At 32.3% G+C, this 72,089-nt stretch overlaps 5 protein-coding genes and 1 long non-coding RNA gene across 8 annotated transcripts; 2 read left to right on the top strand and 4 right to left on the bottom strand.

Annotated features, from left to right (window-relative positions):
• The first annotated feature begins 14,829 nt into the window (after positions 1–14,829).
• On the top strand, positions 14,830–19,044 carry LOC115712696 (lipoxygenase 6, chloroplastic). Of its 2 annotated transcripts, XM_030641024.2 has the most exons (9): positions 14,830–15,534; positions 15,621–15,898; positions 16,006–16,240; positions 16,324–16,659; positions 16,748–16,833; positions 16,917–17,024; positions 17,129–17,433; positions 17,527–17,793; positions 17,877–19,044. In XM_030641024.2, exons 1-9 carry the CDS (start codon positions 15,102–15,104, stop codon positions 18,634–18,636), a joined length of 2,808 nt encoding a protein of 935 aa, XP_030496884.1. In that variant the 5' UTR covers positions 14,830–15,101; the 3' UTR covers positions 18,637–19,044. The 2 variants fall into 2 exon arrangements, with proteins under 2 accessions (XP_030496884.1, XP_030496885.1); XM_030641025.2 differs by lacking the exon at positions 16,917–17,024.
• On the bottom strand, positions 18,693–22,469 carry LOC115712697 (4-coumarate--CoA ligase-like 9). Its single transcript, XM_030641026.2, has 6 exons — positions 20,961–22,469; positions 19,748–19,943; positions 19,483–19,628; positions 19,306–19,373; positions 19,116–19,218; positions 18,693–19,042 (listed from the first exon to the last, which is right to left on the bottom strand). The coding sequence occupies exons 1-6, from the start codon at positions 21,990–21,992 to the stop codon at positions 18,911–18,913; spliced, it is 1,677 nt and encodes a 558-aa protein (XP_030496886.2). The 5' UTR covers positions 21,993–22,469; the 3' UTR covers positions 18,693–18,910.
• Positions 22,470–27,543: 5,074 nt separating this feature from the next.
• On the top strand, positions 27,544–30,656 carry LOC115714988 (uncharacterized). Its single transcript, XM_030643768.2, has 4 exons — positions 27,544–28,417; positions 28,977–29,408; positions 29,559–29,868; positions 30,019–30,656. Exons 1-4 carry the CDS (start codon positions 27,986–27,988, stop codon positions 30,159–30,161), a joined length of 1,317 nt encoding a protein of 438 aa, XP_030499628.1. The 5' UTR covers positions 27,544–27,985; the 3' UTR covers positions 30,162–30,656.
• A 14,273-nt stretch (positions 30,657–44,929) lies between these two features.
• LOC115711995 (uncharacterized) lies at positions 44,930–47,665 on the bottom strand. Its single transcript, XR_004010774.2, has 2 exons — positions 46,372–47,665; positions 44,930–45,487 (listed from the first exon to the last, which is right to left on the bottom strand). It is a non-coding gene; the product is annotated as an uncharacterized LOC115711995 (long non-coding RNA).
• A 3,266-nt stretch (positions 47,666–50,931) lies between these two features.
• Positions 50,932–55,156, bottom strand: LOC115713963 (cyclin-dependent kinase G-2). 2 transcript variants are annotated; one of them, XM_030642459.2, is made up of 6 exons: positions 52,750–55,156; positions 52,225–52,360; positions 52,044–52,132; positions 51,747–51,858; positions 51,561–51,667; positions 50,932–51,467 (listed from the first exon to the last, which is right to left on the bottom strand). In XM_030642459.2, exons 1-6 carry the CDS (start codon positions 54,477–54,479, stop codon positions 51,368–51,370), a joined length of 2,274 nt encoding a protein of 757 aa, XP_030498319.1. In that variant the 5' UTR covers positions 54,480–55,156; the 3' UTR covers positions 50,932–51,367. The 2 variants fall into 2 exon arrangements, with proteins under 2 accessions (XP_030498319.1, XP_030498320.1); XM_030642460.2 differs by lacking the exon at positions 50,932–51,467 and adding an exon at positions 51,949–51,962 and having other exon boundaries at positions 51,555–51,667; positions 52,750–55,094.
• An 8,972-nt stretch (positions 55,157–64,128) lies between these two features.
• Positions 64,129–67,151, bottom strand: LOC115715096 (remorin 4.1). Its single transcript, XM_030643896.2, has 4 exons — positions 66,732–67,151; positions 65,236–66,526; positions 65,042–65,123; positions 64,129–64,666 (listed from the first exon to the last, which is right to left on the bottom strand). The coding sequence occupies exons 2-4, from the start codon at positions 66,114–66,116 to the stop codon at positions 64,457–64,459; spliced, it is 1,173 nt and encodes a 390-aa protein (XP_030499756.2). The 5' UTR covers positions 66,117–66,526; positions 66,732–67,151; the 3' UTR covers positions 64,129–64,456.
• Between the last annotated feature and the right edge of the window lie 4,938 nt (positions 67,152–72,089).

The following is a 72,089-nucleotide window of genomic DNA, read 5'->3' as shown; positions in this document are numbered from 1 at the left end:
GATTGTCCATGGAAGGGAGCCACGGCTGGTTAAGAACAGGGATCGGAGAACCAGAACCCACACACCATCTAGCACCCAATTTAACCACATCCTGAGCTTCAATTATGCTCCTCTAAGCATAACTCGGGTTAGCTCCCAACTCAGTATCAAGAAAATAACCTTGGGGATAATATCTAGCTTGAAAAACACGAGCCACAAGCGAAGTCGGATTGGTTAATAGACGCCAACCTTGCTTGCCCAACATAGATAAGTTAAAATCCCTCAAGTTATGAAAACCCAAACCACCTTTATGCTTATGCAGACACAACTTATCCCATCTTTTCCAATGGATTCCACCACCTTGAGAGGCCTTAGAATGCCACCAAAATCTTCCCATTAGGCGATCAATGTCCTTACAAATTTCAAGGGGTATCAAAAAGACACTCATGGTGTAAGAAGGTAAAGATTAGATCACAGACTTTAATAAAACCTCCTTACCAGCTCTCAATAAAAACTTACTATCCCAATTTTGAATGCGCTTCCTAACCTTCTCCTTTAAGAAACCAAATGCCACATTCTTGTTTCTACCAACCACACTCGGCAATCCCAAATAAAAGTTATTCTCATCAGCAGCAAACATATGAAGGGTTGACAAAATACCAATTCGAACATTATCAATCGTGTTTGAGCTAAAAAATACGGAAGACTTATTTATATTTACCTTCTGGCTTGAAGCCTCCACAAACTTATTAAGCAATTCCAGAACACGTTAAGCCTCTTCCATAGTAGTCGAGCAATAAAGGAAGCTATCATCCGCAAAAAGTATATGTGTGACATAAGGGGCTCTACAAGCCACACGACAACCATGGATCCATTTCTTCTCTTCATAAAGCCGAATAAGAGCCGAGAGACCTTCCGCACAGATAATAAAGAGATATGGAGAAATAGGATCTCCCTGACGAATCCCTATAGTTGGGACAATCGGCCCAAGAACTTCTCCTCCATGGACAATGTTATAAGAGATTGTTCTCAGACATTCCATTATCATCATAATCCAGTCAACAGAGAAACCCATTCGAAGTAAGATTGCATGCAAGAAAGACCACTCCATTCTATCATAAGCCTTGATCATATCCAACTTAAGAGCCATACAACCTTGTTTTCCTTGTTGTTTATGTCTCAAGTAGTGGAGGATTTCAAAAGAGACAAGAACATTATCCGTAATGAGTCGTTTGAGAATAACATTCTTAATTGTTAGGTAGCATTTGATTGGAAGTAATGAAATAAAATAGAAAGGAAAGAAAACAATCTTCATTCCATTCGTTGTTTGGTTACATATTAAAGTGTTAAAATGTCATTTCAATGGAATGACCTTTCCACTATTTTGGTAGAATGACTATTCCATTTTGAAATGGAAGGAAATACAATTTCAATGCATGATGAGAAAAAAAAATTATCAATTTTTTTTTATGCATTTTAAATTTTCTTCCATTCCATTCTTATTCTCATTTCCATTCTTATTCTCATTTCTATATTTTCATTCCTTCCAACCAAACGTTACCTTAACTTCTACCTCTAAGCCTCTAACCAAGGTAAAATCTTCAATTGGTTGTTGACCGAGGTTTTCGGCAACCAGTAATATGTAAGAAGAGTTGTAGAAGGTTTAATGTCTGGGATTTTTACGTGGTTGGTGTTGGGTTTTATGCCCTAAATAAAACTCTATTTCAATGTAATCCAGATTATTCAATATCAATAAAGAAATAGAAGTATTTTTCATTTATTTGTGTATGTTTTGGATCACCTTATCAATTGTTTGTCTATTTGATTTATAAATTCATCCAAATCCATTTTCACATACTTGATCATGTTTATAGTGTTGTCAACACAGTGGAAAGTAAACATGACTATGTGATTGAAGATTCTTAGATTTATCAGAATACTAGGGTTTTACTGATATGATAATCTACAACAGAGTTTACTTGCATTTGGAGAAATGCTATGTTCTTTCCAGGGCATTGGTTAAAGTAAAGCTTGGGTTGGATGCATGGAGTATGCATCGGAATGGACTGATATTGAACTTTGATATAGATTTATTAAACTTATCGTAATATCTATTTAATTCAATATCACTTAGTTGATCCTAGATCAAATGATCTTAATCCTGATATGATTAGGTTCAATCTCAAGAGTGTTATTCGTGTTCTTTAATTTGTTAGTTAAGCCTACTTTTGGGTCAGGGTGATACGTACATTTTGGGAACACGGTAGTGCAATTGAGTGGGAGCGCTAACATAAATATGGAATCTATAGCTTCTATCTGGCGAATAGAAAGTAAAGGATGATTTCCTTCGAGCTTAACCAAACGAAAGTAAATGGTGGAGTACTCATTTTACTTAGCTAAAATATTATTTATACAGGGTTAAGTGGTTTAAGGATATACATTGTAGGGTGTTACGGTAATTTAATCCCTTTACAGTGTAGATCATCTATATAGAGAGGATCATTGATCAAATTAGGATTACAACAATAGATAATTAATGGCGTATCTATATGGTGGAACATATAGAGCGTTCTGTATAGCTGAGAGTGCAATTCTAAGTTCTATGCGTGGATTCAAAGAAAAATTAATAAGTCAGTGAATTTAAGATGTAAATTCTTGATCTGCTTATTGGAAGCTCAGATATATAGGTCCATGGTCCCCACACTAGTTGAGACAATACTACTTGTAAGACTCATTTAATTGGTTTTAATTAATCAATTATAATTCTCAAGTTAGACTATGTCTATTTGTGAATTTATCACTTATTAAGGGCGAAACTGTAAAGAAAGAGTTTATAGGGTATATTTATTAATTAAGAGACTTTGGTTAGTCTAATTAATAAATATAATAAATGACAATATTATTTAATAATTAATTATAGTTATTAAATAGTTAGAATTGATATTTATATGGTTGAATGTGAAAATTGGCAGTTTTTGAGAAAATGGGAAACATAAATGATAAAATAAGAAAGTTGCAAAAGTGAGGCCTATTTCCATATTGCCATGGCCGGCCACATGCATAGCCTTTTTCATTTAATTTTTTTTATTATTTTAATGCCAAGTAATTTAACCCTAACCATGTGTGGTATTCTATAAATAGAAAGTAAAGGCTTCAGGGAACACACACAACACAATTGCATATCATTCCTTTCACAGAAATTTTCTAGAGCCGCCACCTCTCTCTCTCTTTCTTCTTTGTTTCGAAATCTCTAAGTGATAGAGTAGTGCCCACACACAGCAAGTAGTACCTCAATCATAGTGAGGAAGACTCTGAAGAATTCAGATTCAACAAAGAAGGACATTCGGGCTCAGATCTTGATAATACTCTGCAACAGAAAGGATACAAGGATTAGAGATCTGAGTGGAAGGAGACATATTATTTCGTTGCATCCAATGTAAGGTTTCTCATACTTTATATGTGTTTACTTATATTCGTTTTTTAGAAGTTCATATTTAGGTTGTTAATCAACATACTTGTGAGTAGATCTAAGTTCCTTGTAAAATAATTCCAACAGTTGGGGCATTAATGAGCCTTAGTCCACGAGTCTTTGTTATTAATGAGAGTATTTATTACAGAGAATGTTCTTGGTGGATTTTTCTCCTATGCTCCCTCTTTGATTCCTTTCAAACCTAGAATCTCCGACCCTTTTTCAGTCTGTTTGTGGGGTATTTATAGTATTTTTCTGGGGTGATCCCTAGGAATGGATCACTTGTCTTTTTGTGTTAGCTTCATAGGGGCACATATCCCCAGCAGATACAAGATAGGAAATACATGACCTATACCGTAGGTATCTTAGGAGTTAGATTGATATAATCTTTTATCCCCTCTTGATTGATGTGATTCCTCATAAAGTAGTCGTCGCTAGCCTTATTGATTATAGCGTAATAGCCGAAGAAGGGGGGTTACGCCATCTGTCATGTCGTTTATGGAGATTTTAATACGTCTTCCCCCATGCAGCATTAAATGCGAGGTGACTGTTCAAGAGATCTCTGCACCTCCCGAAACTGCCTTATCATACCTCCGGCCTCCCGGAGAGAAGAAATACTTCTTGTGCTCTCCTCCGGGAGACATCTCCGTGAGATACTTTCCTTTCGCCTAGGACTTAGTCGATTTTTTGTGTGTTGATCCTCACAGATCCACGTGTCAGCCTTATCCAGGTCCACGTATTTAAGGAGAAAATAAGGACAACAGTGGTAATATAGGTTAGATATATCTTTTGAAGAAAAAAGAAAAAATATTTATATACATACTTATATTAAAATTCTATAATTTTAATAAAAAGTTGTATTTTGTTTTGCTAAAAGTTGTTAGTTGTGATATCACACCTTTTTCATATGCAGTAGTAAAGATTAGAGAAGTACTTTTTGACTAATAATTCAACTTGGTAATTTTTTATTCCAAAAGCTAATATGCACAAATATAGCATTTTCTTGATTTTATTATATTACTATAAACAATAGCTTGGTATAGCAAGGCTCTGTCATTGTTAGCTAGAAGACAATAATTTTATTGCCAAAAACGATCTACAAGCACGTAACTTGAGCATATTTAATTAAATCCAATTATTTGCCTAATCAAGTGTACTCATTACTTATGAATCAAAATAATTTAAAATTTGTACATTCCATTATTTCTTTTGTAATTTATTAAACTCGGCCTTTCCATAAGAATCAAACATTCCATTGTGCTAAGTGACTCCGAACGTGAAGGGTCTAGAAGTAGAGATCAATTTGTCCCGATTATCTCCAGTTTGGTTAATGCCAGGGGTCTCATTATTATGCCTATCCAGGGGGAGAGATTGACTTGGGACAATCATCGTTCTGGGTCTAACCATGTTAAATCTGCCCTCGACAAGGGTCTAATTAATGGTGATTGGATGCGTCTTTTTCCGAAGGCCGTTCTCTGCTCTTTCCAAACTTCTAACTCAGATCACCGACCGTTATGTCTATTCTCTGATGGTCTGGGGGAGAAGACCCGAAGAAGCTTTAAGTTTGAAGAAGCCTGGACTAGGGATGAGCGCAGCAAACTGGTGGTTGATTCTGCGTGGAATTCGGTTATCTTCCCTTGGGCCCCTGCTAGGATCTTCAAGAAAATTGGGGCGACCCGAGTTGCCCTTATGCATTGGAATAGAACCCAGTTTGGTAAACTGGATACCCTCATTCGGGACCTGGAGCGTAAACTTGACCTTATTCAGAGTTTGCCTGTGGGCTCTAGGCAGTGGGAAACTGAAAGAAATTTGCGCGCTTCCCTTAACGAAGCCCGTATGAGGAAGGAGGTGTATTGGAAGCAGCGAGCCAGGGTCTCTTGGCTAAAGGAAGGGGATAAGTGCTCAAAAATTTTCTTCCTATCTGCTTCCATAAAAGGGAGAAGAAATGCCATTGACAGCATCCTGAACAAAGACAATGTGTGGATCTCGAAAAGGGAGCTTGTTGGGGCTGAATTTTTGGAGTTCTTCCAAGGCATCTTCTCTGGATCGGACACTGGCATGGCGCCTAATTGCATCGATTTAGTCCGGGAAGGTTTATCTTCGGAAGACCAGGCTGATCTTATTAGAAGACCCTCTCTTGAGGAAGTTAGAACTACTTTGTTTGCTATGAGTAGTAATAAAGCCCCGGGCCCGGATGGGATGTCTGTTCTTTTCTTTAAACACTACTGGGATTCTGTTGGGGCAGACTTCTGCGAAGCGGTTGTGGACTTTTTCCAATCAGGTCGTATGCATAAAGGTGTTAATACTACAAATATTGTCCTGATTCCCAAGGTTCAAAATCCGAAGAGACCTAACCACTTTCGCCCTATATCTCTTTGTAATGTGGTGTATAAGGTTATCTCCAAGATCATTGCCAATCGGATCAAACCACTTTTACCTAAGCTTATCTGCCCCACCCAAGCTGCTTTCGTTCCTGGAAGGAATATTCAGGATAATAACGTGATAGCTCAGGAAATTATCCATTCCTTCAATAGGAAGAGAGGCAGAGAGGGTTTTTTTGCCATAAAGATTGACCTAATGAAGGCGTATGATAGATTGAGTTGGGGATTCATAGATCATGTCTTATCATGTTTTAACGTTCCCCTTGAGTTTCGACATTGGGTCTCCCAGTGCATTACTACTACCTCTCTCAACATTTGTCTTAATGGGGGCCCTGTTGGCAAGATTACCCCCTCATGCGGCCTCAGGCAAGGTGACCCCTTATCTCCCTATCTCTTTATCTGGGCGGCCGAAATTCTATCTAGGATTCTGGAAAACGCCCAAAATTTGGGGATTATTAAGGGGATCAGGCTGAGTAGGGGGGGCCCTATCCTTTCTCACATTTTTTTTGCTGATGATCTCATTCTAGTTGGAAAAGCCAATGTGGAGGAGGCCAAGGGGTTCTGGGACTGTCTGGAGAAATTCTGCTCTTGGTCGGGATAAAAAGTGAATAAATTGAAATCCTCTATCTTCTTTAGTAAGAATACTCCAAGTAATATGAAACAGAGGATAAGGGAATTGTTGGGGTTAAGTTCGCCAGAGGGTAATGTTAATTATTTAGGGCTTCCCCTATTCAGAGCTAAACATAAGGATGCAGATTTTAACTTTATTCAGGATAACCTGACCACCAAACTGCATGGTTGGAAAGCCAAAACTCTTTCTAAAGCGGGGCGTGCAACTCTTATCAAGTCGGTGGGTTTAGCTCTTCCTTTGTATGCTATGCAAACTACCAAACTTTCTAATCGACTGGCCAGGAAGATTGACGGAATGGTGCGTGATTTCTGGTGGGGTTCTGAAAAGGGTAATAGAGGAATTCACCTTAAAGCTTGGGACAAACTCTGTCTCCCCAAGTCTCTAGGGGGTCTGGGCTTCCGTAAATCCAAACAAATGAACCAAGCTTTCCTCGCTAAGTGGGGGTGGCATCTTCTGACTGGGAACCAGTCTTTATGTTGCCGTATCCTTGAGGCCAAATATCTTAAAGGAAAGTCCTTCCTAGATTGTGCTCCGAAAGCCTCGGACTCCTGGTTCTGGAAGAATGTTACTAAGTCAAGAGACGTTATTCGTAAGGGGGCTTGTAAACGTGTGGGTGATGGCCAGGATACAAACATTTGGTTGGATCCTTGGATTGCGCATCTAAAGGGATTCACCCCCCAACCAAGTGGGCGGAACATGATTAGAGAGACTAAGGTAGCCGAGCTCTTGTTACAAAATGGTGGATGGAACTTCCAGCTGCTCCACCAGTTGTTTAATCGAGAAACGATCTCTGCTATCCTCAGTGAAGGAGTTCCTACTGGCCGGGGTAAGGATAGCTGGGTCTGGACCTTGGAAAATAATGGTAGGTTCTCCTGCAAATCTGCCTATTTGGCCCAAATCATGGATAATTCTATCCTTCCAGAAGTTGCTCCCTCCTTGTGGAACAGGCTTTGGAATAGTAAAATCCCTGAGAGACTCAAAGTCCTTTGGTGGTGCATTCTGTCTAAGGCTCTTCCAGTTCGTTCAGTGTTAGGTAGAAGGTTCCCTGTTGAGGACGAGAGCTGCCCCCTGTGCGGAGCAGAAAGTGAAACTTTGGAGCATTTATTTCTCTCTTGTAATGTTGCCTTTCACCTATGGCGATCTTCTCCTTGGGGTATATTCCCCATCTGTGATACGGGTATAAGAATGTGGGACTGGGTTAAGTTCTTATGGGAGCTCAAAAACAAAGGCATTAATGAACAAGAAATTTTTTTATACGCTTCACTCACCGTTGACACCATCTGGCGGACAAGAAATGAAAAGGTACATAATAATAGTCCGGTAGATATCTTTAAATGTATTGATGCTGTTCGTTTTTCTTTTGCAGATCATCATGCTTACTTGCTCCCTTGTCCAACCCGATGCTTGACGGAATCTTGGAGTCCACCCCCACAGGATTGGTTGAAGCTCAACTGTGACGTTAGGGTGGGGATGGATAGCATGTGCGCTGCAGTGGTTGCAAGGGATCACGTCGGCAAGGTGATCTGGGTATCTACAAAAAGACTGGATTTTTCTAGTGCTCTCTGTGGAGAAGCGGCGGCCTGCTGTTTGGCCTTAGAGGAGGCTAAAGCTCGCGGTATTCAGTACCTTATAGTGGAGAGTGATTCGAGGGTGGTGATTGACGTCCTTAATGGGAAGGAGTCCCGTTGGGAGATTAATAACTACGCCTCATTTTGTAAAACCACCTCCACCTCTTTTATTGGTTGTAATTTTCATTTCGTTCGTAGACAGTGTAATTTTATGGCCCATAATGTGGCTAACTGGGCTTTTTCCAATCAGAGGTTTGGCTCTGTGCCGATTTCCTCTTTGCCTGAATTTATATGTTGTAATGACCGGGAGGTCTAACATTTCCTAATCTAATATAAGTACGCTTTTCTTCAAAAAAAAAAACAAAATATTTCTAATCAAATATTTATTTATTTTAGAATAATCCAAATATTGTGCTATGGGTAATAATATGTGCATACAAAATAAATACTACTGAAGTTTTTTCTTAATCCATCAATTACATCTAATTAAGACATAACTCACACTTTAAAAGAGTATTCTCACCTTATTGAATGTAGTATTATAATACATATTTTATATTTTATGGCACATATAATTACTATTTTATTATTAACTTCATTCTACTATATTACCATTTTAATTTTATTCTACCAAACAAAACCTAATTTAGAGGATTTATTATTATTATTATTATTATTTGAAATGGTTATTCTTTTTTGTTTATTGTGTACAGGTTAAACATGTGAGTAGGGGTGGGCAATATCTAAACTAATCCAATTGAATTCAACCGATCCAATCCAATCTAATTACAAAAAATTAGATATCCAATTACAATTGGATTCTAAAAATTAGATTCTAATTGGATTGGATCGGTTATTGGATGTCAATCTCAAAATCTAATTAAAAATCGATCCAATCTAATTACATTTATATAAATTAAAAAATTATTTATATTTATTTATATAATAAAAAAATATAATATATATTAATTATATTTTTATTAGATTTTATTTTTGTGTTAAAGTTGTAACAGTTGTTTGTTTTGTATATTTAAACTCATGATGTTTTGTTTTATTTTATTACTTAAAAATGTTGTTGATTTAATTATTTAAAATTTTTAGTTGCATTATATTATAATGATGATATGTTTATGGAGTATTAAATTTAAATAAAAGGTGATATTTAATTTTTACGTATTTTTCTTCATATTTTTATATTAATATTAAAGTTTAAGTTTGTAATTGGATATCAAATTAAAAAATCGATCTAATCCAATTAGTAATTGAATTTAATTGGATCGAATGATAATTTTTACAATTCAATTACTAATTAGACTGAATTGGATGAGGAAAAAAAAAGTTGGATTGAATAGGATACTCACCCCTAATGTGAGTATTATTTAAATAGTTTGCATTTAAAATTTATTATAAATATTTAGTAATAAAAAAAGAATGCACTAAATTAAGAAGGAAAGAAAAACAATGCATTTAGCAATCTTGGAAGATCGAAAATGTCAAAATGAAAACATGGGGATGAGATCTTCTGACAATTCTGAATGGCAACCCACGTGTGATATTCACGTGTTAATTTTATGGTTCTCAAAGGCACTAAAGGGCATATTGGTACAATTGTGCTTGAATAACAGTTAGGGGTGTTCATCAGATTCAATCCGTACTTTTTTAGTCAAACAACATCCAATCCGCACTAAGTGTGGCTTTCATATTTTGGATCCAATCCGCATAAGAGTTTAAATCCAATCCAATCCAATCCGCAATAGTGCGGATTGGATCGGTTATTTTAGATCGGTTATTTTTTTAATAATAAATTATTTAATATTTCATAGAAAAAAAATTAAAAAAAGAGTATTGTTTCTTAAACTCCAATAATAATCTATTTCCATCTCTATTTATATACAAATCAAACCAATATACATATATATCAATATACTAGAAGAAAGTTACGTGCAAGGCACGTATACTTAGTTTTATGTTAGGTGCTTTATAATTTAATTGAGAAAGATTCAATAAATAATCATATAATTTAAAATGGTTTAAAAACTAATTTTAATTAGTGTGTGGGGTTATTTGAAAATCAATAGTGAAAAGTCAAATTTAAAATTTGCAGAAAGAGAAGAGGAGAATGGAGATTAGCTTGAAATATATTTAAAAAATAATAATGCTACACACTTACTATGGATACTTAACTCGAGCTGGTAATAATAAAATTATAAAGAATAGGGTAGCAGGCATATAACTGGACATATGAAAGAAATAATATAAAAAACAAGAAATATGATAGCTTCCAAATAATATTATAACAAAGCAATGCTGTCCAAATTTATCTTAATATCATCTATAACATCATAACCTTATATTTAGATTTGGGCCAACTTTCTTCTCAGTTGGGCTTCCAGCTTTCTTCACAATGCAAGTTGCCACTTCTGACTTTTTTTTTTTTGAAACTTGAACTGCAGCCATCGTAATCTCATTCTTCTCTTGAAGCCTCTCATCAATCTCATAGCACTCCATGATAGACTCAACATAATATATGTGTTTATGTATATTTGTTTTGAGCAAATCAGTAAACATATATTTTCAACAAATTAACCCGATAAACTCAAGATCCACATATATATAGCTAAGTATTCAAATACAATTGTAAAATCTAAACTTAAAACAAAATCAAATGGACAATTCATGCTCAACTAAAGCTATATATATACTGTTATGATTACATCAACCCAAATATTCTTACTTGCTATAACCGAATTATAAAAATTAAAAAGTATAATTTGAGATATATAGACTAAAATCATCCAAATAAACAAATAAATTAGTTACACAAAGAATTATAAATGATACTTTTTTTAGAGTGTGTTTGAAGCTTATGTGAAATTTTTTGGATCTCTTCACTACTATTTTTTTTTGTATAAATATATATGTATATAGAAAATTTATATTAAAAAAAATGAAAAATATACGTACATATATTTTATTGTTGTTAATTAAATTCAAAATAGTATAGTAATAGAGAAAATTTAGAAATTAGATTTTTATTATGAATTTTTATTTATTTAAAATAATTAACTTTAATAAAAAAAAATTAGAAAAAATGAGAGATATACGTACAAGATTAGGTATATATATTTTGTTGGTTTTAATTAAATTCAAAATAGGATAGTCATAGAGAAAATTTGGGAATTAGATTTTTATTATGGATTTTTATTTATTTAAAATAATTAACTTTAATAAAAAAGAATAAAAAATTAAAATGAGAGATATACGTACAAGATTACGTACCTATATTTTGTTGGTTTTAATTAAATTCAAAATAAGATAGTAATAGAGAAAATTTAGGAATTAGATTTTTATTATGGAATTTTATTTACTTAAATAATTAATTTAATAAAAAAAATTAGAAAAAATGAGAGATATACGTACAAGAATATAAAATAGGATAGTAATAGAGAAAATTTAGGCTTATAAAAAAAATCATTCATAAATATTGTGACCTTTCATTTTTTTTATGGTAAGTTTTATTTTGTGCGGTACATAAAGAGAGATATGTTACGTAACGTTATAATTGAATGAACTTATTATATATCTTTTAACTTTATATGTATATATTAAAAGTGAAAGAAGTAACACCCAGAAATGAGTTCAGTTATATATATATATATGTAGGTATCACATTTATATTAATAACACTGAATTTATAGCTTTTAATCTTTATTAATCTTTTGAAATTGAAGGGAGTGTGAAAATTTATGGTTTAAATAATATCACATGAGAACAATATATAATATTGTATATATATAAATAATATTAGTTCAAATATCAAATATCAATTTAAATGGAATTTGTTTTATTTTTATTTTATTATTTTATTATATATAAATAATATTTTATTATTTTATTAAATATAAATAAAAAGTCACCCATTAATTTCTCATAAACCAAGAATTCAGTTATATAGGCACACTTTATATCTTTATATATTAAAAGTGCCTATCTAACGACATTTCTTGGTTTAACAGAATATACTTTAAAAATAAAAGAATATTCTATTAAATTTAACGATAGGTTTGATCTCCCGTTAACTTTAAAAAATATATAAATAATTAAACCCAAAAAATTAAACAATCTTTTTTTAAACGTTTAAACCAAATAATTAAATCCAAAAAATTAAACAATCTTTTTTTTAAATTAAAAAAAATAACAATCTTTTTTTAAACGTTTAAACCAAATAATTAAATCCAAAACATTAAACAATCTTTTTTTAAATTAAAAAAAATAATCCTAGCCACATATCTCTCTAACATAACTAACCGTATATCTCCAATGTTTGATATTTTTTTTATTAGTTAAACGTTAACAAATAAATAAAAAATTAACAAATATTAATATTGTTACACGATTAGCTTAACAGATTAGGCTTACACGATTTTTTTTTTTAAACCCAAAAAATTAAACAATATTTTTTTTAAACGTTTAAACCCAATAATTAAACCAAAAAATTAAACAATCTTTTTTTAAATTAAAAAAAACTACACCAATACCCACCTTAAATAACAATCATCAATATAAAATTTAAACTCTATATAAAAAAAATCGTTTATAACCTAAAACATTTGAATAACCTAAAATAATTATGACATTCTTAACAATTAGTTTTATAAAACATATCGTTTATAACATAATTTACAGTTAGTCACTAAATTCTTAAACAAAAACCCCTAGAACTTAAAATAAAATTAATATTTATGTGGCTCGCCACGTAACTCTCTTCTAGTAGAATAGATATGTACTTATTTTTAGATTTATACTAAAATATATATATATATGTATCTATTACTAAAATAAATAAGTTAGTATATATATATTTAAATTTATATGTATGTGTCTATGTGAATAAGAATTATTTTTCTTGTGTTTTTTATAATGAAATAAATAAAATGCACCAACTCAATATATTACTAAAAAGGATTAAAAAATTAGAAGTTTATGTCTTTTTTTTAATTAATATATATTATATATTATTATTTTTTTAAAATATATATAATTAAGTGCGGATTGGATTGGATCGGTTACTTTTTGAGGTCAAACAACATCCAATCCGCACAAGTATTTTAGATTTTTCAATCCAATCCAATCCGCACAAGTGCGGATATCCGCATTTTGCAGATTTGATTGGATTGGATCGTGCAGATTGGATTGGATCGGATGATTTGTGAACACCCCATTAACAGTTATAATTGTGTTGTGAAAAAAAAATAGTTCCAACACTATAAAAAAAAATATGACCATGCGCTCATTTTTTTTAAAAAAATTTATTTTTAATATAACCAACTTTAAGATAATTTCTAACACGAACAGATACAGGAAATATAATCAGTTTTGTTATAGCATCTCTAGATCAGATCATTATTAAGTTTTATTTTAACAAAAAATCAGTTCACTGTTCTATTTGTACAATTTTAAAAAAATACAAGGTCCATTTAACAAAATAGAGGGTCTAATTGGTAACTTTAGCAAAACACAGTATTCAAAATGGTATTTACCTTTTTCTTAATAAAAAAGTGCAAAATTTTATATGAATCAAAATTCAATGGGTAAAAATGTTAATTTTTAACAGTAAAAGAAATATAACGTAATAGAAGGGGCATAATATGTAACTATTATATTTTAAAGAAAATTTTTTAACAAGTCGTATATTTTTTAGAACAAAATTAAGTAGTGTGGAAAATTCAAGTGACAAAAATACTAATTATTCTAATAAAATTAATTGCAAATTGTTAAAAAAATGCAAGATAAGACTTGTCATATTATTACTAAAAAAAATTTAAAATATAATAATAAAATAATTAAGTAGGGATTAAAATGATATTTTTCCTTTATTAATTTTGACCAATACCTCTTTCTTAAAACAAATCTATACTGATTTCAAAAAAAAAAAAAATCTATACAAAATATATATATATTTTGAATGAATGGGGGGTTATCTTTTCTGATATTAAAGTCTTATTGTCTAGTTTTTCTAGGGCATATCTCTCATCATAGATTGGCTAAGCATATCCTTAGGATAGACAATGAACTTTCTTAGATGGAAGAAATGCCTTATCTACTGTGTAACCTTGTTACTTTTATTATTTTAATTTTTATCGATTACTCCAACAAAAAAAAACAAATCTATACAAAATATATATATATATTTTTTTAATTTTTACCATAACAACCTTAATTATAATTATGAAGCTCTTAAAGAATTTTAAATAGTTTATAGTCTCAACAACAAAATTTTTAATACTCTAATTTTTGTATGCATGTTGGAAAAACTTTAAACTCATTTTTAGCCATATGAATTTTTTGGAATTTTTCTTACAAAAGAGAATTTTTAAAATAATTAATGTTGTAAAGATAAGAAACATTGCTATATAAAAAATTCAATAAAAAATTAATAATTTACAACATAAATATTTAAATTTAACTCTTAATTATAAATAAATACTTAAGTTTAATTTTTTACGATAATAATATATAAGTTATATTTTTAAAAGTACATAACCAGTCATTTTCCACGCCTCATTTTTTATTGGTATATTAATTTTTTTTAAAAGTAAAAATTTAATAATTTGGACGAAGTAGATATTACTAAGTGGCAATTTACTTAACACTTTAACAACTAAATACCTACAAAAATTTTATAATTATAACTTAATACTATTATCTCTAAAAATTAACCTTAAATATTTATTTATAATAAAAAATTAAACACAACTATTTATAACATAAATTACTAAAAAAAAAAAATGGACAAATAAACAATTGTCGTTTTTGTTTTTATTTGTTAGAAAAAAAAAACAGTTGACCCAATACAACGTGATTTACACGTGCTATTCGAGAACTTTAATAAAAGGCACCACCACTGTCATAAGATCCCAACTACAACATATAGTCATCTCTCTTACCTCAGAGACAGACAGCCATATTCTCCGACACCCTCAACCACAAACGTCGTCGTTTTGACTCTTGTATGGTACTTTCACGTTGATCAACTCATTTTCTTCTCAAAACTCCACTTTCTGCTGCTCGACATGTTATCATTGAAACCCACTACTACACCTCTCAACAACAACCCCAACATCTCCGGCGACCGGAGTTTCAGCTCGATCTCCACCGCCACCGCCGGGAAAGATGGAGACCTTAGAAGAAAGACCCGCGTGGCGGTTTCTGGGTCGAAACTCAGGCGACGTGGGTCGGTTCGGGCTGCGATCAGTAGTGGGGACAACAAAACAGAGACTGTGAGTAGTAATAGCTCTGTTCCGGCTCATCAGAGTGAAGATAATTCCAACGGTTCTCTGAAGAAGAAGAAGCCATCTAAAGGAATTGAAGTTAGAGCAGTGATGACTATCAGGAAGAAGATGAAGGAGAAGCTCGCTGAAAAAATGGAGGATCAATGGGAGTTTTTCGTTAATGGGATTGGTCAAGGGATCCAGATTCAACTCATTAGTGAAGAAGTTGACCCAGGTTAAAAAAAAAATAAAGATTAAATTTTTACATCATTATTGTGACTTTTTTTTGACTTTTTTTTTTTTTGTGTTTTTTTTTTCCAGTGACTAATTCAGGGAAGAGTATACAGTCTAGTGTAAGAGGGTGGTTACCTAAGCCAACGAATCATCTTCACATAGTTGAATTTGCAGCAAACTTCATTGTCCCAAAAGATTTTGGTTGCCCTGGTGCTGTTCTTGTTACCAATCTTCATGGAAAAGAGTTTTATTTGTTAGAGATTGTTATTCGTGGTTTTGATGGAGGCCCCATATTCTTTCTTGCCAATACTTGGATCCATTCACGGAATGATAATCCAGAGAGTAGAATCATCTTCAAAAATCAAGTAAAAAAATAAATAAAAATTCAAACTTTCTTTGCTTTAGTTTCTTGATGTATAGATAAGTATGATTTTTTTGGGCTCGTAATAATGACAATCTTGGTGAACAACAGGCCTACTTACCTTCACAAACACCAGCAGGGCTTAAGGACCTCAGACGTGAAGACTTGCTGAGCATTAGAGGCAATGGGAAAGGCCAGAGAAAGCTCCATGATAGGATTTATGACTATGATGTTTACAATGATTTGGGTAAGCCTGAAAACAAAGATCTTGCTCGGCCAGTCATTGGTGGGGAGAAGAGACCATATCCCAGGAGGTGTAGAACAGGCAGGCCTCCTAGCAAATCAGGTATTTACATTGTATTTTCTTTAGTATAAATAAGATTAACTTCTTAATCTTGGTGGTTTGTGATTGTAATTGGATTCGAACAGATCCTCTATCCGAGACTCGAATCGAGAAGCCTCATCCAGTTTATGTACCAAGAGATGAAACATTTGAAGAGATTAAGCAGAACACTTTCTCAGCTGGAAGATTAAAAGCTTTGCTTCATAATCTTATACCATCTATAGCTGCATCACTTTCTAGTTCAGATATCTCTTTCAACTGTTTTACTGATATTGATAAGCTATACAACGATGGATTCTTCTTGAAAGATGAGGACCAAAATGAAGTCAGTTTCACGTTTCCAGTTATGGGAAAGTTCATGAAACAGGTCATGAGTGTTCAAGAAAGGTTGTTCAAATATGATGTCCCTGCTGTTATTAGAAGTAAGTAATAATCTTCCGTACTTCCTAATGTAATGCTTGTCAAGTGATCTTAAGACCATATATGACCACTTTAACTTTCTTTCTTCAGGAGACAGATTTTCATGGTTGCGAGATAACGAGTTCGCTCGCCAGTGTTTAGCTGGGGTTAATCCTGTGAGCATTGAGCTTTTGAAGGTAATTAATATCTAGTTCTAATGAATTTTGCTAAATTAGTTTAGTTTGAATGATTTTCTGAGAATCCTCATGATCAACTCCAGGAGTTTCCCATTCTCAGTAAACTAGACCCTGCTAAATTCGGTGCCCCGGAATCTGCCATCACAAAGGAACTTCTAGAGCAAGAACTTGGTGGAATGAGTGTTGAAAAGGTACTGATATTTGTACATATTGCTATGGTTATGTAGTATAATTAAGAAAAATAGAGAATCATCTCTTTTCTGTTCTACCTTTAATGTTGTTATATTTTTCGCAGGCGATTGAGGATAAGAAGCTGTTCATACTTGACTACCATGACATGCTTTTGCCATTTATAGAGAGGATGAACTCTTTGCCCGGGAGGAAAGCTTATGCCTCTAGGACAGTTTTCTTCTATACAAAGTCTGGTGTTCTGAAGCCATTAGTTATTGAGCTTTCACTTCCACCATCTTCTTCTTCCCTTGAAAGTAACAAGACTGTTTACACACATGGGCATGATGCCACAACGCATTGGATTTGGAAGCTTGCGAAAGCTCATGTTTGCTCCAACGATGCTGGAGTTCATCAATTAGTAAATCACTGGTAAATATGGCTGATGAAATATTACATTGTGTTATGTCCAAAGAAGTTTAGATGTGTTTAATTCTAGTCTGCTCTTGTGTTTGTTTATTAAAGGTTGAGGACTCATGCTTGTATGGAGCCTTATATTATTGCAACTCATAGGCAGCTGAGCTCAATGCACCCTGTTTATGTACTCCTTCATCCTCACATGCGCTACACACTGGAAATTAATGCTCTCGCCAGGCAAAGCTTGATCAATGGAGGAGGAATAATCGAGGCGAGTTTCAGTCCTGGTAAGTATGCCATGGAGCTGAGTTCAGCAGCATACGAAAGCCAATGGCGGTTTGACATGGAAGCACTTCCAGCCGATCTTCTTCGCAGGTGAGCTTAATTTTCTTGCATCTTAAAATCTAATTTCTTTCAAACCTTTTAAAAATTTGGTGTATAACATTGAAAATCTTCAGGGGTATGGCTGTGGAGGACCCCTCCATGCCTTGTGGTGTCAAACTTGTCATTGAAGATTACCCTTATGCTGCAGACGGTCTTTTGGTATGGTCTGCCATTAAAGAATGGGTGGAATCTTACGTTGAACATCATTATGTTGAGCCAAACTCTGTAAGAACTGATGTTGAGCTCCAAGCCTGGTGGGATGAGATCAAGAACAAGGGTCATTATGATAAGAGAAACGAGCCATGGTGGCCTAAACTTGAGACCAAACAAGACTTGTCTGGTGTGCTTACCACAATTATTTGGATAGCATCGGGTCAGCATGCAGCTATTAACTTTGGACAGTACCCTTTTGGAGGGTATGTCCCTAACCGCCCCACGCTTCTAAGAAAGCTCATTCCACACGAAGACGACACTGATTATGAGAAGTTTATGTTAAATCCACAGCGCACTTTCCTGTCTTCTTTGCCAACCCAACTTCAAGCCACCAAAGTAATGGCAGTCCAAGACACTCTCTCAACTCACTCAGCAGATGAAGAGTACTTGGGTCAAGTCAATCCACTTCATACACATTGGACAAATGATCAAATAATTCTCAAGATATTCAGTAAATACTCTGCTCAATTAGAGGAGATAGATAAGATTATTAACAAAAGAAACAAAGATAATCGCCTAAAGAACAGAAGTGGCGCCGGAGTTCCCCCATACGAGTTGCTTCTTCCTACCTCTGGTCCAGGGGTAACCGGACGTGGAATTCCTAATAGTATCTCCATCTGAAGCCACAATTTAGCTTCTTCAATAACATTAATAGTACGTTGTAGTGATAATGTTGATTGTTGCACAACTTTTTTTGATCATTTACCTTTTCAAATATACAGATATATCTCTTCTATATAATTTGATGAAATGCTTTATAATCTGAAGCACAATACATCGGAAGCTCATTGATCGTGTGACCCTCTAATAAGGGAATTGTAGAATAGCTTTAAGATTTTAGTTGGAGAGACTATATCTCTAAAGTACAATAAGAGAATGTAGCATCAAGAACAAATTATAACTTCGAAGTGGGAGGTGATGATGATGATGCAAGTTTGATTAAATTCCTCCTTAACACCTTTCCCTGTGCATTCCTTGGTATTGAATCAATGAACCTCAACTTTCTTATCCTCTTGTACGGAGCAACCTACAGCCATTTGTACGTGTGCAAAACTAAGATAAAGCTTGTATAAGCTCAATACAGAAAAAATTTCATTTACCTTTTCCTTGATGTAGTCCATGATTAGTGACTCATCAGCAGCACTTCCAGGGCGTTTGACCACAAAGGCCATAGGAAGTTGACCAGCTTCGTCGTCAGGGTACCTGTGTTTTTTAAGTTTAGAATTAGAAACATGATTATGTTGAATCATTCCATTAGTTACTAATAACAACTAATTATGAAACACTTACGGAACAACAGCTGCATCAATTACATCTGGATGTGAATGAAGCAGATGCTCCAATTCAGCTGGGGCAACCTGATAAAAGTACACACATGAAGACACAAAGTGGTTTCTTTTTTGATGGAAAATTACTAATTAATGAGACCCATTTGTATTATTATCATTAATTTATAGAGACAAAAACCTGATAGCCCTTGTATTTGATTAATTCTTTAAGTCGATCTACAATAAAGAGATAGCCTTCATTGTCAATGTAGCAAAGGTCTCCAGTTTTGAGCCATCCTTCTGGATCCACAACTGCAGCGGTTGCTTCATTGTCTCCAACATAACCTATATAAATATATGTAATAGCGTAGAAGTTGAGTGAAGTGATCAACTAAATGCCAAAATATATGAATAGATTAGGTTCGAGCAGAGTCCTTTTCTGAAGCAACATTGATGATACGTACCCTTCATTACAAATGGCCCTTTAAGCCAAAGCTCTCCAGTTGTTAATGGAGGTAGACCAATGGCAGTCCCATTTTCAGGGTCCACAATTTTGGCTATGAAATTCGACACAAGCTTTCCCGTTGCTCCTTCTACTCTGCTCTCTTTCAATCCCACTGTTGCAAACACTCGCCCAGTTGACTCCGTTAGCCCATATGCCTTTACCACATAAACAATATATACACATGAGTGTATGTTGGGTTTGATGACATAATTGGACCAGCAATGATCAACACATGCCATATAAACAAAACTCTTTGATATTTAACATTCAACGTATTATCGAGTTTCATATAATTTAATATATAATTTTGACATAATATAATTTACCAATGGTGATACTTCTAGAAAGTATTGTTAGTACCTAATAGCGATGCTTTTAAAGCACTCCCAATATTTTCTCTACTCTATTTTTTAAAATAGATTACCAAAATTTTACATTTACTATTTTACACCATAAAATACATCACAAAAATTTATTTTTTTTAAAAAAAAATTATTATATTTTATTCATTTAAAATATATAGTATTAATATATACACATATAACAAAAATAATTATTAAAATCCAAAACAATTAATAAAATATGTTTAGAACAATGAATAATATTCTATAAATGTAGAAAACAAATAATGTATTTTAAAAAAACTTTAAAAAGAAAGAATTTAGAGCATATGCTGTAGCGTGTTTTTTAGTACAATTCTTTAAATTTTTCTATTTGCTCTTAATATAATGGTAGCAACAGAAAGGTATAAAGTATTTATACCGCAAATACTGATTAAGTATGCCATATTTAATAGAGTTTTTTTTAACCATAAGAAAAAAATTATTAAATATTAAATATTTATTGAAAATTGATGATATATCAACAAAAATCATTTATATTTGAACATAATTAACTTCATTACTATAATCATTTATTCCAAACAAAAACTTTACAACTAAAACGAGCAGAATTGTAATACTAAGTGGTTAAAAAAAAAAGAATTTTAATAATAAGAATTAAATTGTAATAATTTTTTTTTCTTTTGTTAGTTATGTAAAAAAAATATACTTTTTAATAAATATTAAATAATTTAATTATAAAAAATAAGCAAGTTACAAATTTCAAATAACATAAAATAATATTTTATTTAAAAAGAAACATAAATTAATATTTTAAATTATTTGTTTTACCTGGACCAATTGGACGTTGGGCAACTGTTTTCTCAACTGTTCAATAATACTTCTGGGCAGCGGAGCGCCGCCACAAGCAATGGCTTCAAGAGAGCTCAAATCATAGCCCTCCCTTTCAATCTCACGCTTCACGACAGCTGCAACTACCGGCGGAGCCAATGCCACATGGCTCACCCTCAGCCCTCCGATCGTTCTCAACATATGGTTCAGATCAAACCTTCCTGTCCCCATCGTCACTAACGTGTCACCTTGTCCAATTGTCCTCAAGCAGTAAGCGAACCCGTACACGTGAAAGAAAGGAACACAACACAACACAATCGCCGGCGCCGCTCTATCCCGCCGATCAGATAATGCTCCGGCCACCACCGATATCCAATTACGGTGAGTCAACTCCACTCCTTTGACTAACCCCGTGGTCCCCGACGAGTAAAGAATCGTAGCCGTATCCGACTGGTTCACCTCAACTCGACGCAACTCACCGATCTCACTCGTCATCATGGATTCGAACTCGTCCGAGTCGATTAATACGGTGTCTAATCGGAGAGAGGATACCTTCCCTGCGGTTTCTGCGGTGGCGAATGCGACCATCGGTTTACATAGCTGAATTTGGCGGGAAATCTCAGCCGTCGTGCTGGCTGGATTGGCCGGAGAAACAACGACGCCGAGAGAGAGCAAGGAGTAGTAGAGAATCGGAATATGGAGCGAGTTAGGAGAGAGAACGAAGGCGGTGTCTCCGGAGGAGATCCCGAGACGAGTTTGGAGAGAGAAAGCTAAGGTCCGTACTCGTCGTGTGAAATCGGTGAAGAGAATGCGGCGACCGTTGGCGGCGTCGATGAGAGCTGGAGTGGAAGACGGCGGAGGATGCGAGGAGTGGAGGTGGGAGAAGAGGTAATCGACGATGGAAAACGGCGTCGTTTCGGGTGGTAGTGAGATGTTGGGTCTGAGACTGTGGTAGGTTCTAGTCTCTGAACAGAACCCGCTTTTCGGGTCTATGGCCGGAACCGGGTTCGGGTTTGGGTTTTGTGAGCCCATGATTGAATGGCTCAAAGGCAGAAGCACGTTAAGCTTTGGTGAGAATTTTGTGGACTGATGGAAAATACACCTGTGACCTGTCTCTCAATAAGGTTAGAAAAAAGTAGTTATAAATTCCAACTATTTTGACCTTATTAGGTCATTTTTTTTTTTTGATAATGACTTTATTAGGTCATTTTGATTTGGAAAAATTAAAACAATTTGGGGAATTTTAGTAGGATGGTAGTTACAGATAAGTACATAACAAAAACAAATTACATGGATGGATGGAGTGTGGATAACAATGGGAATACTTTCTACATGTTTATAACTCCCAATTCACACACCACCTCCTCTTAATTTGTAGGTTAGACTATAGTGCCAGCAAAATCAATTATATAGAGGTTAATTAGGATTTTTATTCTTTAAATTTTAATATGTATTAAATTATAATTTTGAATTTTTTTAGCTGATAAAAATTTCTCTTAAAGTATTGAGAGTTCATTCAATTTTACTATTTATTGTTTATGTACTAAATAATATTCCTCAGACTTTGATATCTACCAAATTATGCTCCTCGAATTTTGATATATACTAAATCATGCCTCATGAACTATAATTCGACAAAAAATTCTAAATTCAACAATCTTAATAGTTCAGGGAACATTTTTAACGAACTTAAAAATTTATGATTTAGTACATATTAAAATTCAGAGGGTAAAAATTATAAGGATCAATATATTCACGAGAGTTGAATTGTTTTTTCTTTTTTATCAATAGATTTTCATTGATCAAAACAGCCATATATACCACTCAAATAAGGGCGCATATCTCACTCCTCATCTCCAGGGCTGGCCCTAGGCATAGGTGGGCTAGGCCCGTGCCTAGGGCCCACACTTTCCAGGAACCAAAAATAAAAAAAAAAAATATATTAGACTTTTATTTAAGTAAAATTTAAGTGTATTATAAACAACAAATGTTCATAGCTTAGTTTGTTGAGGTGGAGGACATAATGTCCAAGGTCATGGGATCAAATCCCATAACACTCTTCTTTTATATTTTTTTTAATATATTTTGAGGGCCCCAAAATTTAATTCGTCATGGGCCCATATATTTTCAGGGTCGGCCCTGCTCATCTCATATCCATAATCCTTTTATAAACTCTAAAAGCATACTCTTTTTTCTGGCATAATTTCCTTTCATTCACAAACCTTAACTTTTAAAATACTCTTTAAATATTCTCTATATACTGAGAAGCTAAGCACCTCCTTTCAAAAATACACAAATTTAGATTTAACAAATACTATAAATGGAAGAGACAATTACATAAGACACAATTTTTTTTTATATTTTTACGTTTACAGAATTTTTTTTTACAATTTTATGATTTTTCATAGAAACAACACAAAAACAACAAGAAAACTATATAAAAGTAACATGAAAATAATATCTAAATAACATCAAAACAACAACAAAAAAATAATATACAGATAACAAAAAATTAACAATAAATTATTTAGAGTACAACATAAAAATACCGTATTTTTTATAAATAAAATCAAAAAAATCGTAAAAATATTTAAAATTCCGTGAAACTGTATTTTTATTATTTTTTTGTTGTTTTTGTGTATTTGTGAAATAATCCTTAAATGGAACGTGTCAAAGCTACATAAAAGATAGGACTTTTTTCTATAATAGGTCTTTTAGGTTCAAATTTTATATTTTTATCTTTGTAAGGAAAATTAAAAAAAAAAAAAGATAAAAAAAAAAGAAATTCAAAACTTTTTTTTTCAAAAATTCCAACTGAACAAACAATATGCATACTCTTCCTCCTTTGTTCCCAGCCACACTATTTCAGCTCCAAAAAAATTGTCCAAGCTAAGGTTGCAATGTAAATCTTAGCAACAAAGCGATCTAAACCTGACAAATATCCAAACTTAAAAAAAAGACATTACTACCTCCTTTATTCAAAAATATACAATAACAATCCATAAATAATAATTAGAATTCTATTGTGGGGCATAATTTGATCACAACACAATCAAAAGGGGATTTGGTGCTTACCCAAAAACAACTTAAAAGAATCTGACAAAAAATACAATGTACCAATATTTTTAGTGTTTTCTTCATAATGAGGATTGTTTATTATTTTTCAATTAGATCAAGCATAATTCATAAGGTAAATTGGTTAATCTGATGGAATTGATGCAATTAGTTTATAATTGAACAACTACTGATGTATTTCATATCATTTACTGTTTGTTGTCAGGTAGCTTTTATGGATTAAAATAGTTGTTTAGAAATATTAATACCAAATATTGAGAACAAATACAAAAATTTCAGGATATGGAATTTCTACAAATTTTGGTACAAAACAATAGTCATTGAGATGACAACAAGCAGTATGTTGATTATGAATCAAGTGGAGAACTAATATCAAGGGATTGTATTTTTGCTGAACTAGTGCATATAATGATGGAGGAACTACAATGCAATCATGAAACAACTAAAATACAACTGAAATACCAACTGAATGAAGGATGTCAAGTTGCCAACCATTCCAAATCAATGATGACAAAAGTCTGTTGTTTTACATAAAGCTATTAAATAATAAAACTAATTTACACGGTATCTATTGTGTGCGAACACATTCAACAACACAGAAACACAATCTTTTTTCGTAGCTACCCAAACAATAGTGTGCAACAATGTGATAATGACAGAAAGTGACAACAACTCAGTACATACAAATGTGTAGCAACTTGACAACAACACAACAATAAAAACAATTAAACAATATCTACTCCAAGGAGGGATTCATTTTCAAATGATGTTATTTTGGTTGATACGGTACTTTGACAGTAGAATCAATCATAAAGCAACAAGAAAATAACTAAAAGCAAACCTTAAATGAAGCTGAATATTTTGACTTCACTGACTATTTGAGCTTGTTTTTCCAGGCTCTTAATTTACTAATCATGTATATTTCATTATCACATAATAATCTAACATTATCAAATATGAAATTCATAAAAATGATCAAATAACATGTAAAAGATTGGAATTCCTCACATTAGTTGCAGTAGAATTAAATGTCTTCTAACGTTTAATAACTTTAACCCTTAATTCTTGTTATGTAGCAAGATATTGCCAAGTAATGAATCTGGGTCTCTTTCTTAAATTTACAAACGCTTTTTTTACACAATCTTCTACAGAGATCTCAGTACCACCTTGAATAGAGTGGGCTGGTACTCAACACACTATAGGGCCAATTTCCAGAGAGAGTGTAGAGAGAGAATTTGAAAATTCAATAGAGAGAGAGAGAGAGAGAGAGAGAGAGAGAGAGAGAGAGAGAACTTTCTCTAATTAGGACTTTAGTGTTTTCTTCGCTTAAAACAACTTCTCATTCATCAAAGCTCTATCACATTCTGTTTATAAGCTCTCGAATGGACTAGGGTTAGATTAAATCGGCAAGAAAAAAAAATAGTGAGTCCAAAATCATAAGTCTAGGCTGAATTCACTAATGGGCCTTAGGGCTTTGATTTTGGCCATATTATTTAATTAAATGAAACAATCTGATTTTTTTTTTCAAAAATACCCATTATCTAATCCTTTTATTTAAATATTAACTTTATCTATTTAATAATTATTAAATAAAATTATTATTTAAACATATTTTAGTCCCACAAAGTATCTTAATTAATAAATAAACTCTTATGTAATAATGTCCTGCTAGCTTAGGCACATTATTGTATTTTTCTTAATTAATGTGCTAACCTTTGCTAACCAAATGGTTTAGTGTAAAATTGTGTTTAATTTAAAATTTTTAAATAATTATAAACTTCACTAAATAAACATATTCAATTCTAAAATTTTACATATCTCAAGATCACAAATTTATTTTTCAAACTTATACAAAATACCGCGTAACAAAAGTGTCACCCAACGACTATAAAATTGAGCCCATGTTGCCCTAAAAATCTGAACCCTCCAGGTCTAACCATCTAGATATGTACAATCTTCATTGTGCTCTAAACTCACTATTGTTCAACCTTTGCCTTACCTTTATCTATACTTAGAAAATATATTTGTGAGTCGACAGACTCAGTAAAAAAAACATAAAACATAATCATATAATTGACCTATAATTAGGCGCCCGTACACTTAATTGCCATAAGTTTATAATCCGTGTCCAACGCGTATAACTTAGTCTCAAATGTTCTTGACTATAGCATGATTGACCATAATATCAACCTATACCCAGTACTCTAGTCATATTAATGTATAGCATCAATCCATACTATAAATACAAGAGGAAATTACACTTACTATGGGATTTTGCAAGTTCTTATGATAAATATGGCACATTTAAGTTTGACCAATTTATATAGTATTTTTTTATTTTTAGGTCTTTTTATAGTATTTGATATGCCATATATATGTAATTAGGTTTTCAAATCTCATATTTAACATTTTTATTCGTTTAGAAAGTTTTATTTGTCATTGATGCCGGAAAAGTCACCAGAGTTTGCTGTTGGTGCCGGAAAAGTTGTCAGAGTAGCGGTCGGTGACGAAAAAGTCGTCGGAGTTACTGCCGGCGCCGGAAAATTCATCGAAATTGGCATTATCGCTGGAAAAATTACTGAAAAAATCACCAATAAACCAATTTCTTGGTGATTTTTCCTGTGATTTTTCCAGCTACAATACTAATTCTGGCGACTTTTTTGGTGCCGGCAGCAACTCCGGTGACTTTTCCGGCACTGACAGCTACACCGACGACTTTTCTGGTGCCTGCAGCAAACTCCGGTGACTTTTTCGGCACGAGTGACAACTCCGGCGATCACTATAGTTTTATTTGTTTTATTTTTTAAAAAAAATAAATATGAAGGGAATTTTAATATTTTTTATGGTAATTTAATGTTTTTATTTTTTATGAATCTTAAATTCAGATTTCTTTTAATGTTTTATATGTTTTTTTTTAGAAAAAAACTATATTTTTAGTTTGATTGGTTAGATAATGTCATATTTGATGACATTTACTTTTTATATCATATTTATCATAACCTTAATAATTTTTCCCATATTTTTAAAAATAACCCTAACTACAATTAACTATAATACCAAATGCATTAAGTACATGTAAAACTTAAGAAAGATTCACTATAACTTGGGAATTATAACATATCAACTTAGAGTATGTTGTATTAATTGGAAAATAATATAATATACCATAAATAGGCATATACACAAAATTAAACTGCTATTATCCGATCAAATAAACATGTTAAATCAAGTAATTATTTTAAATTACATTCATGTTCATCTAAAATATTACTTTCCAAATGTGCTCTTAAACCAATACATTTGTAAAAGAGGAAGAAGATAAGTAAGACTTCAATTCAAACAAGTTTCCATAGAATGCTTTATTTAGACATTTCTTTATACATAAGTAGAAGAAAAATAAACTTACTTTAGTGATGCTACTTGACAATTGTGGTTTTGTTTGTACTAAGTTGATTAGTTTTTAATAGAAGGAAATATTATTAAACAAAATAGATTTGAAGTGCTGAAGTTAAGTTTAAGATTGTTTATGTTGATGAAAAAGATAGAATAATATTAAACAAAAACAAATATATTTTTATAAGATGAAGCTCACATGTAACGCATCATATAATATATCCGTGAACCTAATGAATCCAACGGTCGACGTTAAAAATTCAAACTTTTTACTGTGTTTTGGTTCTCACAACAACAGCTTAACACTTTTTCTTTATATTATAATCAATATAATAATATAATCAGTCTTGGATCGCATTGATTCTACTCTGGAGAATATCAGTTTGGTTCAGACCAAAAGCTCCTGAAAATGGCTTCGTGGGTTGATCTGATTTGCCACCTTTGTCGTTTCTCAGCTCCCACTTTCGAAAAATAGCTTCAAGATCTCAACTGGGTTGTAGCCATTTCTGCTCCAAAACAACTATATAATCCTTGACCTTGAGGATTGAGCTTAACTAATGGCCGAGCCTCATGTGAAAACAGAGAGCCAAACAATCCAAATCCCTCTTCTAACTTCAAATCAAGAGGAAAGAGAAGGAGAAAACGAGGATTTAAGTGAAGCCCTTGAAGGGTTGGAGAAGTTTCTGGCTTTACTGGGTTTTAATCAGGCTTGTTATCTAAGCCTTGCTCTGTCTTGGACTGTGTTTTTGGTAATTGGGGTTTTGGTTCCGGTCCTTGTGCTTGAATTCTCCGACTGTCCGAGCTGTGAGAAGTATCAGATTAAGAATTTCGAGCTTCAAATCGTGGCCACACAGGCTTGTTTGGCCGCCGTCTCTTTGCTCTGCCTTTCCCACAACCTTCGTAAGTATGGCATACGGAGGTTTCTCTTTGTCGACCGCCATAGTGGCCACATGGTCCGGTTTCGAAAAGATTATGTTAAGCAAATTTCGGTAAGGATCAAAACATCACCAACAACCAAGTGTGTATCTCTATACTCGATCACTTGTTATCTACACATTATGCATGATTATTTTATGAGCCTAAGATTAACACTTTGGTATGACAATTCAACATGATTTGAATTTGGTTTGGTTTGGTTTAAGTTGGATTTGTCTAATTTTGTTCAATTATGAAAATCTTTCATACCAAAACCAAACTTTATTTTTAGATATTGAAAGATCTAATTTTGTTGTTTTCTTATTGTTTTCGTATTGTTTTCTTGTTGTCTGCATTATGCATGGTTCTTTTATGAGTCTAATCTAAGATTAACATTTTGGTATATGATCATTGAATTTGATTTTGTTCGATTTCATGTTGGAATTATCTGATTTTGTTCAATTATATGTCTATGTAAATAAGAATGAGAATTGCCACCACCAATGTTTTCGAGGCCAATGGAACTAATGGTATGAAATATGTACATAAACCAAAACTGGGCATTAAATGTAGATGTTTGAAGATCTAATTTTGCTGTGCTCTTAATTTTTGATTGTGTTATTACTTTGACAGGGATCCTTACGCTTGCTTGTTTTGTGGGCACTTCCATGTTTTATACTAAAGACAGCACGAGAGATTGTTCGAGTGTACTATATAAATCGCGGTTCTTGGTGGGTTTCAACTGCTATTTTATTAGCATTAGTTGTATCCTGGACTTATGTGAGTACAATCTCTCTAACAGCCAGCATTTTGTTTCATTTGATATGCAATTTGCAAGCTATCCACTTTGATGATTATGGGAAGCTCTTGGAAAGAGAATCTGATGTTTTGGTATTTATAGAGGAGCACATTCGTCTGCGTTACCATCTATCTAAGATTAGCCATCGATTTCGGATCTTTCTAGTTCTGCAGTTCCTTGTTGTTACAACAGGCCATGTTGTCACTCTATTCCAAACTACAGGGTATCGCGGAATAGTTACTTTCGTTAATGGAGGTGATTTTGCTGTAAGTTCAATGCCATAAGATTAGAAAGGCACAAGCTTTCTTTGAACATTTCATGCCTTGGTTGATGGCACTAGCATTCAAAAAAATAAAACAAAATTACATCAAGCATGACCCTTTTTTAACTTGTTTATTTCTCCCCCGAAATTCCAGGTCTCCTCAATCGTCCAGGTAGTTGGGATTATTGTTTGCCTGCATGCTGCAACAAGAATTTCCCATAGAGCACAAGGCATAGCATCACTTGCAAGTAGATGGCACGCTTTAGTAACATGCGGTTCTAATGATTCATCTTATCATAGAGCTTCAAACAACAATATGCTAAACATGGAAGCTGTTCAAGCATTGAATTCATTAGATTTAAGTTACTCTGAGAGTGATTTGGAATCATTGGATTATGTTTCAATGCCAACTAATACACAACTAGTTTCTTATTTATCATCATATCACAGGAGACAAGCTTTTGGTAGGGATTCCTATCTTTGCTTCTGTTTCATATCAGCTTCCTTTTCCCATATGTATCTTGTTTATGACTACTAGTGTTTAGTTTAATTTTCATATGAACAATGCTGTGTTGAACTTAACAATTTGTATTTTCTTTATTGGGGTTATGCAGTGATGTATTTGCAAACCAATCCAGGAGGTATTACAATATTTGGATGGACGATTGACCGCGCCCTCATCAACACCATCTTCTTCATTGAACTAACTCTGGTTACCTTTGTGCTGGGAAAGACTATTGCTTTCACATCAAAATAAATAGAGTTTATACATCAACATAGGGCTGCTCAACATGGTCTCTTTTCCAGGCCTGTGTTTGTTACCATCGCCGGACAGTTTACAATGCAGTCAGTCACCTTTATCTGGCTCCATTGCAACACTTTCACCAATCCTAGAGAAACCAACAGAGCGAAGCATTTTGCGCCTATGTTCCTGCAGGAAGTTCTAGCTGGTTTCCTTGGTTCATACGGAGTACCCGGGCTAGTCAGTAAATGGACTCAAAGCTACTAGCATTCCTCCAATCTGTTGGACATCTTATATTATGTGAAGAAAACAAAATGGATTCCACATTATTTATTTCTTGAAAATAGGTTAAAGGCACAAGTTCAATAGTTTTTATAATATGAAAGCTTACAATACAGATAAATTTTGTAGTGTACTCGGTTTAGTGGTTGATTACAATACAGATAATATGAAAGTTATAGATGTAATAATGCAAATGATGAACCTGAACCTAGGACAAATCTGTGTTAAGTACTTGTGAGAGGTGGGAAATGAATTAAAATGGATATTATAATATTGATTAACATAAAGGTTTCGAACAAAAATCGTAAAGATAAAGTGAATATATTGAATTCTGGAGCATTTCGATAAAAGGATGGACTCAATTAGAGTTTAGAAGACTTTAGAAAGTTTTATAATATGCGGGGGAATATGAACGCTAGATGGTTGGAGAAGAGTCTATAAGGTTAACTAAATTGGGTTAAAACATGAATTCCAATCCAATGAGAACTGATCGATTCAATGATAATCGACCGCCAAATATTTAATATTCAATTGTGATCGGATTGGATGTTAGATGGGATGTCTAAAAATTAAATATATCTAACATCCAATCAAACTAATTAGTATTTTCATTTAGTTTGGATGAGTAATTATATTTTGTAATTTGTATTGTTGTAGTAAAATATATATAAAAAATAACATTAATTTTTTTTTTTTTGGATTGGATGGAACCAGTCCAATCTAATACATGCTAGACTTAAAATATTGGGTGGATCCGATCTCATCCAAAAAATACTAGGTCTAATATATTGGGTATATCTAAATTAAACTAATAAATATATATAAAATACTTCCAATGGATAGAACCGATCTAATCCAACATTCAATGGATGTTGGATCGATTAGATGACTGAAATTAATTAGGACTGATTTGGATAGGCCTAAAAATATTGGATGTGATCCAATGAACAACCCTAATCATAGCAGTAAAGAGAAATTAGGGAGAATGGGGCATTCTTTTAATTTTGTGGAATAAGAGCATCTTTTTTTTTTTTTTTTTTTTTTTTTTTTTGTGAAATAAGGGCATTCCTTATATGAGAGCATCTTTTTTTTGGTGGAATGAGGGCAATCCTTCGATGAATGTATCCATTTTTTTTTTTTGGCAGAATGAGGCCATTCCTTTAATGAGGGTATTCATATTTTTTTTAGAATGAGAAAATTCCTTAGATGAGGACATCTATTTTTTTGGCAGAATAAGGAGACATTTCTTGGATAAGAATACACATTTTCATTTATGGAATTAGCGCATTCCATAAGTTAAATAGGGAGAAAAAAAGAGGAGCATACACATCAAAAGAAAGGAAAACATTCCATAAATACTTATCCTTAAAATTTGTTGATCCTTACTAAAAATGTATCGTAATTTTTTCTCTTTGTTTCTTTTTTCTCTCAATTTTTTGAATTTTTTTTTTCAAAGTATCGATTTTTTATCTGTTTTCAACTCCTCCTATATATCGACTCTATTTTCAATTTAATTTATTTTTTCTTTATTAACTTCACTAGTCATGGAGACTAGGCAATTAAAAGAGTAAAGAGAATCTTTTAATTTTGATCTCAATTTGACTTCTTCTTCTTCTTCTTATTATTATTATTATTATATCCATCAACATCACTAATACGAGTGCAATGGTTTTAATTCATTTTAGATAAATTTTATTTTATATACTTTTGAGGGGTTTTTCTTCTTGTATAGTTTTAATTTTGAAATTTTTTTATTTATATTTTTATAATTAATTTTTTATTCACTTATAAAAATAAAAATAACATTACCTCAAAATAAAAATAATATTGGAAAAAATTTTATAAAATAAAAACAATATAATCTCGAAATAAAAACAGTATAATTTCAAACCGAAAATTTGTATAAATATATATAAAAAAAAAGGTATTTTCAGTTTTGTATTTTTAATCAATCTTATTTTCAAAAATACGTTAATATTGAAAACTAACCACAATTAGAATATATTTTGCAAAAATATGTGGTTAGGCTTTCTTCTCTACCTTTAAACGTATATCGTATACTGAACCAAAAAAAGAAAATGAAACAGAGCTCGAAGAAAACCTCCATTAACGCCGTTTTTGGAGCTGCGCCAGTCGATCGACCCGTCTCCAAATCATCGCGTATCCTGAACAAAAAAAGAAGAAAACGAAACAGAGCTCCGTTGCAATCATCTCGAAGTCGTCGAAGCCGTCGAGGTGTGCCGATACCCTTAAAAGAAAGAGCCCGTCGAAGCCGCCGTTGGACGAAATCGCAGAGCTAAATGAACACCATAGGCACCGACATTGCAGAGGAAGAAGAAGATTAAAAACCAGAGTTGGAATTTGATAGTTTGTTTGAAATAGATAAATTAAGGAAGAAGACGTAAAAATGAATTTAAAAAGACAAAATAAAAATATTTATGAAAATAAAGCGTAAAAACGGAAAAGAATTTAAAAAAGGTGTACAATGGGTAATTTCCCTCTAAATATATATATATATATCTATTCTATATAAAGTGTGCCTATATAACTGAAATTCTTGGTTTATGAGAAATTCATAGGTGATTTTTTATTTTTATTTAATAAAATAATAAAATATTATTTATATATAATAAAATAATAATAAAACAAATCTTATTAATATTTGAACTGATATTTAGCATAATTCAACTCTATATATAATCACAACTATAACTCTAGAAATTAAAAATATATATACATAAAATAAATTGAACCTTAAACCACATATACAATTAGTTTGTTGAGAGAGATCAGGAAAAGAACGAATTATATATGGAATTTTTTTTTACCAAATCGTTTAGGTTTCCTCTAGCTATTTATCTTCATTTATATATTTTTTTTCAATCGCAGTCCACTCCCACTATTCAATGAACAGAGCAAGCAAATTCTTATTGTCGTCTAGATGGATGAGTAAATCTGCGAAAAAATTGAGGATCTAACGCAAATTCGTTATGAGAAATTCAAAAAAATCATCCCCCAATTTCAGGTTCTGATCCAATTGGGTCTTCTTTTTATTCGTAAATCATACCCCAATTTTTAAGATTAATTTTTCATTTTCTAACATTTTGGAATTTTTGTCTCCTTATTAAATCTTCTCAAATCTACATTGTTTCTATCAAAATTAATGAGCTCACATCGTTGTTGTGTTATACGGAGACTAAACTATGCCATTTGTTATGTTTAACATTCACATCAAAAAACATGTTGTTATATTCTATATTTGGATTATGTTAAAAATTTGATCTTATGAATACGTTTAATTAGCTTAATGTGTTTTACTATGCAGTATATTCATATACAGTCCTTTTTCTTTTCTATCTTCGAAAGGATTAGTTAATAAATATAATATATAGCTATTTTTTTTTGCAATAATATATAGCTTTTTTTTCACTCTCTCTAATATGAAATAACAAAAAAAAAAAAAAATTGAATTATCCATGCGCGTTGGGTCCACATGAGTCAAAAAAATCATAAAATTATCCTTTACAAAAATATACACTGATATTTTTTAAAAAAATTTTGATGATCTTAAAAAATATTATCAAAATATTATCAAAACAAAAAAAAAAAATTACTTACCCTAATTTCGTTTTATCTTAAGAAAAAAGAAAATTAATTTTCTAATTATTTTTTTTTCACAGGAAAAAATATTTTCGTGTACTGGTGTCCAATTAATGGATTATACTGCAGAGGTGTAGTTTTAAAGAAATAAAATAACTTTACTTATCTTTCATAAGTAAATTTTTTTAATTAAATTAATTATGCACACCATGTCTAATTATCTTAAATGAAAATAAATAACTATTTGCAGGAACACTGCTATAATAGAAACTTTTCATTTTTTTTTCTTTTTTTTATCAATTTTTTTTTCTTTTTGAGTAAAGATAAATATGAAATTTTAATCGCATAGAGTTTTATTTTAATAAAATATATTATTTAAAATAATTTAATAGTATTTTGTTATAGAATACTATCACTTTTTGTTAAACATGGCTTTCACTTTTTGTCGACACTACCATATTCAATTTATTAACTAAAAAATGGACTATCCAGATATATGCGGACCCGGCTAGAATGAAAAATGCAAAATACAAAAATTACACTATTGTCTCTATCGAAGCAAATAAAGATTGAAATCCATCAATTACTATCATTAGTTTTCTTATCTACAATTTTTAGACAAATGTTATCTTCAATTATCAATAATTTAGAGATTGATTTTTAATTTTCTTTTTATCTTACACCCATTTAAGTAATGTTTCTTTAAGTATTGGAGCATCAATTTTTAATTTATTTTTGGATTAACTTAAGAACATATTTAAATCATCAAGCTTTCTTAAACACTAATATATTGCATTCGGTATTCACTTTTATTGACAACATTATAAAATATAATATTTAGATACACATAATAATAATCTCACCTAATAATTAATAATATATTTTTTTTTAATTTTTAATTGTATCACTTTCAAATAACATAGAAAAAAACTAGCATAAATTTAGTATACGTGCCTCGCACGTAGTTTTTTGCTAGTATATATATATATATATATATATATAATGTTGTATATATTTCCTTAGATACATATATTAATTGGTTAATGATTTTTTTTAAGGGAAATTTACAAAAATACTGATTTTTTCCCTATCTTTACAAAAATACTGCCACACGGCAGAAATTTCTTTTTTACTGTCTTGGGCAAAAAAAATTTCTCTTATACTGTAAACACCAAAAAAAGAAAAATGAGGCCTCCATCTTCCACACCCACGGACAGAACCACCACAGGAACACCAGAACAATTAGAAAACAACCATTAATTCCGGTGAGATTGAGAAAAAATAATAAAATCAACGTCAAATAAATAATCAATGCAAAACAACTGTAAAATAACACTAAAACAAATCAAAAAAAAAAGGAAAAATTTCTGAAAAATAGAAGCTATATTTGCAAGCTTAGTTCTGAAAAATCAGAATAAAAAAACACACTAACTCTTATTTTTTAAAAAAACGTGACTAAAAATTTCAAAAACTAAATAAAAAAATAAAAAGAAGATGAAGAAGAAGATATGAACAAGAAAAAAAAAAACTTATATATGAATGGAGAAAGATAGAGAGAACTTGAGGAAGTAAAGAGTGAACAAAAGAAGAAAAAGATGATGATGGGAAGAGAGAATAATGGGGAAGTGGGATTAAAATGAAATGAAAGGGTATTAATATCTAGGGTATCAAATTTTTTATCATCAATTTTTATTAAAAAAAAAACAAAACAAAAAAATCTGTCAAAGTCAAATCACAAATTTATGTCATCTCTAACATATAATACAATTTTATTTAAAAGAAAAAAAAAAAGTTGTCACAACAAAGTCACATCATGTATTTACTAAATTTAAAAAATAATAAAATTTATTTAATAGATGCTAAGTTAACACATACACGGCAACAGTTACAATAACAATAAAAAAAAGGAAAAATTGAGGAATACCTCTTTTCTTTTACAATTAACCAAAAATAGCAGCATATTAAAATAATTTGAAATATACCTGCTTTTATTAGTAATGTACCTAAAATACCCCACATAAGTAAATCTCCTAAAGCTATTCAACAACCACCTCGACAAATGTGATTCAGCATACACCGAGAGTTCACCAACGCCATTGTTTCCCACAACGAGAGTTTACCAATACCATCGTTTTCCTGACTCCTCCGCCACTGCCAGCGGTCGTCCGCCTCCGCCTCCGCCTCCTCGCCACTGTTAGCGTTCGTCTGCCTCCACCTCCTCCGCCACTGCTAGTGTTCGTCCGCCTCTGTTTCCTCCATCACTACCATCAACACTAGACCTCAACAGTTGCAATCTCAACAGTGAGAACTTTCAATATTTTTGGATTAGTTTCAATCTTTCGTCAGGTTTCTCCCTCCCATTCTACTTTCTTATTCTTTGAACTGGCTACGTACATATATATATGAGTTTAAGTGTGTTTGAGAGTATTGTTTTTAGTATTTTTTTTAAGGAAATTTACACTCTTTACTAGCTCTTCCCCATGTATTACAAAAATACTGTGACACGCCCAAATTTACGTTTATACTGTTTTTTTTTTTTATTTTATTTTTAATTTCGGCAGTATACTGCCAAATTGTATATGTTATTGTTTTGCTTTTTTTTATTGATTGGGACATGGGCTCAAGTTATTTATTTAATTTTTTATTTTAATGGATGTAAAAATTATTATTTATTATTTTTAATATTTAATAATTATTATTTTTTGAGATAATTTAATAATTATTATTTTGATAAAAAGGTTGATGGGATGTGTCATAAAAGTGACATGTTTTACTTTTTCTTTTATTTAAATAAATTTAAAAATCACACCCCATGTCTCACTCTTTTTCTTTTATTTAAATAGATTTAAAAATCTCACTCCCATTTCTCACGATTCATCTTCTTCTTCATCTTTATCTTCTAGCTTTTCACATAAATCTCACCCCCATGTTCTAATATTCATCTTCTTCTTCAAGTTTTTTTTTCTTCATCTTTACCGTTGTTTTAGTATTGTTCTACTGTTGTTTTTCATGATTTTTATTTTTTTTCATGTTCAGTTCTTCTTCTTCATCTTCTTTTCTTTTCTTCTTCTTCTTTTTTTTTTGTTTTTAAATTTTTGAAGTTCTTAGTTATGTTTTTTTTTTGAAAATATAAGAGTTAGTCTGGTTTTTTTTTGTTCTAATTTTCTAGAACTTTCTTAAAAATATAGTGCATTTAGTATTGAGGATGTGCACAACATAGTTAATTTTTGATCATTTTTTTCTTTTATTGTTTTATTTGTTTTAGTATTGTTTTACTGTTGTTTTTCATGATTTATTTATTTGATGTCGATTTCACTGCCCTTGCTCCATCTCGCTGGAATTAATAGGTATTTTCTGGGTGTTCTCGTGTTGTTGTGATGGTTCTGTCTGTGAGTGTGGAAGATGGAGGCTATAAATACATTTCTTCTTCGTTCTCTTTGGCTATTTTTGTGGTTTTTTTCTTTTGGTTCTCCTATAAATATATTTGACGAGATCACTCACAAGAGAGTTTTGAGGTGTGTGTTTCTTTTATATTTTTCTAAGTAGTTATATTTGCTTCATTTGTTTTTGTGTTGTTTCAGTGTTGTTTTAGTAGTTTTTTTTATTATAATTTTCTAGGAATAGACTTGCAAATATAGTTGATTTTGCATCTGGTGTTGAGGTTGTGCCGCAGATTGTTTGTTTTTTTTAATCATTTTTTTCTTTTGTTTTGTTTGATTGTTTTAGTGTTGTTTTACCGTTGTTTTGCCATGATTATTTATTGACGTCGATTTTACTGCTTTTGTTCAATCTTGTCGGAATTAATGGTTATTTTCCGGTTGTCTTGGTGTTGTTGTGGTGGTTATGTTTGTGATTGTCAAAGATGGATCCCTCATACTTTTGTTTTGGTATTGACAGTATAAAAGAAAAAAAAAAAAAAGGAGGACAGTATAAATGTTAATTCTGCCGTGTGGCAGTAAAATTGAAAAGTATTACCCCAAATCCAGTATTTTTGTAAAATGCCCATTTTTTTAATAGTTGCTCATGTAATTGATGGCTCTTTTAGATTCATTGTGTTTGTGAGAATTGTTTTTAGTATTTTTTAATAGTTGGTTTAAAATTTATACATAAAAGTATGTTGAAAATGAAATGCATTATAAGTGTTTGTTGAAATGCCCTCTTTCTAATTTTTTCAATAGATTTAGGCTCCTCTTTTATTTTGTTTTGGTGATTATTGTTTCTCTTTTATATGCAGGAATTCTCAGAATTAGAAGGGTGCGGCAGACATTAATAAATATAAGGGTGTGTGACTTTTTGTATTAAGGGGTATTGATTGGGAATAAAATAGTGTATACTATATATAAGAGTCTAAGAAGAATTAGAGGGGTATGTATGGATTGAGTATTTTTGTCTCTTCATCATGGATTTGTGCTACCGTTAGTAATATTTCTTTTCAATAATTGATTCAGGGGATCCAAGGGACATTAGCATCTCCCCAGAGATGTACATGCTCTACAAGCTACTGCTTCAGTTGAGAAACCTTTAGAGCTTTGTTGGTGAATTCATATCCTTTTCTGGAATGTATAGTTTGATGAGAGTTTAGTTGGATCTCCTTTGAGAGCAATCACAGTTATAAATTGATGGTCTAGTGTCCATTCATTTCCTCTTTTTTTTTGTGTCCATTCTCTCTATTTTCAAACACTTGTATTTGGTGTTGTTCAATGTTGAGAGCAATCACTGTTATAGTGTTTTTCATTTTTGAAGTCAATTCTTTTTTGTTGGAAAGAAATTTGAATACAACTTTTTAGTTTTTACAAATAATTTATCCTTAAAGAATAAAAGTGCATAATTTTTTGGTTGAAGATGTTTATATTGTTGTTGAATGTAGTTTATAGTGATAAATATAAATAAAAATTATATTGTGAATTATTTGTTCAAGTGGTAGTTTAGAGGTGGTCACTCTTAAATATTTGTATTATAATTCTGATATCTCTGCAATTTTTGACGTAGCTGCTATATTATAGACACATAGTGATACTTGCTTCCATAATTCTCTCAGCTCTACCTGGACTCATCAACCTCAACGCAGCCTACCATATTTGGAAGCTTGATAAGGTTGACTTTCTAGCTTGTATTGGTGCCTTTTTTGTAATTTCTAGGGTGTGCAAAAGACACAAACATTTTATACATATGATTTTTATTAAAAGTAACCATATATATAGCTAATATGATAAAGTTAGTACTCTCCCTGTGTTATAGGTATACACACCTATATATATAGCATTTTCTTTTTCTTTTTCTTGATGTAATTAATCAGATACAGTTATTCTAAAAGCTAATTTTTGGAGTAAATTTTTGAAAAGTAATCATGTCAATAACTTTTAATCTAATATGTGAGCAATAGGCAAAAGAATGGAAATCGTTAGCCTAATTGATTTTATATTTGTAATATTGTAGAAGAAGAATCAAGGATGTTGGACATAGTTTTTAATGAAAGATAGAATGCAAACAACAAAGATATTTATCTTGAAATCAAACTCGTAATGGTGCATAAAGATATAAAATTCTTAGATTTGGTAGATAAGATACACGACTTTCTCAATTTGAATCAAAATTTGATTTCGATCAACATTCTATTTGATGTGAATATGGGTACTGTAGCGGTGAAAAAGTTGTTTAATATTTACAACATGTTTGAGAAGTCCAATATGCAAGTCACACTATCAGTAATGAACCCAATATTATTAGGCCCAATATGGTAGCCAGACAAACTCACTAGGCCTTGAAATAGACAAACGGGTGAGCTTATGGGCCATGAGCCATTTCACCCCGCAACTTGGTCTGAGTCCGGCCAATTAGCCAAACGGGTGGAACCAAGTAGATATTGAACCAGTCAGAAAGATGGTTACCACTCCTATAAAATGAGAGAAGCGACCAACTTGAACGAGTCCAATGGGTCACGTGGATGGAGAGCAACAGTACTGAGGGAACACGGTAAAAGAAACCATACAGTAGATGCAGGGCATCAAAGATTTGACACTCACACTACTCACTCAAGCAGACAATCGTCCTTTCTAAACTTTTCTCTTAAGCCTCACCACCATAGTTGTTCCTTTGGTCCGTCTATCTGCTTGTCCACTCATCTGTCTGACTACCATTTACATTTTATTTATTTTTCGTTATTGTTATTTTTTATTAAAATCGTACTGACTTCAGCATCGGAGTCCCTTTGGCTGACATCCCACCTGTGCCTTAAAAGGGAAATTTGATTTTCTATACTTAAAAACCTTAAAAAAAAAAAATTTAAAAAAAATACATTTTACACTACAAAAAATATGACTCTTTTTTTAAAACCCCAAAAATACCCCCTCATAACTCAAACCCTTTCTCTCTCCTCCCTCAAACTCTCTGCATCTCTCTCTCGCACACTCTCGGACCACCACGGCTGACCGCACCACCAGCCCCCACGATCAACCCACGGCAGCCATCACCCTCACCCACGAAAACCCCAACCCCAACGACCCTCACCCACGCTCAACCCTCGGCACCCACGAAAACCCCAACCCCCGCTCAACCCACGGCACCCACGAACCCCAGCCCCAACCCCAACGACGGTCGAAGCCCCATCCCCCTTCTCCACCGCGTACGACTGAAGCCCCAGCCCCCCTCTCCACCGCGTACGACCCAGCCCCACTCTCTCTCTTCCTCTCTCTGTAATCGAATGGAAAAAAAGGCACTGGTCCGATGGTCGGACCATGGGGTCCGATTGGTCGGACCCCATGGTCCGACCATCGGACCTGGGCCTTTTTTTTTTGTCATTCGTTTTCAGAGAGAGGAAGAGAGAGAGTATTTGAGTTATGAGGGGGTATTTTTAGAATTTTGAAAAAAGTGTCATATTTTTTGTAGTGTAAAATGTATTGGTTTAAAAAAAATAAGTTTTTTAAGTATAGAAAATAAAATTTTCCCCTTAAAATAAGACAGTCATTTACCTTATTTAAGGCAGAAAATTTACTTAATAAGGTGTGTCATTTATCTTATTTTAAGGCAAGGTATTTACTTTAATAAGATATGTTGTTTACCTTAATGAGATATGTTGTTTACCTTATTTTAAGGTAGTGGTTTACTTTTTACTGATAAACTTGTTTTGGTGTATCTTATTCGAGGTACTGTGTTTACCTAAATAAGGCGTTTTGTTTATCTTATTTAAGGCAAAAAGCTTATTTGAGACACTGTATTTATACAATAATGTGGGTCATTTACTTTATTTAAGGCATAAAGTTTACCTAAATAAGGCATGTTATTTATCTTGTTTTAAGGTAGTTGTTTACCTTTTTAATGATAAATTATATTTTATTTTATCTTATTTGAGACATAGTACTTAGCAAAATAAGACGAGTCATTTACTTTATTTAAGGTAGAAAATTTGCTTAATAAGGTGTGTCATTTATCTTATTTTAAGGCAAGGTATTTACTTTAATAAGATATGTTGTTTACCTTAATGAGATATGTTGTTTACCTTATTTTAAAGTAATGGTTTACCTTTTACTGATAAACTTGTTTTGGTGTATCTTATTCGAGGTACCGTGTTTACCTAAATAAGGTGTGTTGTTTACCTTATTTAAGGCAAAACGCTTATTTGAGGCACGGTATTTATACAATAATGTGGGTCGTTTACCTTATCTAAGGCATAAAGTTTACCTAAATAAAGCATGTTATTTATCTTATTTTAAGGTAGCGGTTTACCTTTTAAATGATAAATTATATTTTATTTTACCTTATTTGAGACATTGTACTTAGCAAAATAAGACGAGTCATTTACTTTATTTAAGGCATAAAATTTGCTTAATAAGGTGTATCATTTATCTTATTTTAAGATAAGGTATTTACTATAATAAGATATGTTGTTTACCTTATTTTAAGGTAGTTGTTTACCTTATTTTAAGGTAGTGGTTTACCGTTCACTGATAAACTTGTTTTGTTGTATCTTATTCGAGGTACCGTGTTTACCTAAATAAGGCGTGTTGTTTACCTTATTTAAGGCAAAAAGCTTGCTTAATAAAACGAGTCATTTACCTTATTTTATGGTAATGATTTTTATATTTAATGATTATTTTAGTTTATCTTATTTAAGTCGCGTAGTTTACGTAAATAAGACATGTCGTTTACTTTATTTTACGGTAATCATTTACTTTTTTAATGATAAATTATGTTTTAGTTTATCTTATTTGAGGCACGGTGTTTGTTCAATATGGTGGGTCGTTTACCTTATTTAAGCAGGGAATTTTCCTAAATAAGACATGTTATTTATCTTATTTTAAGGTAGCAGCTTACCTTTTTAAAGATAAATTATGTGTTATTTACCTTATTTGAGACATGGTTCTTACAAAATAAGGCGAGTCATTTACTTTATTTAAAGCAGGAAGTTTACCTAAATATGGTGTCTCGTTTACCTTATTTAAAGAATGAAGATTTCATAATAATGCATGTTATTTATCTTATTTTAAGGTTGGATCTTTACATAAATAAAGTGTGTCGTTTACCTTATTTTAAGGCTGGGTGTTTACATAAATAAGGCGTGTCATTTATCTTATTTTAAGGTTGTAGTTTAAGTTTTTAATGATAAATTATATTTTTATTTACCTTATTTGAGGCACAGTGTTTATCTAAATAAGGTGTGTCCTTTAACTTATTTAAAACATGTCGTTTACCTTACTTTAACGTAGGGTATTTACCTAAAAAAATATATTTTTTACATTATTTTAAGGTAGTAATTTATCTAATAAAGCCTTAATAATGATGAATTACATTATGATTTATCTTATTTGAGGCACAATGTTTATCTAAATAAGACGTGTTGTTTACCTTGGTAGGAAATTTACCTAGGGCGCGTTTGGAAAGCCACCTGAGAATTGGAATTGGATGTAATTGGAGGTAATTAAACAGTTTGACGTGTTTGTGTGGCCACGTAATTACATAGTAACTGTGTAATTAGAGGTAATTGGGAGGCCTCAATTACTCTCTCCAATTCTCATACCCCCCCCCCCCCCCCATGAGAATTGGGTGTAATTACACTGTGTAATTACATACCAAAAATAAATTTAAATTATTTTAATTAATTGATATGATATTTTAATTATTTTTAATGTATTGACTTTTCCTTTTTCTATCAATCATCAAAAAATAAGGTTGGATTGTATTAGCATGTTGTGTACTTCACAACTTTATTCGCAAGTGGAATTGGGATGATGAATTTTTCGAAGAGGACATGAAAAATGAAATAGGAAATTGTGAAAGTTTGAACAATATTGATTTTGATTCAGATTCAGATGAAGAACTTGATGACGGGCCAACAGATGATGACAAGCAATATATATTTAATTTTAGATATATAATAGCTCAAAATATATGGAACGCAAGAGCAATTATATAGTCTTAAAAAAAATTATTTTAAATATTTGCTACTAAATTGTTATAGTTTTGACTTTATTTTATGAAGAGATTATTATTTATGTATATATTATTAATTGATGAAATTTATTTTTAAATATTATAATATTAATTTACTGTGTAATTACTAACTATCATGCCAAACATGATATTAGGAATTCATATGTAATTACCACTTCACATCCAAACACACCTTGTATTTTAAAATGTAATGTAATTACTATACAGTGTAATTACTACCCTAGTAATTACACTGCATAGTAATTACACAGTTGTTTCCAAACAGACCCCTAGTAAGGCATGTCGTTTACCTTAATTTAAGATTATGTGTTTACCTAAATAAAACATGTTGTTTATCTTATTTTAAGGTAGTGGGTTTACCTTTTTAATGATAAATTATGTTCTAATTTATATTATTTAAGGCATGGTATTTACCTAAATAAATTGTGTAATTTACTTTATTTAAGGTAGGAAACTTGCCTAATAAGGTGTCGTTTACCATATTTTATAGTAGCAATTTACATTTTTAATGATAAATTATATTTTAATTTATCTTATTTATGGCACAAATTTGCCTAATTATAAATTGGTTTACAATATTTGAGGCACGATATTTACACAATAAGATGTTGTTTACTTTATTCAAGGCATAAAATTTACTTAATAAGATGTATCGTTTACCTATTTAATAATAAATTGTGTTTAAACTTTAATTAAGACACGAAATTTATCTAATAAAGCCTTAATAATGATAAAATATGTTTTGATTTACTTTATTTGAAGCATAATGTTTACCTAAATAAGACGTGTTGTTTACCTTGTTAGAAAATTTGCTTAATAAGACATGTCATTTACCTTAATTTAAGGTAATGTGTTTACCTAAATAAAATCAAATACATACAAATTTATAATACTAAAATATGGTCAGCCAATAAGAGAGATGACTACAATTGTAAAACTACAGAATTATGAATAAGTTGCTTGTATAATAAATCTAATGATAATTGGTAATAAAATATTCTAGAGACAACAAATGTAAAGGGACAAGTTTAGTAGTATATTATGATCCTTGATTTATTTAGTGAAATATGTTGATTCTCTTTGGTTTGGTTTACTATTTTCCAATTATACACATTAATTATATATGTTTTTAGCACTCATTTTAGCATAAGTTCGTATTTGTTTCTATTGAAGTTTCAACCAATTGTGTACAATTTTATGGACAAGCACAATTGATGTGCACAAAATTTTGTGTACAAAGCTCTTGGAGTTTTCTAAGAAAGTATTACAAGGATAATTAATTAAAGCTTACAGACATGTAGATAATTACCAGCGTATGGTTTAATTATTTGTGTAGAGCTAAAAAAATGTCAAATATTTTTACTAATTGACTTTCAATACACATATTTTATGTTTTTATCAGTCAAGATGATCAAGTTAATTCAACATGCCAATATGGATCTCAAAATTTTCGGTAGAGCTAAAAAGAGTGATTATGCCAATCTTAAGATATTACAAAAAAGAAAACCAGAGTCAGTGGACTTGGTTTTTCGTTAGTTAACTCCAAATCGCTTTCAAGCGTACAATAAATAGATAAATTAGCTAGAATCTACACATTAATCCTTGTTTTATCGAACCCCACACCATATAATGATCAATCTTTAAGGTCATATAATCATGATATTTGTTCTATGCTAAAAAAGTTTTCTCTCATTATCATACTTAATGGCCATAAAAATGGAGCACAACAAAACTTGGATAGAACAAACACTGTAGTGCCGTCCCAGCCCCAGCCGTAGATATAGTCACCATCACTTGAGTATCCACAATCAATGTCATCACCACAATGCAAGATAGAATTGAGACAAGTAAAGGAGCATAAAGCATGGCCTTCCCCTAAAAACCCCTGATTATGATCAGCAATAACAATACAGAGAATAAGTCCACTTCACAAAATTAGTCTGAATTCTTCTTTGGTAGTAGGCTCGGCTGAATCTTGGCCCCCAACAACCACAATTGTTATTCTCTCCATGCTGCAAACAAAAGGAATGATACCGAATCAACTAATAATAATGATCTAATTATTTTAATAATAAGAAACCTTAACTGACATATGACAAAAACCAATGAGCACAAATATATTTTGTTATTTAACCTCTTTACTTAATTAGCTTCACTAGCAATACCTAAAACAAATAAGAAATTAGCCCCAGGTATCAAAAATATTGTAAGAAATTATCATTACCAAGACATAATAAGAAAAATCAATAATAGAGTAATTATAACAACAATCATTTTAGACAATCCAAAAAGTGAATGCTTAGAACACTCACTATGGATCTTTAGGTTGTTAATCATTATAAAAAGTAATCAAAGTGATAGGGAATTTTTTTTTTTGAAAGAGAAGTGATAGGGAATTAGTAAGAGCTCATGTGACAGACTTATAAGCCAACTAAAATTTTCAATTAACACCCAAAATCGACCATTCACTAATTATCCTAGACAAGACAACTATTGTTAATACATATTACATCCTTCACTAATTAGTAGGTCCCTAATACTAGCAACAATTTCCAATTAAATAATACAAGAACAGAACAACATATGAGATAACAATGAAAAAAATAAAATCTCAAAAAGAAAAAAAAAATAACATAAATCAACAATCTAACAATCAAATATTATACTAGCTTGTTTAGAAATAAACCATGAACCATCACAACTATGTGAGATCCAAATCAAGCTAACTAAACAGGCCAAAAATAAAAAGAAAATGGAAATTCATTCAAAACATAAACTAACAATAAATTAATGTAAGATAATAAAGAACTCAAATGTCTATGGGGTCTTCAAACCTCAATCCTATACCCTACAGATAGCATAAATAAACTAGGTCGAGGCTCAATGGAGAGGATACCAGAAAAATTGACATGGCAGACTGAGTTGAGCCACCGTTCCTCTACGAGATGAGTGTGGTGATTGAATATTGGTGTACACCTGAGATGTACACCACAGACTGGCCAAAATCGTTGATCGCACACAAGAGGAGCCGAGGAGTAGTGATCGTGTTTCTGGAGAAGAAGTAATTGAATATATTTTTTCATTTAACCTAAATAAAGGGTATAAAGGGAACAATACCTATAAATGTGGGTATAAATGAATGAATAAAAAAAAGAAGGTAAAAATTAAAATGGTTTAGTTAAAAGGGGCATACAATGTAATTTCCCCTAAAAAAAAACACTATAAAAGTAAACATTGCCGTGTAACAGTAAAAAAGAAAAAAAAAATGACAAAAAACAATATCCAGTGTAAATTTCCCTTTTTTTCATTTATAATTTTTTACTTACACATAATAATAATACATAAACATGACAAATAATGATTAAGTACTTACAAAAATTTTAAAATTCAAACAAACATATATTTTTACTGTTAAATTTTTTAAAAATTTCATATTTATTTACAATTGAAAGTTAAATATTTACATCAAAAATTACTTATGTGTATGAATTACTGTAACAGTGTTTGCGATGCAGGTGGTGCAGATTATAATATTTTTTTCAAACTAAACTATATATGTAATTTTTTTAATTTCTCAAACCGCAACCGCACAACGAGATCTTAAAACCACAAAAACTATTCCGCAGAAATATGATGTGTTACAGTTTGAGCGATTTACATTATCATCATTATCAAATATTATAATAAAAATTTGAAAATCAATCTATAAAGTTTTAAACAATACAAAAAAAAAATCTTATTAAAAGTTTTAACATCATAACATATATACTAATCATCTAATCATTATATGGAATTATCTCTACAAAAATAATGTAGTGTATACATATATTACACATATTTATTTTTACATAAAAAACAAAAATCATATTATAAAAATTGATAACTAGTTATCGGGTAAGAATCGATCGGTTTGGTCGATTTTTTTCTATATAAAAATCTAGAATTCGATTTTGGGTCTGGATTGGTACACTTCGAAAACCGACCGACCAATCCAAAACATTTTTTTTTAAAAAAATATGATCAAATTTATTCTATAAACACATTATTCTATATTTTACAACTACAAAAGTACAAATTAATTATTTAAAAATTCATTATTTTATTCTTTTAACTTTAATATTTAATAAAATAATAATATATTATTAGTAAAAAAAAACTTAATAAATTAATATATATATATATATAAAGGTTGATTTTCGTTTGTTCAGTCGATTTATTATCGAAAAAAAGTCGACTGTTCAATGTCAGTTTTAACCGTTAGCAGTTTTTTCAGTTTTCAATTCCGTCAATTTCAGTTCCAACAGTGTTCGGTAGGTCAATTTAAACGAATTTTTCAATTTTTTGGATTTTATACTTAGCCCTATTAACAACTTTATAATATATAATGTGGTGCAATTTGAACCATAATTACTAAATTCAAAACTAAAACTGCACCGCAAAAAATTTTAAATTGCATTTTTGTTATGTAGCGTGGCATAGTTCAAACAATTCGTACAATATGAGCAATTTAATGAACACCCTATGAATTTGGCATGTTTGGTTTGTTAAAATCGACATTGTAATAGAATTAGGATTACAATTCCAGTGTTTGGCTTACCTTTAAACTCTAGCAATGACATTCCATTATAATCACTATTAGATCACTGAAAAGTGATTACACTCCACCTCATGAATGATCATTATAATTACTTAAAATAACTATCTTACCCTTTTTTCTTATTAAAGTAGGAATAATTTTATCAATTGACTATCTAATCCAATAATCATCCCAACAAATCAAACATAGCAATCAATTCCTATTCCATTACATTACTATTACCATTATAATTACCATTCCATTCCACCAAATCAAACACCACTTAAGAAAATTTAAATTTTTATGTTTAATTTTACTATCTAGTTAAAAGAAATCATTCCACGTCAAAATAAAAAAAAAAATTAATTTCGCATGAGATAATTTAATTGGTTCTATCAAACCAAGAAATAAGTAAAAAAAAATGAGTTTAAGAAAGATATTAAATATAACATATTTTTGATGTAGTTTAAAAAAATTAATTGAATAATAAATTTAAACACAAAATCTGTTTTTTCTTTTACTATCGATTAGATTAAAACTTATTGTCATGAATTAATATTTAATTATAATTATCTTTTAAAAGTTATACATTAAAAAATAATCTATATAAAAATATGGGTAAGAGACCTTCGAAGCCCGCTCTTAAAAATGGCAACGTACTGAAAATGACAAAGGCTATATTTTGTTACCTCGATTACTTTTTAAGTCGTATTACTTTTTTATAAATAAATAAGACCTTTCTCAAAAAAATAATAAAAGAAATTGGCAACTAACTAATACAATCATTGATTGGACCTTTAAACGAGACATAATACAAACTCTGCAAGCCACCACACCACACCCATATCTCAACGATTCCAAAAGTACTATTTAGTTTCACTATTTACAAAATCTAACAAAATAATAAAAGATTAGCAATAACAAACAGGGTGATATAACAAGTTTCTTTCTTTTTCTTTTTTATTTACAGATATAATAAGTTAGTGAGTTAAATCTTTGACGCACACAAAAGGACTCATAAACTAAACTCAACTCAACTCACCTGCAAGGTGAAGGGGCTTGTTAGAAATTGTGTACCTGTGGGATGATTTTCAAAGAATATTACTCTACAGCAAATGTTCCTCTATAATTTTTTAACAGCCACCACACCAGTATAGGTTTCTTTCTCATTGCTAACATGGTAAGCGAATGGGAAGTATGACATTATATTCAACCCATTCTTCCAGCCATGCCGCCTATAATACAATCATACCAAATGTAAGCAAATGTGCTACAAAACAAAACAAAAAAAGAAAAACATGACACCACCACAAAATCATTCCCCCTCCCAACTTTCACAATTATTACGCCAAAGATTAAAATTTCAATCTTAAGTTCAAGCAAAATAAACTGATAACCGTCTTCTGTCTTCTATATAAGGCTAAATCATGATTAAAATTTAAGGGATTGAAGCTATCACAATTTGCCTGGTATAGATTCACAGTAATTAGGACAACAATCCATACAAATCAATTATTCTATCACCCATGGATGAATAGAAACGAGAATCCTACAGTATTCAAACAGCACACTATTATCAAATGTACACAAGCTAGTTTTACTCTTCATTTCAACATAGTGTTATCTTAACAATAAATAAACTGAAAATTAAGCAAGGCCACAACTTTTTCATCTCAGTTACATCTATCAATGAACAATTAAAACATTTAGCGTGAGACTAAAAGAACAATTCATCTTTTGAAATATTGTCCAAAGTCATATTCTTTGCAAGATAACAAAACTAAAAACTCTGCAATTGTTATATTTACAAGAAAGAAATAGGAGGAAAGAGAGAGATTTATGGACAAGAATATTAATTAACCTATTATAACAAACCAGAGTTTGTAAAGTACCTCTAGTGAGTCTGAAGGAACAACTAATTGAAGTTTTCTATATTCCGAAAAGTGCAGGTAACCTCCTCAACCTGCTTGCTTTGATACTGCAGTGATATTTGCAGACAAATGTCATGAAAAATTCTGGGGCTAGCGTGAAAGCTTTAATTGCTCACAACCACCAACGGAATGGATGGGGAAAAGGGGGAAAAAACATATAAAATTAATTATCAATAAGATGATGACCATGGAAATGGACAAAGCCAAAGAACATCTCACAATCGGATACAAAGAGGTAATATTACTGATCCCTAAATTAACAAAAGAATCACCAAACTGAAGCACGGCTGTCACAGAAGAAAACAAATATCATATCTACTCCAATCAAGGTAAATACCACATCATTGCAATGAAGAGGGAGGGAAACCTAATGCTTAAAAAAAAGGAAAATTTTAAAAAGAAATTGTGACTGTATTAATCCATTACCATTGACCTATTTAAGTAATTTATCATGGCCTGCCTAAAGTCAATGATCAGTTAGCTAAATGTTAGAAAAGAAAATGAAAAATATTATAACCAAAAACAGTAGAACCTCCAAGTATTCAACCTTGCAATAAAAACCGAAAAAACAATATTTTGATTTATCAATGACAGACTGCCTATTAATTGTGTGAGGACTTGGCCACATTTGGTCTTGTTCATGTACTGTTTTCCTCTGCTATTTTGTAGGTATGAACAATTTATGTTATTCGTTTCCACAGCAGCTAAACTAGCACCCCCTTTTTAATATTACTAGCAAATTATTTCAAAAGAAAAACGTAATCCTTATTGATCAGAAGCATTCCAGATTAAATGCTCCAGTGTTCCCAGAAAATCACTCCAGACATCAAATAAATTACCTTTCACGGTATTATTGTTACTGTCAAAATCGTCGCAATGTAAAGCGAAGAACGTCTCCTCCACTTCTTCAGATCACACCAAGTATCAACCGCCTCTTGCAAACACAATATGAATATTAAATATGTTCTAATATAACTGAGGCTAATATTCAAAACCAAATCTGAATAAAATTGTTACAATGTACCAATGAAATTATGTTACATACACAAGATTCAGCAGTACTTAATATCCCTTTTTTTAAAAAGGCAAATATGCCACACCCCTCAAGTGAAGTAGTGCCAGCGATGCACTTTCATATGATGACAAAAGCTGAAATTAAAAAAGAGTTAACCTGCAACAATCTGGTTGAGAATTGAGAATAGTCAAAGAAACATATCTCCCACCCAAATCTTCTCGAAGTGCCTGCTAAAAAACAGCACGAATGATTTTCTAAGTTACAATCTTTGCAACTTCCTCTCTAGGCATGTCTCACCTCAACCATAGACAATTTGTCAGAGTTGTAAACAATAGATGTGCAGTACTTGTATCCTTGTGACCAGTGTCTCCTAACCAAACACGCCACCAGCTCCTAATTCCCCCTGCTGCAACTCTTTTCTACGCTGCTCTTCTAAAGGATCTGGACTCTTCATTATTCTTCGCACACGCCTAGTTACATCATGAAAGACGAATTGCTTAGGAAAATTGATGGCAGGCTAGAACTTGTACAATAAAAGTTGGTAATGGTACGTATCAAAATACCTGTCTTGTGCATGTTGAGCTGGAAAGGTAGGCATGAACTCTTTTGATTTGGGAAGAGGAACTTCACGAAACCACTCATGATTCAAAGCAGCTTCAGCTGTAATTCGCTGCAATAAAATTAAAAACCTGTAAGTAACTACAGTACCACTGAAATCAAATCAAATAAAGATAAGCAAAGTAAATTACCCTATCAGGATCGTATGTCAGAAGTTTGTTCAACAAGTCAAATCCAGAATCAGAAAGAACTGGAGATCCAGTAAATGATGTTGGTGGGAATTTCTTACGCAACAGATTATACCTGAAACAAAATATCATAGATTAAGACATACATAGAAGTGAGAAAGACACAGTTCCACCAATGGAGGGTAGTTAGCCAAGTCAGAATCACCCAAAGCTGGAAGCCTGGGAAAACAGCAGCAACAATAAGAACACCTCAGTGTCACAGTTAAGGGGGGGAAAATTCAGAAAATAAATGATACTTACTGATGCTTGACAAAATTGACCTTGACACCCGGCAACTTAGAATATCCTGGCCATATTGTCTCATTTGGTGTCCCTAGAATTCTGAAAATCTGCAATCATAATAAAATCAGGGAATAAATCACATTATTAGAATGTGAAAAGTTGGAAGAAAATGATACCAACACCTACTACTAAAGTATACCTTGTCAAGTTGATCAAACTCAGTTTTCCCATTAAATAATGGTTCCTTTGACAATAGTTCAGCCATGATACAACCCAATGACCACATGTCTATAGCTGTTGAATATTGTTTTGCTCCTAATAGAAGTTCAGGTGCCCTAAAAATCAATAAAATTAAAACATAAACAAGCTAATCTTTTTCGGAAAAATTATTAGAAACTAAAGTACTACTGTAAAAACTATAGGGCCCAGAACAAAGCTTACTAAAAAGATCCCTCTCTTAAAATAATGCACTAAATATAGAGAAACATGAACAGTTGACAATTTACTAACAAGACATGGCAAAGAGAAGGATTTAGGAAAAGATTAGAAAGAAAAAAAAGAATCTTTGAGAGGGAAAAACATCCACAATTAAAGCTAAAGCCCCGAAGTGGAAAAATGTGATGAAATGAAATCAAACTCCTTGCCCACTATCCGAACTTAAATTTAGAAATAAAATAATATTTAAGGGATAAAAACGGAAGAAATATGTGCAATTGCAGCTCACCTGTACCAAAGAGTTACGACCAAATGAGTATATGGCTTCAACGGGCTTCCATATTGACGTGACAACCCAAAATCACATATCTTCAACTCACCCCGATTATTCAAAAGCAAATTCGATGTCTTCAGATCCCGATGAAGCACCCAATTATCATGAAGATACTTTATGCCTTCCAACAATTGAAGCATAAGGCATTTAACTTCACTCTGACTAAATGGTTGCTTCATCGACTCCATGAGTGCCTTCAGATCATGTTCCATGTACTCCATCACCATAAAGATGCTATCTAGGTTATTCCCCACCACCACTTCTTTAACATCTACAATTGATGGATGATGGAAAGAAAGAAGAATGTTAATTTCCCTAAGAGAAGTCAAAGGAAAACCTTCTCTCTCCTTCTCCATCTTTACCTTCTTCAAAGCTACAACTTCCCCTGATTTCTTATCCTTGGCCCTGTATACCACACCATAAGTGCCTTCGTCTATCTTATTTAGTCTCTCAAACTCATCAACACTTCTGCAGCCCTGAAGCATATTTACACTTCTTTGAGGAGGAGCTGGGGTTTCAGGTGCCTCGAGAGAATCACTATCATCCTCAGAATCTGTATCAGAATGACTATAATTAATATTACTCTGACGATTCTCATCGTCAACCTCCATGGAATCACCCTTCTCTGCATCATTATCGGGGTAGTCATCCCCAATAGAAGACCGAGCATGAGCACCCCGTTCATCTGATTCAGATGACCTGCCTCCTATTTCAGAGTCATCTCTCTTAAACTCCCCAAGCTCAGGAGTTAACGACTTATTGCGTATACTGGTTCCCGATGACTCTGGACCAGGCATTTTTCTTCTTTTTGGTATTTCTTCCTCATCCAGAATTTCACCTTCATCACCAGGAGAGCTATTTCCTGCTGCCCATCTGGATGATGATATATTTCTGGTGGGTACATAATCTTCATCCTCGTGTTGCTCTGTTTCTTGATCATTTTCCAATTGTTGCTTCACCAACATAGAAGATGGCTCATCCGGTGACTCAGTCACAGCACACCCATCTGTCTCAGGTGCTTCCAACTGGTCCACTGGTGAGGAAGACTGTAGATCCTCATTATGACTGTGTTTAATTGGAGAAATTTGTACACTTCCATCAGGAATAACAGACTGCCGAAATACCTTAGGCAGGGGGGGTGGAGGAGGTAGTGCTGGAACTGCTGTTGACGTCCTACTTTTTGTAGAATTAGTTAATTTGTCATCTCTATCCCATATTATAGGTGAAAACTTCCTTTTCCGCTCTACCGAAGACCTCGACCCATTTTCCATCTTCAGAGCTTCAGTATCTTTAACAAGAGATTCTGATTCAATGGCCTCATCGGACCCACTCTCACTTGACAATTCACCCGGTTCTCTATCCACAGCCTTAACAGAGAACCCACATCGCTTGGGCCCCCGGCGACCATCACCATCACCAACACCCCCACTACTGCCTGAATCACTCCTGCTTGAAGATAATCGACGCTCACCATTTACTCCTTCCCTCTCTTTACCATCTTTCTGCCTAGCCCTAATCTTATCCCTTGCATCCCGAACTCTACCCCTTTCATTATCACGGCTACCATTTCTAATGCGCTCATAATCTTCCTTAGCAGTAGTGAAATCCCGCCTGGACAATTCAAAATTCGACTCCCGTTCTCTAAACTCGTTGTCGCGATAACCTCCATGTCTGCCGGCCGCCATGAATATATAACTAAATTTCAAAGTTCCAAATATGCAGAAAAATCCAATCCGCAACGAAATTCGATAGGTAAAACACCAAGCTCAAACCCTAAACCCCAATTAGAAACCCACAAGAAAAGAAAAAAAAATCCCCAATTTTAAATCAAAAAATATAGCAGCACGAATCCAAAAATCTCAGATCCAAATCAGTACAAGATGAAAAAATAAAGCAAAAAACATCAAATAATACAGACTAGACCGCAAGAAAAAGTAACACGCAGCTTCAGAAGCTCCCCGATCAAATTAAAGAAGAAGAAAGAAACCGAAAACCTAGAAATGGGGAAACAGAACAACGACGAGAGAATTCCTAGAAACCGATGGACAATTCTGGGGTTGCCATGCGAGATAGAACTGTAGAGAGAGTGTTATTGATAGCGCTTACCGGAGAGAGTAGAGGCGGCGAGCGCCGTTTCGATGGAGAAGAGTCGCGAGAGAGAGAGCACTCAATCGAAGTCAGAGAGAAGAAAAAGGAAACAAGGGTTTGCGATAACGAGATGGATTGGATTGGGTTGGTTTTGGGTTTGGCCTTGGCCAGTTGACGGGTCTCTCTATTTTTTTAACATTATTTTTATTTATAGCATGAGTGGAAAGACTCCCACCCATTGTGTGTCAATACACCATAGGCCTAGCTACCATGTGATTTGTGGTGACTCAACATATTCAATAAAATATATATTATTCATTCTAAAACAAAAATATATACAAATAATAACAAATTATTTTTAAAAAAATACTAATAACCAATTAAAAACTATGGACTAGACTAGGGTTTGTGGTCGTGTCCCGTTTCTATCTCTTGTGTTGTTTCTTTTCATTTTTATGTCTCCGATTTTTGGTTGGTTGAGACAGCGGTGTTATGGGCACCATGAACGACAACGATCTTGTAGCGTTTTATAATACGATGGCATGAGGTCGATGATGATTATGATGTGGTAGACGCGTTCTATCGATCATAATGATTTGATCTATGTTGTGAATTGCTTTTTGGAGAATCTAGGGGTCCTTTACGGTTAAAGCATGGGGAAAGAATGCATTTGTTTCGCTTTGATTTGATTCAAATTATGGATCGTAAGCGGGTACTTGAGGGTGGTCCTTAGGTCTTTGAGCATTGCCTACTTACGCTTAAAGAACCTGATGACGTACTGGATCCGACTGAGATGGCCTTTTATTTTGCTCCATTTTGGATCTAATTCATAAGGTGACAGTGTGTTGTATGAATAAGTCGTGGGGTTTTTAGTTGGGAAAGACGATTGGTGAGGTGTTAGAGGTGTTATGTGGTCCGAATGGAATGTGCCATGGTGAGTTCATGAAGGTTCGCGTGAGTGTTGATATTCGGAAACCTCTAGCACGTGTGATTACACATTGTTTGGCGCTAAATAAGTCTTTGATTCATAAGTCAATTCAGTATAATAGACTCTCGGATTTATGTTATTTTTGTGGAATCTTAGGCCACCCGATCAAGAACTGCCTATTGAACTCGAAGTCTATTGGCAGCAAAGATCAATTGAAATATGGGGTTTGGATTCGGGTTCTGTATCCCGAAAAGATAACTGGCCCAATTTCTAAAAAGTCTCGTGGATGCGATTTTTGGGTGTCTTCGTCTGGTGATGTGGTGCATGTGGGGAAGTCGAGCTAGCCCGACAGTTGTCTCTCGACCAGGGGTAGGGTTGCTGGCGGTGGTGCGTCGGGATTCAAGCCATCTCCGGTGTCAAATTCTACAAAAGGAAAGTGTGTCATGGTTGGTGATACAGTTAACTGGCATCCCGTGTCAAGTGTGGTTGTTGTTATTGATAATAATTTCTTCTTCTATTTTGGAAACCACAAATTTATACTTGCCTTGTAATGGGAGAGGTGTTGATTCTGTTTCTAAAAATAGTGCTAATGTTCACACTTTGAGTAGACCCATTGATAACGGTTATTTATTACCTGGCAGTGGGAATTCTAACACTCATTTTGCATCAAAAACTAGACTGGCATATGTTGATTTAGGGGCTAAAAGGAGGATGGTGTTATCGGGGTGAGTGTTGTGGCTAATTCGAAGGTCCTTAGGTTGAGGTCTGACGTGGTGATGGATGGTGTGGGTTCTTCTCACGTGACTCTCATGCATGTCATGCATAGGGTTACATCCATTTCTTCATAGGCAATCAAAAATAATTACAAAGAAGTTTCTTTTCAAGATAAATATGGAGTGCTCAAAGTTTATTCTAAGAGTCCTAAAAAGGTTATTAAGCGTGACTTGAAAGATGATTGTTTATCGCTTATTTTGGCTCCTACTAATTTACATGAGGTTTGGGTAGATGTTGTTGATTTTGATGGTAGGTGTGACATTCCAATAAGTGTGGTAATGTATTCTCTTTTACATGTTGTGGCTGGAAAAGATGTTGTGGTTACTTCTGATTTGGTGGACCCTGTGGATTAGAGCCACCGAGCATTATGAATTGCTTGGCTTAGAACGTCCAAGGTCTTGGGATGACCAAACGTTCAAATACTCCATTCCCTTATCAAGGAGTTCTTGCCATATAATATTTTCTTGTCTGAGACTTTTGTGACTCACTCAATACTTGAAGTCATGTTCGACTGGGTTTTGTTGGCAAGTTGGTAGTAGAGAAAGTGGGGATGAGTGGTGGGTTGTGTCTTTTTTGGAGTAGTAATGTGGATGTGATTCTTAAGGGGTATTCTCGTAGCCATATTGATGTTCTGGTTTGTTCTCATTTTGATTTTTGGTGGCGGTATACTGGTCTTTATGGGCAACCAGATGCAAGCTTACGACAACAGTTTTGGTATCTTTTTGAATGTTTGGTCGATGGCTATTCGGGCCCTTGGTTAGGTGGTGGTAATTTTAATGAGACTCTCTTTTCTCATGAGAAGTGTTGGGGTTCTTTGTGTGCTCAAAGTCTTATGGATGGGTTTCGTAATGCTATTTTCTAAATGTGATCTTGATGATATGGGATTTGAGGGTGCACGTTTCACTTGGTGTAATAAGCACAAGGATGGTTCATTCTTACAAGAACGACATGATTGTATGCATTGTAACAGTAGTTAGCATTCTATGTTTCCTAATTCTTATGTCTCTCATTTGAAGCTTTGGGATTCAGACCATAGATCATATGACTTATATCCTTTGTGCTTGTGATAATCGAAGAAGGCCAAGACAGAAAAGTCATTTTCATTTTAAGATGGCTTGGGCAGATGTATCTTAGTGTCGTGGCATTGTTGTTATTTATTGGGAGGCTTTGGTTTCCATCTATATTTCAGGTGTTCAAAGCAAAATTCGTGGTGTTACGGGTGCGTTGAATGAGTGGAATGGGAAGATGTTTAAACGAACATGTGAAGCAATTTAGATTAAGATGAACCAGGTAGAGGTTTTTTATTCTAATCTTGATTTCAGGCCTGCTTATGACAAGACAAAAAAGGAGTAGGATGTTCTTTTGTATAAAGATGAAAAGTATTAGTCGTCTCGTGCAAAGAATTTTTGGCTCAAGTTTGGTGATAAAAATTCATCCTACTTTCACCAATGTGCTACTCACTGTAAGAAGAAAAATAATATTGGCACTACTACAAAAAGCCTTATTTGCGTCGGTCAACGCGTCACACCAAAATGGTTGACCAAAGTAAAAAATAGGCAGAGATTTTATGCTTCAAAGTATAACTGAAGCTAAAAAATACCAATTAGCATCAGCTCATTCCCCGACGCTAAAAGAAGAACTGAGGAAAAAAGTGCAATTTTTAAAAATTATCTATTACATTTTGCTTCAATGAAAAAGTAAGGTCAATTATTTTTGCTCGGTTAAAAAATGAGGTTAATACATTTTCCACGGTTATCCACCGAAGCCAAAAGGTTTAACTTTTAAAAAACCCAATTTTCACAAATAAGATTTCATTTGCCTCTTTCCCTCTGCCCATTTCGAAACCCTAGCAGAGCCCCCCCCCCCCCAATTTCGAAACCCAAAAGACAGCCGCACCAACCCCCTCAAAATGCCACTCCCTCTCCATCCCGAACACCATTAACAACTTTCTCTCGGTCATCGACGCACCATTGCCTGCCCTCTCTCTGTCCCAATCACGACTCTCTCTCTCTCTCTCCTATTTCTCTTAGTTTCTTATCCCGTTAGCGGCGACGGCGTCTTCACAGGCCGCGCTCGGGGGGTCTATGCCGCCTTTCGCATGTCTCGTCTCATTTTCCCTGACTTGGCTAACAAGGGCATGTTGAATGGGATCAAGAAGGCCTCCTGGTAGATTAGCTGCCTTTTTCGCCCGAAGCGGATTTCATTCATCTCCTTTCCTGGTAATGTTTATTAATATATTACGAATTGAGTGAGATTTGATTTAAGTTTGACAATGTAATTCTTGCAAATGCTAGGGTTCAATTAATTCTTCCTGACTCCACTATAGATTCAGAAATTGTACTCTTAATTATATAAAATGCTTTATATGTTCAAAGATATAGATACGCTATTAATTATCCATTGTTATAATCCAAATAATCAAAGATCCTCTATAGATGATCTACATCCAGTAGAGACAAATTTACCGCTCTACATTTCAATGTATTTTATCCTTAAAATACTTAGCTAGTTGTAAATAATATTTTAGTAAACTAATATAATTTTTGAAATGAGCCCTCAATCATTTATCGCATTAAGCCAAGCTTGAAGGAAATCATCGTTTCACTTCTAGAAGTTATAGAAGCTATATATTCCATATCTATGATTAGCGCTCCCACTTTTTTTTTTTTTTTTGCGCTCCCACTCAATTATACTACCATGTTCCTAAGATGTAAATATTAAGCCAATCTAATTGGTCAGCTTTAACGAACAACTCATAGAGCATTAATATATTTAAGCCAGAACCTAACCATCTCAGGATTAAGATCTATTGACCTAAGTGTTGGGTTTTATGCCCTAAATAAAACTCATTTCAATATAATCAGATTTACTTATTAATAAAGATCAGAAATAACATTTTATGTTGCATGGTTCACATGATTTATTTCATGATTATATGTGTATATAATGTATGAATTCTTTTTAAGTCCAGAACATATGAGTTGGTTAAAGATTATAGTGTTGTCAGCACAGTGGAATATAATCTTTATTATATGTTCAAAAGTAGATTCCCTGATTTGTCAGAACACTGGATTTAGACTGACATGGTATAATCAGCGATAGGTATTCTTACACCTTGGAAAAGTGTTATGCCCTTTCCAGGACATTGGCAAAGTTTACCAGTATCGGATGTATGGAGTATACATTGGAATGGACCGATATTGAACTTTGAATTAGATTTTGAAACTTACCGTAAATATCTATTCAATTCAATATCATAAGTTGATCCTAGATCACATGATCGAAATCCTGATATGGTTAGGCTCAATTTCAAGAGTATTATTCGTGTTCTTTGATTTGTTAGTTAAGCCCAGTTTTGTATCAGGGTAATACGTACATTTTGGGAACACGGTAATACAATTGAGTGGGGGAGCGCTAACATAAATATGGAATCTATAACTTCTATTTGGCAAATAGAAGTAAAGGATGATTTCCTTCGAGCTTAACCAAACGAAGATAAATGGTGGAGATCTCATTTCACTTAGGTGAAATATCATTTATACAGGGTTAAGTGTTTTAAGGATAAAATACATTGTAGGGTGTTACGGTAATTTAATCCCCTTACAGTGTAAATCATCTATATAGAGGATCATTGATCACATTAGGGTTATAACAATGGATAACTGATGACGTGTCTATATCGTGGAACATATAGAGCGTTTCTATATGACTGAGAGTGCAATTCCAAGTTCTAAGTGTGGATTCAATGAGGAATTAATAAGTTAGGGAATTTACTTGGTAAATTCGGTTCGACTTATTGGAAGCTCGGTTATATAGACCCATGGTCCCCATACTAGTTGAGGCCATACTGCTTGTAAGACTCAGTTAATTGATTTTAATTAATCAATTATAATTCTAAAAGTTAGACTATGTCTACTTTATGAATTCTCACAGTTTAAGGATGAAATCGTAAAGAAAAGGGTTTCTAGGTTTAATTATTAATTAAGAGACTTTGTATGTCTAATTAATAATTATTTTAAATGACAATATTATTTAATAATCTATTTTAGTTATTAAATAATTAGTTTTGGCATTTAAATGATTAGAATTGGAAAAATGACATTTTTGGAGAAATTGAAATAAAATTGAGGAAACTGCAAAATCCAAGTGAGGCCCATATTCCCTCTATGGCCGAGCACTCCCTTTGTGTTTCCCAATTATTATTTTTATTTTTTAATTGTCATGTAATTGCTAATCAAAGCCTAGCTATAATAGGAAAGTGGTGGATCACACTAAATAAGGCAGTTAATCAATTACACAGTAAAAGAGAAAACTGTTTTATTTGGAAAGTTGTGCTCTCCCTTCTCCCTATATAAAGCAACATTTGTGTCTCTTCTCTTGTATGCTATCAGCCATGAAATTAAGAGAGAAAAGAGAGAGAAAATTCGAAATCCTTGTGAGATGAGTAGTGCCCACACACATCAAGTGGTATCTCAATCATAGTATGGAAGACTATGGAATTTCTGCATCAAAGAAGGAGAAAAGAAGATCCAGGTTCAGATCTTGGTGATGCTCTGCTACAGAAAGGAATCAAGGGCTAAAGATCTGAACGGAAGGAGTCGTATTATTCCGCTGCACCCACTGTAAGGTTTTCTAACTTTATATGTGTTTATTTTCATTGTTTTAGAATTCATATTAGGTTGTTAATCCAACATACTTGTTAGTAAATCTAGATACTGGTAAAATAATTTCCAACACTAAGAACAACAAAGTCATATTGACTTAGAAAGATATAACGGTAAGTTTATGATATCTTATCCAATTGTCAATATCGGTCCAGTCCGATGTATATTCCAATGCCCTAAAAAGGACACAACACTTCTCCAAGGTGTAAGTAAACTTTATCGTTGATTATCATGTTAGTGTAAATCCAGTGTACTGACAAATCATGAGACTTAAACTTTGAAACATATAATCATGATTATATTCCACTGTCTTGACAACACTATAATCATGAATAACTATATGTTCTGGATTTAATAGAATTTATACATTAAACATATAATCATGAAAGAAATCATGTGAACCATGCAACATAAAATGATTTCTGATCTTTTATTAATTAGTAAATCTGATTATATTAAAATAAATTTTAATTAGAGCATAAAATCCCAACAGTTTTTCTTTAGTTTGTAAGCCCACTAATGGAGTGATTATATTTGAATGTTTATTAGGCCTCAAGAAGAAGCCAAATGTTATGTTTGGTAAGTGTGGAACACTATTGATAGTATTGTTTGGAGTCAATGTGTTAGGCTGCACGTGGTCCCTATTCTGCATGGAAAAATGGTTGTGTCAGAGTTGTGGCTGTTTCAATCCCTAGGGTGATCTTACCTTTTATCTAAGCTCTTTCCTCATACAAGACAAAGGAGACATTATTCGAATTTGGTGGGATTCCTTCAGAGAGATTCCACGTAGGATACCAACTGGGAAGACAATATTAGCCACCTTTAAACTCTTCGAATTCCACCCGGGATCATGAGTGCCCAGGTTCGTCTAGATGGATTCCTTGGGCAAGGTTCAGTTAGGATCTACTGTCTCCTTCACCATCCTAGAGCAAGGAAAGAGACATGACGTCTGTTGGAAAAGTTCTCATTACAAGAGAGAATGTGAGGATTACAATCAAAATACTCAAAATAAAAATAGAAGTATTTCATCAAGATTACAAGAAAGCTAGAGAAGAAGAATAATAATAACACACACAAAGCTTGACCAAGGCTCAAGAACCTTTGTCCTAAAAGTCATTTCCTCCCTCATATGGACATTTAAGGAAACTCTAGAAATGCTCTTAAGGATTTATCAAGCCTCATATGCTCAGCCTAGTGTCTAAGGATGAGCATATCCTCACAAGGTTCTAACCACAACAAATGATTTCAACTACTTCTCTAACAAGTGAACAATATGGCCTCTATTTATAGAGTTTTTCACTCCCATATGAACATGAATGACCACCATAAAGCCCTTGGATGTTATCAATTATAAATTGGGCATTTATAGTATTAAATGGGTGATTTTGAGGAGTTTTGGAATATTAGAAAGACTCACAAACGTTTGTGCTTGTGTGCTGAAAAAAACAGTAACTAGTTACTAGTCACCATTGTTTCAACTTAGCCAATTCTTCTCTAAAGTGTTCCAAATCACTTCTACTTGATTTTGAACCATTTATACACCATATAAATGAATAAATTAAGTCCTTAACAACTATATTTTTAATAGCGCTATCATTCATTCACATTCATAAACAATTAGTAACATCTTTTACTAATTTAAGAGTGAAAAAGAGATGAGAGTTACATATTCAAGTGATCATCAATTTAAAAGATTTGCAACTCCTATTTTGTGATCATTCTACACATTTTGTAACTCCATAATGTATGTTACAATTTGACAAAATTAATACTTTGTCACACTTAATTATGTATAACTTAATTATTTAATCTAAATATTATATAATATAAAAAAATTTAACAACGTCAGGCACATTGTCTTCTTGTGAGCACCTTAATGTAGATTCCACTCTCCTGGGCCTGAGGCTTAACATTTGCATTTTTGTCCTTAGCGACATTTTATTGTACTCGGGCCCAAGCCATTAGTGTGGATCTCGGGTATACCCTTCCCAGGTGATGCTAGATGGGTCAGGGCCCACAGACCGTTCTCGAGTCAACCGTAGTGATATTTGGTCCCAATGTTGTTGTATGTAAATACCACGTGATGGTTCATGGGAAAACACGGATAACATACGTATATATAAAAAATGAGGTGGTTTAGTTTGAACTATTGTCAAAAATTCTAAAACCGTGACCAAATTAGAAAATTATAAACAATCCAGATTGACTAACTATTAACGTTAGATTTATTTAATTAGGTATTAAATAGTTTAGTCCAGATTGATTAGAGTTTGGAACAACAAACTGTGAATTGTATGAACAACCTTATTTCAAACACACCCTGTATGAACACAATGCGAGATTAGAAAAATGGTTAGCTTTCACATTTTACCTTAAATGAAATATCAAAAAATACTAGTACAAATATGCTATTAAAGATGTATGATCACAACAATTAGGAAACTATAATTGTGCAACGATGTCATAAGAAAAAATCTAGATTATAGAATATTGCAGCAAAATATTCTCTTTTCATTTTCAAAAGAAACTAACACTTAATTAATGCTTGTCAATGTTATTTGTTGATAAAAGTTGCTGCATTTGTAAGACTGCTTTCTGCATTCAAGACTAAAGAATTTTCATTGAAAGTTCCAAGTTTTTTATCAAAGAATATTAGTTCTTCTTTTTAGTTATTATTTTTTTAATATATAGATAAACATTAAAAGTTAAAACCTTAAGCAATGTCAGCATAATGAATATTCTTTGGCTGCCTTCAACTATGTATAAAGTGTTAATTACTTTATACTCAAAAGACCAAAATATTCAAATCCCTTATACAAAGCAGGCTAATCAGGCACCAGCTTACTAATTCAATTTCAAGCTAAATAGATAAAAACAATGAAAACAGAAGTAATCTTCATAATCAATCACAGTAAGTTGATTCAATATTGAACTTAAAACACAAGAACTTTACTACAGAATGTAACATTTTTATGACATATTTCAGAAAAAATAACATGCTTCGATATGTATAATTAAAAAAGAGTTGGAAAAACAAGCTTCCATAATCCATTGATGGATTTGCTACCAGTAGCAGGCTTGGCAATCTACCCCATGGGAGCGGTTTTTCCACGTATTAAAGGGGTCGGGGCGGTTATGCTCGGTATTAAATGGGATGGGGAAGTTTTCTCCCCACCCCGAAATCCGCCCCATTGACATCTCTAGCTACCTACCAGCAAAGGGAAGGTAACTTGAAAGAGAATGAAGAAGGCAAGTGACCAGTTCTTCTAATGTAATCTGCTCTTTCTGAAGTTCTAACAGCTTTCTCATTCAGTTCTGCCTCTGCATTTGCACGTTTTTCTTCGGCTATTCTTCTAGTGGATGCAATCTTGTTTGCCAGCCTTTCTTCTGCCCGGGCTTTCATTCTCTCAGCCTTAACCTGAAACAAAAAAAAAAGTACCCAAACTTGCACTTAGAAAGCTGAACAATTATGCTTATCAAATGCCTTAGTAGCTAGCCACCCACCAATATCCAAATTGATAAAACTAGGATTGGACCACTTAAATCAAAACTATCTGAAGACAATAATTGCATCCCACTACAAAAAAAAACTGTTCCATTCAATTGATGATCCCAACTAAAGGGACAAGACTTATATTAGATATGAAGAACAATGCATGTACATTATACAGCTTAGTTCTCTTAGTCGTTTTCCCAAAGAAAAGAGAATAACCAGTAAGGAAACTATTGAAGAAAAGTAGAAAAGAATAACAGTGTGTTGAGATGAATAAATATGGATCCAGAGAAAACTTACTTCCATCTTTCTCATTTCCATTTCAGCTTTCCTCTTCTCGTGATTCTCCCATGCTTGGATCTTCACCTCTTCACGCTTATACCTACAAAGTACAAACATTATAAACACAAAAAAGTTCTCCATTACCACCAGCTGATAATTGATACCCTTTAACATATTTGAAGATAAAGTGGATAATGACATCAGTAAGTTACCTTGCCATGTATTTGGCCCTCTCAGCCTCATCCCAAGCCACTGCTCTGGTTTCTAATGGATTCACCTTCCCACCCTCATCTAAATTTTGGTTAGGATCAACCTTATTTCTGCACTCATTTGCTTCTTCTACATACCTTCTGGTGGAACCATTTCCTCTGCCAGAAGAAGGGTTGGCCTCACCTCTGCCATCTGAAGACAATGGAAACGTTTGTTGGCCTTCCATAGTAGGTGGCAGCCGATGCTGACACCTTGCTGGAGTAGAAGAGCCTGAAGATATTGGGCTTCTTACCACAGGAGTAGTGGCTCTTAGAGGAGTAGCAGTTCTTGAAGGCTCTTGACTAGCAATGGGAGTCATCTCAGTGCCCATGTCCCTAACACATACTGATCTGACTATTGCAGTTGAGTTTTCCACAGGCTTGTTAACTCTCCATACTGACTCATAGTTACCATCTACCTTCTTTGTTGTCTCAACATCATATTGAGTCATTTTAACAGAACTAGCACAATCATGTACCTCTTTTTGTACTCTTTCATCTTCATCTTCTTCTTCTTCATCACCACTAGAGTTTCCTTGTTCCTTTTGTGGTACAGGGGCTATAAGTCTCAAATCATCTGCATTTGAGTTTCTGGGTTTGGTTTTGGTGGACTGGTTTTTCTCTACTCCTCTTGACAACCCAACAAGCCATTTTTGTGCATCATCCCATTTAGAAGGTGTTGATTTGCCTAAGGCTGTACGATGGTGGTGGCCATGGTGGTGAGACATACGATTATTACTTCCATTATTCCCTTTGTGAAACTCAAAGCCTAAACCACTACTGCTTGATATATTCTCTTGCACTTGTCCATGGTTGTAGCACCCCTTATCCTCTATAGATCTCATTTTACCCTTAAAGCAAAGACTATAACTTTCTATCTCTCTGCCTCTTAATTTTCACTCACACCAAAAAAAATGAGCTTTAGATCTGTGAGACAAGAACTGCTTCAAGTTGAAATTTCTCAACAAAGACTCAGCAGTTGCTACCCCTTATAGATAAAAAGAAGCAAAACAGCTATAAAATGAGCTCAAAAGATAGCCATAGAAATAAAACTCAGCAGCAACAGCAGCAGCATAAAATGATGATGATAATAGTACTTAGTAAATTATATCAAACATATGGTATGCCTTTTTAATAGTCAAATGTGTGTGTGTGTTTGTATATAATCAAACAAACAAGTATTAATGTTACTTCACAGAAACCCACAGAGATATCTGAAACTTCCGGCTCTAGTGCTGCAACAAAAGGGACCCATCTGGGATTTATCCAAAAACAAAAAAAAATTAATCTTCAAAGTGAAAATGATGTAATCAGCATTTTCACAAACAGTAAGTGAACCAAATAGTAATATTAATGCAAATACAGAAAAAACTGCCAAGTGGGTGTTTCTGAGCTTGATTAATAGTAATGATAAAGAAGAAATAATGAGATTAAAAGGCGCATTGAAGTTTGAGACTTACCTGAGTTTAGATAGTAGAAAGATGAAGCTCAGATCCACTGTTTACATACTAAAAACAAAGACATATTATATGGTTGAAACTTGAACCAACCAAGGCAAACACATGGCAGTAATAATATAAGTTAAAAGTATATAATAATATAATAAAATTAAAGTAACGCATGAATTGATGGTATAAAATATAGTGAATAATGAATATTAGTAGCACTGTCTTAGTCTTTTATACTCAGTCCACGTGTGTTGATATAATTTAATTAATATCAAATTACATATTGCATTTAAACTCGCGGTTTGACTCACTCAACTCGTTCAAGAACGGGATCTCGGAAAAGGGTACTGAGTTTTTCAGAGAAGAAAATAATAGTAGTACTATATATGACTCTGCTCCTTTTATTTTACAATTGGAAAACGAGAGAGAATAGTAGTGATAGTTGTTGGTGTTGTTGTCCTTTTTAACGGATACTAGGTGCTGGTATATGTGTTGAGATGGTGACACGTGGACGGTGGAGATGAACTGGGGGATGTCAGAACAGAACAGAACAGTTTAATTATGATGAGGATGAGGATGGAGATGTGGGGTTCTGGCTCTTTTTCACGTGGTCAGAGAATGGAGGATGGGGTGTGTTCATAATTGGTTAATAATAAATGATTGTTTGTTTGTAACAGTGTAAGTTTGATTAGATTCTTGCTTAGGTCACTTTCTTCATATTATTCTCACCTTTGTTTCTCCAATTACACATACCTACTGTACTACTAACTACTTAACTCAGTCACTTTACTGTTTCGGTGAAGAAAAAAATTATCAAGTTATTTTCTGTTTAGGCTGTTCAAATAAATGCAATGCAATGCTTTACAAAAATATTTTACCAAAAATAAAATATATTATTTGTAAAAATATGGAATGTTCTTTTTTTTTTAAAAAAAAAAAAAAATTAACTTTATTTTTACATTATTGTTACATAAAAGTAACATGAAAATAATGTTATTTTTCTTTTAAAAAAAAATTTCTGTAAAAATATAAACAAAGTTTGATTTTAGGTACTTCATGTAAATTTATCAAAAAAAAGAAAAAATCATGGCATTCATTTTGGTTTTTTTTAATAGAAATAACTATAATCCTCTTTTATATATATCTTTATACTAGCAAAAAGCTACGTGCAAGGCACGTATATTAAATTTTATGCTAGTTTTTTTCTATGTTAGTTGAAAGTGTTATAATTAAAAATTAAAGAAAAAATATTATTAGTTATTAGGTGAGATTATTATTATGTGTATCTAAATATTATATTTTATAATGTTTTCAATTAAAAGTGAATACCGAATGCAATATATTAATGTTTAAGAAAGCTTGATGATTTAAATATGTTCTTAAGTTAATCCAAAAATAAATTAAAAATTGATGTTCCAATACTTAAAAAAACATTACTTAAATGGGTGTAAGATAAAAAGAAAATTAAAAATCAATCTCTAAATGATTGATAATTGAAGATAGCATTTGTCTAAAAATTGTAGATAAGAAAACTAATGATAGTCATTGGTGGATTTCAATCTTCATTTGCTTCGATAGAGACAATAGTGTAATTTTTGTATTTTGCACTTTTCATTCTAGCCGGGTCTGCATATATCTGGATTGTCATTTTTTCGTTGATAAATTGAATATGGTAGTGTCGATAAAGCGGCGGTGTTCCTGCAAACCGTGATATATTTTCATTTAAAATGATTAGAAATGGTGTGCATAGCTTATTTAATTAAAAAAAAATTAACTTATGGAAGGCATGTAAAACTATTTTATTTTTTAAAAATTACACATTTGCAGTATATTTCATTAGTTGGGCAGCAGTACATGAAAATATTTTTTCCACAATATCTGCGAACATGATAGCAGATAGGCTCTTTGTATTGTCATCAAGTTCAACATATGCTATAGCACTATAAAATGCATAAAAAGATTGTTAGTATCTTTTTTTTTTATTTTAATTTAATTTCAATAACATCATATGGTTTTTGTAATATACCGTGGTGTAGGAAATCCTTCCTGGCCGCATGTTGGCTTGTCACATAATTTTTTCATTGCGGTTGTATAAATCTATTTTTTTATGACATGCGTCACATGACATGTAATAAAAACTCTGGACAGTATCAGTTATTTTTATTGTCGCCTCAATCCAAAACTATATTTTCTACATCCAAATCAAATGGTGTTAATAATAGTAAGATATTCAAACAAAATTTTTATAAAGTAAATATTGTAGTAGTCTTTACCTCATTCAGTTGCAGATTTTTCGTCAACTCTGAAATTTGGACGTTAGTCACTATTTCACTAATATATTTAATTGTGCTTCTAATTTATGAGCACGTGATCAAAAATAGTGCTGTAATGTACTCTTTGATTTGTTGTTTTTTTTTTTTTTTTACATCTAATGCCTCAGGTTTAATTATGATAAGTTTTGGTGGGTTTTAGTACATGAAAATATTTTTTCCACAATATCTGCGAACATGATAGCAGATAGGCTCTTTGTATTGTCATCAAGTTCAACATATGCTATAGCACTGTAAAATGCATAAAAAGATTGTTAGTATCTTTTTTTTTTTATTTTAATTTAATTTCAATAACATCTTATGTTTTTTGTAATATACCGTGGTGTAGGAAATCCTTCCTGGCCGCATGTTGGCTTGTCACATAATTTTTTCATTGCGGTTGTATAAATCTATTTTTTTATGACATGCGTCACATGACATGTAATAAAAACTCTGGACAGTATCAGTTATTTTTATTGTCGCCTCAATCCAAAAATATTTTTTCTACATCCAAATCAAATGGTGTTAATAATAGTAAGATATTCAAACAAAATTTTTATAAAGTAAATATTGTAGTAGTCTTTACCTCATTCAGTTGCAGATTTTTCGTCAACTCTGAAATTTGGACGTTAGTCACTATTTCACTAATATATGTAATTGTGCTTCTAATTTATGAGCACGTGATCAAAAATAGTGTTGTAATGTACTCTTTGATTTGTTTTTTTTTTTTTTTACATCTAATGCCTCAGGTTTAATTATGATAAGTTTTGGTGGGTTTTAGTACATGAAAATATTTTTTCCACAATATCTGCGAACATGATAGCAGATAGGCTCTTTGTATTGTCATCAAGTTCAACATATGCTATAGCACTGTAAAATGCATAAAAAGATTGTTAGTATCTTTTTTTTATTATTATTTTAACTTAATTTCAATAACATCATATGTTTTTTGTAATATACCGTGGTGTAGGAAATCCTTCCTGGCCGCATGTTGGCTTGTCACATAATTTTTTCATTGCGGTTGTATAAATCTATTTTTTTATGACATGCGTCACATGACATGTAATAAAAACTCTGGACAGTATCAGTTATTTTTATTGTCGCCTCAATCCAAAAATATTTTTTCTACATCCAAATCAAATGGTGTTAATAATAGTAAGATATTCAAACAAAATTTTTATAAAGTAAATATTGTAGTAGTCTTTACCTCATTCAGTTGCAGATTTTTCGTCAACTCTGAAATTTGGACGTTAGTCACTATTTCACTAATATATTTAATTGTGCTTCTAATTTATGAGCACGTGATCAAAAATAGTGCTGTAATGTACTCTTTGATTTGTTTTTTTTTTTTTTACATCTAATGCCTCAGGTTTAATTATGGTAAGTTTTGGTGGGTTTTAGTAAATGTTTTTCTTTTTCTGGTTTGCATTAATAGCTAGAACATGGTGAAATTAATAAGATTTGCATTGCTTTTTGTCGCGGCATGTACAAAGCAGCATAATTATAATAATGCTTTAAGTTGCTTTTATTTTTATTTAACAGAAGACGAAATTATAAATAAAAATCCAATCGTATTTTTTTTAGATTTAATGGGATTTATTTTATTTATTTTATTATATATAAATAAAAAGTGATCCATGAATTTCTCATAAACTATTTTTTTTAATAATAAATCATTTTATTTTTAATATAAATAAAAAGTCACCCATGAATTTCTCATAAAACAAGAATTCGGTTATATAAGCACACTTTATATAGAATAGATATTAAAAGTGGCTATCTAACGACATTTCTTGGTTTAACATTCTTGGTTTAACAGAATATACTTAAAAATAAAAGAATATTCTATTAACGGCATTTCTTGGTTTAACATTCTTTGTTTAACAGAATATACTTAAAAATAAAAGAATATTCTGTTAAATTTAACGATTAGGTTTGATCTCCCGTTAAAAAATAAACCCAATAATTAAACCCAAAAAATTAAACAATCTTTTAAATAAACAATCTTTTAAATATTAATAATCTCTTTTTAAATTAAAAAAATCATCTTAGCCACATATCTCTCTAACAAACCTATTTGGAAGAATATTAATAATTTTTTTATTTATTTTTTAAAAAATAAAAATATAGATAAAATATCTAGAAAAGATAATATAAAAGAAGATTGATTGTGTTGGCTTAAAGATTTTTGGGCTTGGGCTTAAAAAAATAATTAAAAAAAAAAAGATGAAATGGGCTGTAATTAGTATTTACCTTATATGTTTGTGCTTATTTTTAGTTTTATTTTTAATTTTACCACCAAGAGGAGAAGGTTGAAAAATATTAGAATATGAAAATATTATTGGTGCTTATTAGTAATTTGCAAAGAATGTGAAATTCTATAAATATAAAGTTGTGTAGCTATTATTAGATATGAAATGAGATAATAGAACTTTTTTCAATTAGAAGATTAATATACATTTTACTATTAATAACATACATTATTATAACACAACTATGTTTTACTTACTAAATATACTGACACATATTTTATTTTTATAAAACAAATCGTTCAAATAATTATACTATTTTAATTATTAATTAAAATAAAAAACTAAAATATTAAATAAAACTAACACTACGTGGCTTGGCACGTAACAATCACGGATCACCTAGTATATATATACTAGCAAAACCTACGTGCGAGGCACGTATACTAAATTTATGCTAGTTTTTTTCTATGTTATTTGAAAGTGATACAATTAAAAATTAAATAAAAAATATTATTAACTATTAAGTGATATTAGTATTATGTGTATCTAAATATTATATTTTATAATGTTGTCAATTAAAAGTGAATACTGAATGCAATATATTAGTGTTTAAGAAAGTTTGATGCTTTAAATATGTTCTTAAGTTAATCCAAAAATAAATTAAAAATTGATGTTCCAATACTTAAAGAAACATTACTTAAATGTGTGTAAGATAAAAAGAAAATTAAAAATCAATCTCTAAATTACTGATAATTGAAGATAGCATTTGTCTAAAAATTGTAGATAAGAAAACTAATGATAGTCATTGG

The sequence above is a fragment of the Cannabis sativa genome, chromosome 4 (assembly GCF_029168945.1).
Source record: "Cannabis sativa cultivar Pink pepper isolate KNU-18-1 chromosome 4, ASM2916894v1, whole genome shotgun sequence".
Taxonomy (NCBI): domain Eukaryota; kingdom Viridiplantae; phylum Streptophyta; class Magnoliopsida; order Rosales; family Cannabaceae; genus Cannabis; species Cannabis sativa.
This window is presented reverse-complemented; position numbering and strand designations above follow the sequence as displayed.

Excerpts from the sequence above, each read along its gene's own strand:
- LOC115712696 (XM_030641024.2), top strand. The coding sequence starts at position 15,102 with ATGTTATCATTGAAACCCACTACTACACCTCTCAACAACAACCCCAAC. Across the intron at positions 15,899-16,005 it reads GAATCATCTTCAAAAATCAA|GCCTACTTACCTTCACAAAC; the intron begins GTAAAAAAATAA and ends GGTGAACAACAG. Across the intron at positions 17,025-17,128 it reads GTGGAATGAGTGTTGAAAAG|GCGATTGAGGATAAGAAGCT; the intron begins GTACTGATATTT and ends TATTTTTCGCAG.
- LOC115712697 (XM_030641026.2), bottom strand. The coding sequence starts at position 21,992 with ATGGGCTCACAAAACCCAAACCCGAACCCGGTTCCGGCCATAGACCCG. Across the intron at positions 19,944-20,960 it reads CCAACGTCCAATTGGTCCAG|GCATATGGGCTAACGGAGTC; the intron begins GTAAAACAAATA and ends TATGTGGTAAAG. Across the intron at positions 19,219-19,305 it reads ATTGATGCAGCTGTTGTTCC|GTACCCTGACGACGAAGCTG; the intron begins GTAAGTGTTTCA and ends TAAAAAACACAG.
- LOC115713963 (XM_030642459.2), bottom strand. The coding sequence starts at position 54,479 with ATGGCGGCCGGCAGACATGGAGGTTATCGCGACAACGAGTTTAGAGAA. Across the intron at positions 51,859-52,043 it reads GTCAATTTTGTCAAGCATCA|GTATAATCTGTTGCGTAAGA; the intron begins GTAAGTATCATT and ends ATTTTGTTTCAG. Across the intron at positions 51,668-51,746 it reads TGACATACGATCCTGATAGG|CGAATTACAGCTGAAGCTGC; the intron begins GTAATTTACTTT and ends ATTTTATTGCAG.
- LOC115715096 (XM_030643896.2), bottom strand. The coding sequence starts at position 66,116 with ATGAGATCTATAGAGGATAAGGGGTGCTACAACCATGGACAAGTGCAA. Across the intron at positions 65,124-65,235 it reads AGGGCCAAATACATGGCAAG|GTATAAGCGTGAAGAGGTGA; the intron begins GTAACTTACTGA and ends TGTACTTTGTAG. Across the intron at positions 64,667-65,041 it reads TGGAAATGAGAAAGATGGAA|GTTAAGGCTGAGAGAATGAA; the intron begins GTAAGTTTTCTC and ends TTTTTGTTTCAG.
- LOC115714988 (XM_030643768.2), top strand. The coding sequence starts at position 27,986 with ATGGCCGAGCCTCATGTGAAAACAGAGAGCCAAACAATCCAAATCCCT. Across the intron at positions 28,418-28,976 it reads ATTATGTTAAGCAAATTTCG|GGATCCTTACGCTTGCTTGT; the intron begins GTAAGGATCAAA and ends TTACTTTGACAG. Across the intron at positions 29,409-29,558 it reads TTAATGGAGGTGATTTTGCT|GTCTCCTCAATCGTCCAGGT; the intron begins GTAAGTTCAATG and ends CCGAAATTCCAG.